The 72,089-nt window shown below is 38.2% G+C and overlaps 1 protein-coding gene across 1 annotated transcript; it reads left to right on the top strand.

Annotated features, from left to right (window-relative positions):
- The first annotated feature begins 30,924 nt into the window (after positions 1-30,924).
- LOC134217146 (pupal cuticle protein 20-like) lies at positions 30,925-52,562 on the top strand. Its single transcript, XM_062695927.1, has 4 exons — positions 30,925-31,089; positions 51,450-51,633; positions 51,693-51,894; positions 51,956-52,562. Exons 1-4 carry the CDS (start codon positions 31,081-31,083, stop codon positions 52,419-52,421), a joined length of 861 nt encoding a protein of 286 aa, XP_062551911.1. The 5' UTR covers positions 30,925-31,080; the 3' UTR covers positions 52,422-52,562.
- Positions 52,563-72,089: the final 19,527 nt, after the last annotated feature.

Below are 72,089 nucleotides of genomic sequence, written 5' to 3'. Positions count from 1 at the left end.
ACAAATTTCTGCTACGCGAGGTAGATTTTTTTCAACTTCGCGTTCTCCCGGACCAGCTGCCGTCCCATGACCAACAGCAACACGATAGATTCCGCATTCATATTGCACAAATAGTAAAAAATATCACAAAATATAAATTTGAAACACTAAAGACGTTTTATAGAAGAAAACTACATACGTATTTGTCGACTAATAATAGGGTTATGTAGTTAGCGTTATTAGAAAAAAAAATGTATAACCTAAAGTTTTGAAAACAACTTAACGATTTTGTTCAGCAGCGCAGCCAAAATTTTTGATAATATGGAGAATGGTTTAAGTTTAAATTTTTTTCGAAATTCCGCGGAATTCCGTTAAATTTCGTTAGAAGCTAGATTTTTCTAGCGAAATTTTTCTAAATTTACGAAACGAAACGAAATCAAGAAATGCGATTTCGCCATGCTAAAATTCCGCGGAATTTCGTTTCGAACCACCTGAAACGAAATTCTTCGAAATACCGCATATGCTTACTAACCACAACAAACTAACCTTTCTTTTCTGTTAGAATAACTTCTAGGACGATTTAAAAAATCAGTTTTACATCCCAATACAACTTATTGGTCGTTAATTTTCAATTTAGTTAAAAAATTGCAACAAATTAACAAGTTAACACATCTTTTTTCTCAGTAGGTCTGTTTCACGGCTACTGAGACAATTTCACTGGTTTCATTGTTACAGTGACAATAGGTAGGAGTTTAGAGAATTAAATAGTATGCGGAGTTTTTAAAATCCATCCGAAAGAATTCAAAGTTCTTTCTTATTCAACTTTTAGTTACCTTAACTTGAAATCTAAGAGTTTTACCGAGCCTTTCTCAAGAAGCCTACAGTGATAATTAAAATGCGCTGCAGCTTTTAGGATTGGTATTAGTTAGGAAGGTTAAGATCATATGCTCGATTTAGATAACAATTACTCACAAAACCCTGGAAAAACTTGAAAATCTCAAGGAATTGTCCATTAAGTACTTGTAATACTTATAAATAATATATTTTTTAATTTACTTGTTGAAGAAGTATTTCCTTTGATATTTCATAAGTTATAACATGTTTTGAGGGGTCCAGATTTTGTCGTGACCAAGCCTTATAACAATTGCTCGAAGTTCAAAACTTGAGCGAATAGATTGCTGTAGTGTTTCGAAGAGAGGATTGAATAATGAAGACAATCCTTTCTCTGCATTTACCCCGTATATAATCAGTGGACAAGATATGCGCAATACTTATACAAAGTAACAAATTTTCTAGGGGGGCTAGCCAAATCCTAGGTGGGGCTATAGCCCCCCCTAGCCCCCCTGTAGTTACGCCAATGGCGAAGCCGTACTATCGGATGCACAACATGTTTACTATTTTTTGTACACACAGTTGATCGTAACTATCATACTGAGACCCTGGGTGGTGCGGATAGAATCGATTTGGTTGTCAAAGTGAAGCCAAACTTTTCTATTGTGCCGGAGCCAAACATTGAAGATTGTGGTTATGTTCGTTTTAGATCTTATATTGCTAAGTATTGTTATTATTTGGGAAAAAAAATAAAAATAAACTTTGTTTGAGTTTTGCATTCTTTGTAACAAATATATTCACATTACATTTCGAGTGGAAAATGAGTAGGAATGTAACTAAAATGTACTCGTTACGAGATTTTACGAGATTCAGCAGCTGATTGGAGCAGGAATGTATGTAAACCATCGTAAAGTCATGTAGAGTCTCGCGCATTTGTGCAGGCGCATGCAGCATGGAAAGAGAAATTCGAAGAGCGGGAAATGTTTGACAGCAAAGTAACTGCAAAATAATTTTGCTTATGGAATTGATTTCAAAATATCTCGCTGCTCGCTTGAGAGCACAAAAGCGGCTCTATCCGCAGCACCCAGCTGAGACCCATATAGGCGAATCTGAGTTTTAATAAGCTAAAAAAGACCGACACAAATTTTGCTTCAGTGGAAAGTTTCTTAGTTGTCGACTTAGCGTGACTAAACAGGGCGGCAGGTCTGTTAGCCTTCAGTATCGTTTTTCATAAAAATACAATCACAACTGTTGATCGCAAGTCCTGACTTCAAGAAAAATGTAATACTCAATTTTTAATTACATATTTGGAAACTATCGACAAAACAGGCACTCTTAAATATGCAAGTCACGTGACATGTACGCGAAATGAACATCTGAAGTCCTCCATAGTTAACAATGTATATAAAGCTGTAGAATGTTCAACTTTTGGTTACTTAGTTGATTTCAAATTCTTCAAATAACTTGTCCAGTCTAAAGTTTACATTACATTACTGATACTGAATAACAAATTTGCTTCAATATCATTGCCTCCCATCGATCTCGCGTGGACCAGCGATCAGAGGCATTGTAAAAATAAAAAAACACACGCAAACATGTAAACCAGCATCGGCTCAAAAGGCGAAAATAAAAAACCAAAAAAAAAACTAAATGTAAACTTGTCAAAAAATTATTTTCGGCGAAAACTACTAAAAGTTCTGCCTAACCGACCTAGGAGATCGCATTCTACACTGGATAAAATGTGCCAAATATGCTTGCAAATATATTACCATTATTTGTAATCCTGAAAACTTTTTCACACAATAGAAAAAAAATGCAATCTGTAGTTTTGCGAAAAGAAATGTGTGGAATAATGCTATATTTATAATGTTACGGTACTTAACCATCCGTATATCCCAATGCAAAAACTATGATTACGATTCATTGAATGGTTAATAACAATACATTGTATTGTGTGTTTGCAATAGTAATGTTACATTACGTTATATTGCTTTTGAATCATATTTATTCGGATGACTGGCGCCACCAGTGGCAACTATCAATGTGCTTCAGATGAAATTGAAGTATAAGGCCACACAAACTACAAATGTTTAATAATTATTACCTAAAATGGAAGCTACGTCTATGGCCATTAGACTTATAATCATCATCACAGCACAAAACATCAACCCGCCACGCTTCTCATTCAATAATTTTGACTCGAATTAAATATGGTAAATTATCGTAACCTGTCGCTTTCGTTTAGCGTTTTCCCTTCACTAGCGACCAAATTTTCGCTTACACGGATTAGCAGAAGCGATGATAACACAAATTGGATCCACTTGACATTCGAGGTGATGTGACTTGATTCGGTTTCATCTGCGCCATCTTTATTTGCGAAGGGATATGGTTATTGTGCCTAATTAACCTGCTGATCGTTGCTTGTCATGTTCGCGCGCGGTGAAGAAGCGCCACAAAAAAATAAAATGCTGCGATTTGTCCGATGGAATCCATCTGTACCAAATGAGTGAAGGTAAACGGGGACGGACAAAATGTGATGATTATTTCAATTATTATGCAATGCCTTCGGGTGATGATCTTGGAATCGAAATTGGCGAATTGTTTACCGTGGTGCATTTGGGGCAGGAAAATTAAGAGTCATAAATTTATATTTAACTAAATACTGTGACAGGATTTATTACAAGTCACAATGTCTCCCATATTACATTTTTGGTTATCTTTTTGGCCACGTTTGACTTTGCGTGTGTTCTGTGTGTTTGGCAAAACTCAACACCCTGGGGCACTTCCATTGCGAAAACTGTAAACAGTACTCCAAAATTGCTCTTCAAAGTGCGTGCACATATGCAGTTTCTCAAACAAACGAAAATTTCATCATACATCATACATTTGAACATAAACAAACGAACGAAAATTTCATCATTCATCATACATTTGAACATAAATTTTTTTTTGTATTTTTTGTCAGAATACGTATTTTTGGACGAGGATTCAGAGTATCTCAGAGTAATCTCATTTTGGCCAAAAATGTTACGTATGGAGTTTCTCATTTCGCGATGCTCATGTGTTGCATTTGTAGTTCTCGAACTCTAAAATCGACTGGTTACTGGCGTTTGTTGTTTGATTGGGGAAATTCCGAGATTGTTTGGTTACAAAGTAGGAAAGGGAACATCACTTTACGGCGATGAAGTCACTTGCATGTTTGCATGATTGCTTGTTCAGATAAGTTAAGATACTAAGTTAGTACGATAATCTAAGATATTACGATATCTTTCATGAGTGTTTTCAGGGATTGTGAAAAATGTTTAGCAGAATATATATATAAAAGCATATGGAGATGCATGGTAATTTTGTGCGATGATTCTTGTAAAACTTTTTACGCAAATTTCATCTCATCCGTTTTATTGAATAAATGATCAAGTGTGCAAGCATTTGCATGGAACTTGAATTATGGGAACTTGATTCTAATTGCATAAGAAAATTATTTTGAGCTTTTTAGTGGAATGTCTTCACTTGTCCTAAGACGAGTTTATACCATCCCATTGAATTAATTGTATCTTGACAGATACGTATTTCGACCTCAACAGTAAGGCCGTCTTCAGTGTCTCGTACTTGACTCGACTTGAAGAAAATGATCGCAGCTTACACTATTTATACTATGCGTAGGTATAGTAATTTATCTAGGTACTTAACTAGTTACATTTCGTACGGTGCTTACTTCTACTCGCTTGTTAGCTTAATGGCAGGTATAAACTTGAAGAGCCAGGAGCTACCATTTCCTTGATCTTTATTCAACAACCGCGTTTGTACCTGTCGGTAGAATTCCAAGCTCTCAGCAACATCAAGTTTCCACGGAGAAGAGACATTTCTTAAAATTTTAATGTTAACATTAAAATTTTAAGAAAGATTGTACGACAATTCCCCGAAAACCAATTCCCCGAATGCAATTTCCCCGAATGTAATTTCCCCGAATGTAACAATTCCCCGAATGCAATTTCCCCGAATGTAACAATTCCCCGAATGTAACATTTCCCCGAATAGAACAATTCCCCGAAAACATAGTACCTCTTACAAACGGGTATACCCCGTTAGGTATAAGTACGTTATGCATAAAGTCGTTAGGCATAAGAACGTTAGGCATAATGGACGTTAGGCATAATGGACGTTAGGCATAATGGACGTTAGGCATAATGGACGTTAGGCATAAAATGACCCAAAGAACAGCCTGTGATATAAAGAAGGCAGAATTATGCCTAACGTCCATTATGCCTAACGTACATTATGCCTACACACCAAAAAGTTATGAATATTACAGGTGATGTGTTTTAATAAAATGACACAAAACCACATGACATAAACAGAATCGTATATTTTTCAATGTCAGATGATTTAAAACTACATGTCACGGAACCTAAACACAGCACCCGCTACGCGCACCCTAACGCACAAGCAGTTAATGACTTGATGCAGTGAAATACTTGTTCAGTGACAATCGTGGAATCTGTTTCACTTCGATCATCCCTCTTTCAAGAAACGGAGATAGCTGAGTGGTAGCGTGCTGGGCTCTCACTCAGCGGACTTATGTTCGATTCTCGTTCTGATCAACAATTTTTTTGTCAATAAATCTGTGATGTAAAATTAAAGTACCACCTAACTTTACGTCAAAAATGACGCTCGTATATGTCGGTGTCACAGCACCTAAAATTACAGGATTATTTTTAGGTGTGTAACGTCCGTTATTCCTAACGTCTATTATGCCTATCGTACTTATGCCTAACGTCCTTATGCCTAACGTCGCGGACCCCTTACAAACACATCGCAATCGACTGTATACGTCCAAAAAAAAAAGCAGCGTTTAAAGATACGTTCAAGTGTGTCTTATTGGACATTGCCAGCGCAATATCCTTTGGTGTCGATGGGCGTGGCCAGGAGTAGCTATCCCAAGTAACAATTAAGGTTGTATCAGAGTTTTATAGCGTTCTTCAAAACCTTATCTCAAAACCTTCCATGCAGTCCTCGCAGTTTCCACAACATCCTGTAGATTTCTATAAAACCATGTTACAGCCAGTTGGCCCAGTTTTATTGCAATCATTAAAACCTAATATGCGTTCCAGTTCAGAACCAACGGTTTTATAATATACTTCAAGTCTCACATAAAACATGCAACATAAAACCTCCTCTAGACTTGGTGGTTTTGAGAACCACCATATAACCATGATGCAACCACTTCATGACTATGATACAACAACAAATAAGCCGATAATGAAACAGTTGTCAACTCTCAGGTTGATTATTTGTTTATTGGTTGTACTCGAAAAAAATATGCTTTTCTTCCTGCAATACGTGGATTACATGTCAACAACAAAAATAAAAGAATTATTATCAGCCAGTTCAATAAAAGTTCATATCTGGCTTTGAGTGTTCTATGCATGTTTGAAGGCATGCCAGGGATTTTTCATGGGGAAACCATGATAAATAATCACTATTTTAACAATGCGCTTCGTTAATTAGTTATTATTTAGAACTTTTCAAGTTTAAATTATTGCCTTAGTTAATTACTTTAAAAATAATTTCAATGAATAACCACTTTGGTTGATCAAATAATCAAAGCATTGTTCCTAAAACTTATTAGGATGTCCAATTTTACCGATGTAAAGGTGAAACAGAAATTTGCATGATATTTCGATTATGAAATTCATTATTTTTTTCATATCGGCGACATTTTTTCGAATAAAACTTTGATTGCATAAAAAATGCCTCTATATAACCATCACTCCTGAACTGGCCCTATCTGGGCATTTCAAACACCTAGAAGTTTTATCTTGGCCTATTTCAAGACCACGTTACGACTAGTAAGTTTTATCTTAGTCAAACTAAAGCTTGGTAGTTTTATATATAATGACAACATGACCAATGTAGACAGATATAAAAAAATCATAAACAAACTTTTCTGCCATCGGCATCGAATACAAGTACTTTTAAAAATAAGTATTTCAATCCAAAAAGCATATAGTGGCAATTGTTAAAGGTATATTTTGTACCATAAAATGTTTTACTCGTGTTAAATTGGCAAAGCATGTATGGATTAAATACATATTTTCCATACCCCTCATGAGCAAATGCTGTTTGAACAGTTTTTCAACGGCTTAAATATATAGGAACTGCTCCTGGATTTCCAACTCATGGCTCCGATGTTCATCCCATTGAAAGCAGTGCAATGGAAAGGTATTTGATTTGTGATTTTTTTCAGCAGGAGTTCGCATGTTGACAAAAGAAGCGAATAAATTGGTGTTGTATGTTCTTTACTTCCCGATAAGATGAATGTATTTTCAGTAGGTGAGATGGAGATAGGAACAGTTCCCTACATAATTCACGACATAGAAAAAACTGCTAATGTTTTTTCATATTCGACTGAAAGCGAAATGAAAAAAACTTCCGTCAGTCAAACAATTTGTGCTGAAAATTTAGTTTTCTATCCATAGTAGTAGTTTCAAGCTTCGTATTCCTATGCAGGTCTTTTCAGGAGTAAAGGTTATATTATTGGGTTTTATACAGTACTCTACGAAGCTTGGCAGCTTTTATAAGTCTTGATCAAAACCAACATATAACTTAACTGCTGGCTTTATGTCAGTTCCATTTTTAGCTCTGAGGAGAACACAGGAGCATTATAAAACCTAAAGAGCTGTGGTTTTATATTGGAATTCAAAACGTAGTTCTCAAGTACTCTTGGGGATCTAATTAAATGACAACTGAATAAAACCAAAATAAAACTTTAAGCATTTCTACATGCCGTAATAAAACCTCTATAAAACTAGTATAAATCTTCGAAGCATTGAGATTGTTACTTGGGATCCTCGCTTTCGCGATTTTTATCCTACATTGAAATTAAGAATCACACCTTCCTTGATTTCTGATAGCAATTTGAATAAGGATTTCAAAAGAAAAGTATGACACTAGTATCCAATTCACAAAGTACACCGTAACTATGCTACGCTTATCAGCTCCATTCCTTTAAAGCAGAACCGTAAACGGCAATTCCGATTGAAAGCGTTTTTGGTAAATATTTTTTTATCTTCGAAATTAAACTCCTGTCCTGTAAATACCTTCTTAAGAAGTTTGAGGCAATGGTTGATGTGAATCCTTTTAAACAAAAATATTGCGTTTGCCCGGACTAAGGCAATGGTGAATGTGATTCCTTCTTTAAAAATAATGCATTTGCTCGGACTAATGCAATGGTAAATGCGTCGCTTCTTTAGGGAGTGTTTCCCCAGATTATTATTGTTATTATTCTATCTATCTTTAATAACACGTATCTGTCCGAAATAAGATAATATGGATGTAATCCATTCTTTAAAAGAAATCATTTCCATGAAGTAAGGCAATGGTAGATGTGGTCCCTTCTTCAGAAATAGGCGTTAGCTCGAAATAATGCAAATATGAATGAATTGAGAATGATAATAAGGATTGATGTGCTCTCTTATTTTGATGCCAATTTGGCCAGAATAAGGAAAAACAAAAATATAAGCAATATGTATTGAATATATAATATTTTATCGAAAACATTTTGCCGAATTCATTTTTCTCAGAATAGCATTAGGCTTTTTTTACAGATTGTTCTAAAATTGGCTTTTTCTTGGATAAGTGTAGCATAGCAGCAGTTTTGAAACATATAATTGCTCCGTATCAATAGTACATTATATCTGGCAGCGAGCTTCTATAGTGAACGAATTATCTCCTCTCCTCTTGCCTTATTATGGACAGACGTTCTTTCTCGAGACGCTTTATACTGGATAGACGAGTTTATATAAAAAGGCATTATCTCCTCCATTAGCACTACATACGGGATCATTTAAAGAAGGCACTATCTCATTGATTCACTTCATTTCAGACAAACGAGTTCATTTAAAGAAGGGACTATCTATCCTCTTTGCCTTATACCGGGCAAATGTGTTCATTTCAGGAAGACCAACGACCAAGGACCAAAGACCAAGGATACTAATACATTTAAAGAAAGCAATGTCTCTTCACTTCGCTTTGGGCTGTTTTTCAACTTAGTCTTCTACTAACATTTCCACAGTTATTGACAGCTTTCCCGTGCCTGCCAGTTGCATGAATGTCTTTTTTGGCAAGTGCAATGGACACACTGTGCTCAAAGAGCCGAAAATGCTTCTCATCCGGAAGCCTTTTTATCCTAGATTGAAATCAAGGATCACACCCTCCGAACCGAGAATCGAACTCGGGACCTCCGGATCAGAAATCCTTCAATCGCTTTGTGCCGCACTCGAAAAGAAGAGAAGCATTCGGGGAAATGTTACATTCGGGGAATTGTTTCATTCGGGGAATTGTTACATTCGGGGAAATGTTACATTCGGGGAATTGTTATTCGGGGAAATTGCATTCGGGAAAATTGCATTCGGGGAATTAGTTTTCGGGGAATTGTCGTACAATCTTTAAGAAATGTCTCTTCTCCGTGGAAACTTGATGTTGCTGAGAGCTTGGAAATCTACCGACAGGTACAAACGCGGTTGTTGAATGATCTTTATTCAACAACCGCGTTTGTACCTGTCGGTAGATTTCCAAGCTCTCAGCAACATCAAGTTTCCACGGAGAAGAGACCGACAGGTACAAACGCGGTTGTTGAATAAAGATCAAGGAAATGGTAGCTCCTGGCTCTTCAAGTTTATACCTAAGCATTAAGCGCAACAAGCGAGTAGAAGTAAGCACCGTACGAAATGTAACTAGTTAAGTACCTAGATAAATTATTATACCTACGCATAGTATAAATAGTGTAAGCTGCGATCATTTTCTTCAAGTCGAGTCAAGTACGAGACACTGAAGACGGCCTTACTGTTGAGGTCGAAATACGTATCTGTCAAGATACAATTAAGTGGTGGAATTCAATGGGATGGTATAAACTCGTCTTAGGACAAGTCTAATTGCATGTTGGGACCTACATGCTCTGGGTGAATGATTCGACATTCATGATTTCAAACAGCAGCTTCCCGGGCGTCGATTTTCACATTTTTTCACGGTTGTCTTATCCACCTCAACTAGTTTCCTGTAGTTTGCTAGTTTGTTATGCTTCTAGGGAACTTATTTTTTTTTAGCTAGATCAACTGGAGTACGGATTCTGAAATTCAATACAAGTAAAATTCACCGATTAAGACGCACTTCACAACGAAATACAACCCAGCTTGTCCCAGCAAGACCCTAATATTATTGCGGTGCAGTCCAAATTAGTTTGATGCAGATGCTCTAGGTTTGCCAAATTGCTCTGGAGTTTAGATGAATTGGTCAACAAGGTCAACTAAGCCTGGTATGCAATCGGAATCAACCCAGAATATCCAAACAAGTTTCTAGAGCCCCTGCATGTTATGTGAAGTCCAAATTATTTTGATACAGATGTTCTAGGTTCTGCAAATTATTCTGAAATTCAGATCATTTCGCTAGCAGGTCATCTACGCCTGTATTATGTATTATGAGCAATATAAATAAATTTGAATCAACTCAACATGTCCATGCAAGTCCCTTCAGTCCTTGCGAATTATGTGCAGTTCAAATTAGTTTGATGCAGATGTTCTAGGCTCTCGGAACTGTTCTGGAATTTCGATCAACTGATCTACAAGGTTTCAAACGAAAATTAACGTATCATGTCCATGCAAGTCCCTCATGCCTTTGCCTACTATATGTAGTTCAAAATATTTTGGTGCAGAAGTTCTAAGTTCTCAAAATCGTCCTGGGGTTCAGATATATTGGCCCACAAGGCCAACTACGCCTATCCAATCGAAATCAACCCAGCATGTCCATACAAGTTCCTAGAGCTCTTACCTATTATATAAAGTTCTAATTAGTTTAATTGCAGATGTTCTAGGCTCTCCAAACTGTTCTGGAATTCAGATTAATTGGTCTACAAGGTCAACTATGCCGAGAGTCAAACCAAAATAAAATCAGCATGTCCTTTTAAGTCCCTTGTGTCTTTACCTTTTATATCTACCTGGATACCTGGTTGGCTACAGCGTCGATACACATATGCCTGGCGTATTGTAGAGCTCCATAATCGTCGGTCTTGGGCGATGTTCCACCAGTTTCCCCGAACGTTCAGGGTCCCCAGGTCCGATTCCACCGCGTGCAGCCAGCGTGTTCGTGGCCTTCCACGAAGTCGCCGGCCCCTATCTGGTTCTCTGTTGAATATTGCTGTTGAATATTGAATATTGAAATTTCGCTATTCTTTATTCCGACATTCGCACTAAGTGACCGGCCCACTGAAGTCTGCCGTATTGTATACGATTCACAATATTTTCTTTTTTGTATACTTGATACAGCTCATGATTCATGCGTCTGCGCCACACACCATTTTCTAGTTTCCCTCCGAGTATTGTACGCAGCACTTTTTGCTCAAAAACCCCGAAAGATCTTCGGTCCGCCTCTTTTAATGTCTATGCTTCTTGGGCCACTGGTAGAATCAGAGTTTTGTATAGAGCAAATTTCGTTTCCGTCTGCAAGTTGCCGGACCTAAGCTGGTTACGTAATCCGTAAAAGGTCCTATTTGCAGCAGCAATACGTCTTTTCACTTTACGGGAAACGTCATTGTCACATGTCACAAGCATTCCAAGGTAAACAAATTCTTCAACAACTTCAAAACCATCCCCATCAGACACTACCTCAGCACCAACACCACTAGGTCTTCCTCTATCTCTACCTGCCACCATGTACTTTGTCTTGGTAGAGTTAATGGTTAAGCCTATCCTCGCCGTCTCCCTCTTCAGTGGGACAAGAGTCTCCTCTACTACTCTGCGATCGATTGCAATGAGGTCGATGACGTCCGCAAAGCCCAGGAACATATGCGACCGTGTGATGATAGTGCCGTTCCTCTGCACGCCAAACCTCCTAATAGCGCCTTCGAGTGCAATGTTGAACAATAAATTCGAATCACCCTGCTTCAATCAGTCTAAGGTCACAGACAAGGTTGACACTTCGTCTGCATTCCGGATACTTGATTTCGAGCCATCCATCGTTGCACGTATCAGTTCAATAAGTTTCGCCGGAAAACCGTGTTCGGATATTATCTGCCACAGCTCATTTTTTTCACTGAATAGTACGCTGCTTTGAAATCAATGAACAGATGGTGAGTCTGCAAGTTGTACTCCCGGAATTCATCAAGCATCATCCGCAGGCTAAACATCTGATCTGTCGTTGATCGGCCGTCACGGAAACCTGCCTGCTATTCACCGACGAAGGACTCCTCAAGCGGTCTCAGTCTATTAAACAAGATACGCGACAAGATTTTGTACGCCGAGTTTAGAAGGGTGATCCCTCTGTAATTGGCACACTCTAGTCTGTGCTCTTTCTTATAGATATGCACTTTCTTTCTTATAGCATATGAGGGCATCCAACCAGCCGGCAGGCAATTCACCTTATCGCACTGTTTGTTCACTGAATGTGGTGGACGACACATTCCCCGATTGCTTTGATTGCTGATGATGTGACTCTAAGTTGTGGTTCACATTAGACCTACTTCGATGGTTTCAAAGCAATTGAATATATGATTTATGTAGTAAACGGCAAGTACTGTTTTACTGCCACACATTTCCCCTCTTCTTAGGAATTTTTGTTTTGAAAATGTTTTGAAATGTTTTTCAAATGTTTTTGTTTTGAAATTGTTTTGTGGTTTTGTTATGCCTATAAGAAACCGAAATATCTACCCGTTTACTATATGTGGCACATACTACCTACATACATCGCTTAACAACTGTGAGACGAAGTTGAGTTCAGCTTGTTAAATTGTGTTGTTCTCCAGATATGAGATCCCCAAATATAATGTTTACACTGACTAGATACCGCAAATATGAAATACTAGCTGATCCATCGAATTTCGTCTCTCCAGAAATCCAATTATTTGGCGCAAACATTTTTTTTTGTGTGTTCATAATTGAGGTTTTAACCCTTCAGAAAACTCTTTCTCAAGAGAGAGACATAATCGCAGAGCAAACGTCAAAACTTATTTTCCCTGCCACAAGATTTTTTTTTGTATGGGAGCCCTTCCCACCACTTTCAGATAAATTTCTATTGTATTTGTAGCCCCCCTCCCCTCCTTTCAGAGGGGGAGCACTCAGACAATCATTGGAACCTTCCCCGTGCACAAAAACTTTTGCGTTCAAATTTTCACGCCGATAGTTCCAGTAGTTTCCGAGTATATAAGGGTCGGACAGACATGCAAAAAATATAATAAAATAATATTTATGTGTATAGATATAGGTCAGCAACAGGTTTTCTTGCATATCCATTCTTAACTGTACCTGTTGATTTCGATTTTCATCAATACTGTTTTACTCTTGAAATTTGGATTAGGGACATTACGCCTTCGAGCATACTATTTTATAGGCAAAATGATATCGATTCAAACGCTTAGCAACGTACGTATTATCTGGTATTATTAATATTGCATCAAAACATCATAACAATAACTCGTACTGAGCACTTTATGCGAGCACCACTCGCGCTCTTTAAGAAGATTAGCAACACTAAGTCGCACTGAGCACTTTATACGAGCACCACTCGCGCTCATTCAAAAATTCATAACAATAACTCGTACTGAGTATTTTATGAGAGCACCACTCGCGCTCTTTACGAAGATTAGCAACACTAAGTTGCAGTGAGCACTTTATGCGAGCACCACTCGCGCTCATTCAAAAATTCATAATAATAACTCGTACTGAGCACTTTATGCGAGCACCACTCGCGCTCATTCAAAACATCGTAACAATAACTCGTACTGAGCACTTTATGCGAGCACCACTCGCGCTCATTCAAAACATCGTAACAATAATTCGTACTGAGCACTTTATGCGAGCACCACTCGCGCTCTTTACGAAGATTAGCAACACTAAGTTGCACTGAGCACTTCATGCGAGCATCACTCGCGCTCATTCAAAACATCATAACAATAACTCGTACTGAGCACTTTATGCGAGCACCACTCGCGCTCTTTACGAAGATTAGCAACACTAAGTCGCACTAAACACTTTATGCGAGTACCACTCGCACTCATTCAAAAGTCGTACTAAACACTTCTAAGCATGTCTGAGTTGAAACTACATATTGTTAATTATGTAACGTTTTACGTTTGTTTCGATTAAAATTTAAATAAAAATATTCAATTAGAACCGATAAAACAAAAATAAATTTTGAATTTAGTTTTAATTTATGATCGTGTGTCGTGTTTCGTTTGCGTTCGTAAAATCTGTTCGTTCCTGTATCAATTTCAAGTTTATAGTATTTGTTATAAAAGCTCAACTCATTATGGCACGCATGTGAGCTGCAAATAGGCGGCAAACAGGCGCCATGCCTCCGATCGCCATGCCAATCGGTTGGCGCAATTTTGATTTGAATATGCTTTACAATCAAATTGAATGATAGCTCAGATTTGAATAGTTGAATAGTAAAATGATTTCAAAAGATTCAAAATTTCTTGGCGCAAGTACGGCTCAGACTCGCTCATTTCGTCTACGAATCGGCTGGAGAGCAGAACTGCTCGAATTAAGTACTTATGTTCAGTTCTTGAAAGTTTAAGATTTTGCTTGAGTATTTTTAGTTAATTTGAAGGTAAAATTAGTGAGTGAGTTTAAAAAAAATAAGTGGTGTTAAATGTTCTGTGTTTTTCTTCCTAGTTTAGTGGACCGAGGTCCAACCCTAGTAGCACACATCAGTTCGATTTGGTTGCGGCAACTCCAATGTGACTTGATTTGGTTGCATTTGAGTTACAGTGACTGATATGTGACAAGTGTGCTACTCGGGAATCGATTGCGTTTTCTGCTCAGATAATTTTATTAAAGTGAATTAATACGAAAAAAGGTAATTAAATCTAATTATTGAGCAATTCCTTAAATTTAATGTGATTTCGTGTTGGACACGCAGCGCCCTGCGCTTTTTTCGTACGGCTGGATTTTCTGTCGCTAATCGGCGGCATTCATCATCTCATCGAGATTCCGTTCGTGGCATTCCACCACGACTTCGTCCGTTGACCGTCCGTCCCGTGTGCCAAGCGAAGGCCCGCCTCAAGTAGGTAGCCTAACGGAGGTGAGTGAGGTCGCTAAGTCAATCGTAGCGAATTTTCCACGTAAGTCGTTAATTGCCGACGGAAAGGTCCCTTACGTTACATTTTCGGACCAGTGTTTTAGAGAGTGTAGGTTCGTCTTTCTGCGTGTCGTCAATTGCACGCCACGAACCTCGATCTAACCAAAGGATGAGAGGACTCACCACTCCCGCTCGGTGAACCGGAAAGGTACGCGAAGCCGAGTCGCTTGGGTACGTGTGCCTCTATTCGGCGGAGCCGATCGTCCTGGGAATCCAGGCCAAGTGCCACAACAATCTCTCCGATCGAAATAGGAAGCTTCCGTTCCAGCCGCCACTCCTCCGCACCTTTACATCGGCCATATCGCACACGGGTCATCTCCATCGCTGCGCAAGGCCAAATCGCAGTACGGACACGCCGGTGACCGCCATCGTGTTACCGCCATCTTCGTAGCTATCGTCGCCATCGTCAACGACATCGAAGCCTCATCGTTCCTGCCGGCATCGAGTCAACAAAAATCCTGCGCAGGTACGTGAAGAGCTTTTTGTTACATGGCCATGTTTTGCTCTTTTCCATTCCGTACGATTTAATCGCGTCCAGTACGAATGAATGCTCTAAAATATAGAAAGTTTCAAATGAATTTTGTTGAGTTGGTTGAATTCCGTTACGTTTCACGCCAGTTGCCAATAAAACATACTCACTAAACTAAATTACGTTTCGTTCCGTTTTACTGCTCGGATGAGCGAACATTCCCTCTGAGTTCCCTATGTTTCGTACGGATAACGAGTTGGAGCAAGTGCATGCGCTACGAAATCGCTTATTACCATTGTTCCGCGAACCGTTCGAGAGTTTCCCTGAGCGAAATAGTCTCTAAAAAGTCGGGCAAACCAAACACGACCGGTGGTCTCTCTTCGAGAGTGGCGCTTAAGCCATCGAATTAGCAAATCCTCGTGAACATTCCCCGAACGGTTACAATTAACAAACACATTTCTCGCTTAACTTTTCAAAAGGACCTAAGTAACATTTTTTTCATGAATTAATTTGAGTACTGCAATCAAAAGCTTTCATATTGGTCTGTTGATTGCGCTATTCAAATTAATTCATGAAAAATGTTACAGGACCTTTGAAAAGTTAAGCGAGATTTAATCAATACTGCTATCAAAAATGAAACCACGACAAGAAAAAGGTTCGTTTGGTAGCCATGAGCAGCCGTATACGTGTGCTTGGGCCACCTTTTTTTTTTGGAAGTGCAAGTTTGTTTTAGCATATTTCATAGTTTTCTATGCGAAAATAAAGATGTTCCGCACGCCTGTTTTCCATTAAATGAAACTACTATGCTGCTGCTAAGGAAGGCACCGCAACGCAAAATGGATTGATCCGTACATAAAATGACGCATTCATACAACAAAACAATTGAAAAATAATTGAATCTCGTGGTTCAAATCAGGTCCAGTTTTAATTCATTTTCTAAAATTTACTCACCCAATGTCCAAGTATTCGACCACATCACTTCCACTTGCACAAACAATTCAATTTCTCCCGCTTGCTCAATACTACATTTTTTAAAAGGCTGAAAATCCAGCAGGATCGCCAAATGTGGAGTTCACCCTTACTGTTGGCAAGCGGGAGCCACTTGGAACACCTTATCGCACTGTTTGTTCACTGAATGTGGTGGACGACACATTCTCCGATTGCTTTGATTGCTGATGATGTGACTCTAAGTTTTTTTTTTTTCAAAGCAATTGAATATATGATTTATGTAGTTAAAGGCAAGTACTGTTTTACTGCCACACAGGTAGTGTGCCGTGCGCGAGTAATGACGCTTGAATTTTTGCTGCCGTGATTTTTTTCCGCTCCAATCAGCGGTTTTTAACTAGCCAGTGGCCGGGAGTGTTAATTTAGAATGTGACTTCTTGATTTTCGATCCGATCGATAGATTCATGTTTTGTACGGTTTCGAACACCAGTTCCAGTTCGAAAGTGCTGCTAAAGTGTGGATGTGTTATCCAAGGAGGAATATTTTTTCCATATGGAAAGTATGGATTTTGGTGCCACCGCCGACAGTTGAATGAATTTCGGTAGCGGAGATGCGATAGATATTTTCACTCAAGCGTGAAGTGTCTGGTTTCCGCATTTGGACTAATTTGGTGAGATTGTTTCAAAATATTTATTTAAATGCTTCTAATACTGAATAATACTAAATAAAACGCTGGATTTTTAAGAATCCGGAAGTTTGCTTATGGATCCATTATCCAATTGATAATGGTAGCATAAACAGGCGGGGCTTATTGTAAGCAAAGGTGACCTCGGACTGGTCATGAAATACCAGGCAGTCTGAAATGGGTCACTGGAGCTGCAATAGAGCTAACACTTTCTAACTCCCGGATTAAATCTGACTGTAAAAATATGTAAAACAGACAGCTTTCTTCCATAACATCACTGCCAGACAGTGGGGGTTAGTTTGTACACACACACAGTACTGTTTTACTGCCACACACTGTCTGTCAGCAAATTCCCCACTCGGTCATTGCACATGGCGGGCACTGGAGCAGTCTCATGCTGCGCGCCATATCCGCTCGTCCAGCTTTTGGAGGTACTGTTCAGCAACTTCTTCAACTGACAAGCGTCGGATATTGAAACGCATCGTTCTGTTGTTTCGTGAATTCGTGACGCTGGAGTGTCGCGCCCGAATTTTTGCAACTACAAGGTAGTGATCCGAGTCAATGTTCGGACCTCTGAAGGACCATACATCTATAACATACGAGAAATGTCGTCCGTCGATCAGCAGCTATCTGTGAGCAAGTGTCTCCACTCGGATGTTGCCAGGTTTGTTTGCGGATATTCTAACGTGCGAAGTAGATACTGCTGATTGGCATCCCTCTAGCAGCAGCAAAGGTTACAAGTCGCAGACCATTATCGTTGGTAGCGGAATGAAGGCTTTCCGTACCAATGACAGGGCGAAATTATCTTTCTCTTCGGATCTGCGCATTTGCATCCCCGATCACAATCTTTACATCATGTGTTGGGCACTCTCCATAGGTCTTATCAAGGCTCTCATAGAACTCATCCTTCCATCGGATAACACGCTTCATCCCGATCACCATGAAGCTAACTCCTCGTTCTGATCTGTCACCGCCGCTGTAGTAGATGTGGTACTTGAATGAAGTGTTCGCTATGGGATCCACCGCCCGGAATTCAGGTTCTTCAGTTCTAGGCCACGTGTTTTCTGGATTGCTGGGGATTGAAATGGGGTCTATTTTATTACTTCAGGTACGCGAAGTACCAATCCCAAGTAGCTCACGCAACATCTTCCAAAAGCATCTTGTTTCTATTCAGCTTAATTAAAGGCATTGGAAAAACATCAAAGCACGAAAAAGCTGCATCAAGATGTAAAAAACGTTCGAGTTGTGGTCAATGTTTCATTAAAATTGCAATGCAGTAGGTGTTTGACATTTGGAAACAAACAACTAAAGAAAACTGCACTTTATGTTGTAAACACGAAACAAAATTATCAAGTTGCATATTTTTTACCATGTAACTTCAATGCGTCTTTCAAAATTTATTTGTTTGTTTAAATTCAGTTGCAGATAAGTTGAGGGTGTCTTCATGTTTAATTTAGCATCGTTCAACGTTTTGACAACTCACATTTTTTTCCTGTGATGGTGCAATCAAGTAACAGAAAACCCGAGTACAAAACTTAATAATCGTATGGTTTTTATGATGAGTCAACATGCAGTCCCTTCGAAGTGGTAGTCCCAGTGGTAGAGTGAAGGAATATCAATCACAAGATCCATAAACCGAATCCAGTTTTATATTTTTATTTTATTTTTTCCTCTGTAGTATTTTGCAACATTATTGCAAATTTACTCCAATCGAATGATATTTCCGTAGGCTCCACCTCTTGCGCTTTTCAGATTGCAAGAGAGTTATATTTGATGGCACATACGCTAAGATGCTAAGTTGTGCTGCTTGGGATAGTATGGTTTACCCAGCATTTGCCGTTAATATGCAGTTCTAATTAGTTTTATGAAAATGTTCTAGACTCTCCAAATTGATTTGGAAATCAGATCCTTTGGTCCAGCAGGTCTATTACGCATGGTATCCAATTGGAATCAACACAGCATGTCCCTGCAATACGTGCCCTTGCGTATTATGTGCAGCTCAAATTATTTTAATGCAGATGTTCTAGACTCTCCAAATTGTTCTGAAGTTCAGATCAAATGGTCTACAGGAGCAACTACGCCTGGTATGCAATCGAACTAAACTCAGAATGTCAATATAAGTTCCTAGAGTTCTTGCCTACTATGGGCAAACCAACATGGATTCATGCAGATGTTCTAGGTTCTCCAAATTGTTGGAGTTCTGATCAATTGATAAGCCTGATTCACTATTTTTGGTATAAAGCTGAAATCAATTCGACTTATCCATAGAATTTCCTAGAGCCGTTGCATATAGCATATAACAAATAAGGAACAATATTTGAGCTTTTAAGTAGAATGTCTTCAACTGTCTAAGACGAGTTTAGTACTTTCCATTTAATTCCACTACGTTTTGTTATCTTTACAGATACGTATTTCGACCTCGACTGTGAGGCCGTCTTCAGTGTCTCGTACTTGAGTCGAGTCAAGTACGAGACACTAAAGACGGCCTCACAGTTGAGGTAAATGGGCTTCTCCATCATGTAAAAAATGGGCTTGTCTATTTAAGAATGATGTTTGAGACTTTTTCTATTATATACGTAGTTTACCTTCTATATCGCAGGCGAAAGGCATAAACACCGATAGGTGGATCCAGGTTTTTTTTTATTATTTCTCAACCTTTCGTTAGTGAAACTAGCTAACTATACCAGCCACAATGCACTAACCTCGCATTCATTACTATTATTATAATTCTATCAAACTAGAACGAACACTATAATTTAAATGTCTACATGCCGACGTCCAAAGAAGAGTTCTGTTGACGCTATAATGGCGCCGATTGCTGTAAGTGAAAAGAATCGATGCACCCACTGAGTAATTGAGAGGTGCTTTATTTGACAGGGGTTACTTCAAATGATCGCTACTTGAGTTTCAACGATGCACACTCGTCGATCGACCGATCGATACCTCGGCATCTTGTAGATCGTGCCCTATGAATCTTTGATCCAACTGACTCCAGCTAGCATCATCTCTACCAGTGCACTGGCACTGACTGCAGTCTACACTGTGGCTAGCCATTTTAGCCCGAAGTGAGTGGTGTCAGGTTTTGCCCGTCTATTACTGATACATGTGGTTCTCAGTCAATGGCTTACTGCACCGGATCCTTGATTCATAATGTATGCAAGCATGTGATGGGCAAATTTATGGCGCGTGATTTAGACTGAAACTAAATCGGCATAAAGTGATGGGTATTCTTGCGGACATCTTCTCCCTTGTGGTTCCAGCTGGACTAAGTGGTGGTTTCGATGGATTAATGAGATGATTGTCCTCCGTCGGTAATCGTACAGATACAAAAATATTAACCGGGATGCAAATTGCTACCATTATTGGTGTAGTTCAAGCAGAGCAGGCCGCGTGTGGTCTGCCATCCATCGAGTGACGGAAGCTGAGCTGACCACTAATGTCAAAATTAATTAGTAAATCATGCAGCTTCCTTGAACAATTGCTGGCCCATTTGTCCATGAGGAGCAACATTCGAAGCTCCAAGCGAAAAAGGTTCAATTCAGCGTACTTAATTAACCGATTGATGGCATTCATATTTCTTTCACATGTAGGCAAATGTAGCATGACGTTCAATATTTCTGTAATATTGATTATTGTGTAGTATGGATAAAGATAGCATATAGTCATACCGCTGAACGATATGGATAATAACCATAGTGAAATCATTCTAGCATTATGCCCAGCCATGTACCTCCAAGCATAAGACCTCATAAAATAATACGAAAGATCAGCATTCTTCATGTTGAAACCGTTTGCGCGCTAGAGAGAACACATTTTTATTTCGTTTCACCTGATTTGCTGCAGCCCTTAGCTATTTTTATTATCTTTGTTGAATTTTAATGGATCTCTGATCCAAAGACCGCAGAAAGCATGGACTTGTGTCTTTATCAAATACTGCACTTTGATTGTGTAATTCCGTAAAACATGAACTGTGCAAGATTTTTTTCCGTAGATTGGGCACATGAGACCATAAATTCAACTATAGTAGGCAATTATAGAGAGGAAATTCAATACAATTAGCTTAGGCAAAACTTATTTGAATTTGTTTTTCCTTTCTATTGATTGTAAGTCCCTAATGGCCATTTTTGCCTGCATCTTCAAAATGATCGTCAAAGTGTACCGACATTTGCAGCCGATCATCCTCGAACCATCAGTAGCAGCTCAGCTGTGCACAGTGACGGGTACCAGATAAATCCGGAATCAGACTCATATAATTTTGTTTTGAATGCTCAACATATGACTGCTAAGGTAGGTAACAGCGATAAAACTGTATGAAATAGATGTATTCAATTAAACTTTGATAAAATTATTACAATTCAAATACATATATACGAAAAGAAAAAGGGGCAAACATTTGACTGAATGGATTACCGACGAAATTACTCTATTTCATTCGTAATAAGATTTATTTGTTACAACCTGAGGGAATCTCTATTTTTTCATTTCTTGCACATACAACTTACGGTTTAATCATTTCAGTCAATCTAACATGTACAAAAGTCTAACATGTTTTTCGGCCACTGTGCGTCCGGCGGCGTCGCGAAATTGCTTCTCTATTACAATAGGTGAACACCGAAACCGAGCCGGGAGATCCGCTGTTTACATCGTGAAGCGCACTAATCTTCTGCGCTTCGAATCCGGCGGGCATATTGGCTAATGTTCCGAGATGCAAAAGCCCTGAGCACCTTTCCTCACGGTGTCCTTCCCTAGTCTATAGGGAAGGCGCTTTTGGTTCGTGAACCAAATTGTTGCAATTTTTCGGTGCAAACGACCACCACCGGCATGGAGTGATGCCACGGCCGCACTGGTGGAACAAATTGAGTGTGAACAGAATGAACGAAGGAGTGTGATCGTTTTATGCTAATCGAAGCATCGCTTTAATGAGCTTTTGAAGTTCGATATTTAACGACGCTCTTGTGCGCTGTGTTCTAAGGATGGATACTTGAGGGGCGCGATCCGCCTGATTTAACCATTTGGTTCGAGCGAATCGGAATCGGCTTCGTGAATGGTGAAGCCGCAGATCCACCCGGTTTATGTCGATTAAATCAATTACAGCTGTTTTTCCCATAATATACGACTATCGAACACCATCTCCCGCTGCTGGCGGATGACGGTAGTCGGTAATGGTAGGATATTTGCATCCGATAAATATTTCAACAATTATGATTAACGTAGTCAACAAATAGTTAACTAGTAAACATTTTACCTACCCATCTCTTATTTTTCGCGCGTGAGCTAGACATTATATGAGGGATTATTATTTACCACTATGAGATTTTCCAAAGGTTCAGCTGTTTCAACATCATTGCTTATTTTTCTCATCGAACTTCCCTACGAGGGAAATCTCAGATAAGTGAACGTAGAAAATGATGTTCTAGACGAAAGGGCTATTTTGGCTGAAGGGTATTTCGCTTAAACACACCTTTTGAAACAGCTGTTTTAGCATTGATTTGAGATTTTCAATTTCAAATTTCGAGTAAGCATAAGTCCTTTAGGTGAGTTTCGGTGATAATATAGTCCTTAATTCCGGCAGTTTTGATTAAAAAACCCAAAATAATCCACCAAGCGTTTATAGTGCCTTTCTCGTGTATTATAAAACAAGAAAACACATAAGAGTAACAAGAAAAACACATAAGAGAGGTCAAAACTGCACTTTAGGGATATAGATTCAGTTATTTTTATCAATTCACATTTATTTGCGTTTATTTGAATACATCGCAGCATCTTTCAAAAAAAAAATCGATTTTGAATTTTTTTTCCCAAGAAAAATGGGGAAAAAACAATGTTTTCCTAATAACTCCGGAACGCAATGGCCGATCGGGCCAATTTTCAATAGCGAAAAATTAGGAAGGATTCCACGTCGAATGAAACTTGTTGCAAGCACATCGGATGAGGCTAAATACAAAAAGTGTGTCAGACCGCATCGTGCTTTCGTGCTGTGCGATTCTTTTCTCTGTTGGTGGTGGTGGTGTTGGAAATGATTTTTCGGCTGCACTCGGCGGCGATGAAGGCGATTGCAGATTATACTGAGATCCATGTTTTTCACTGCATTGACTGTGAAATATTTCTACCCTGGTTTGCTGTGCCAATATGGGCTAGTTGCTGCAATACCAGAAAGAAGGCACTTCAGAGGATTCAAAATAAAATTTTAAAAATGATTCTGAAGTTGCCTCCGTGGTATAGTACAAATGAACTTCATAGAATTTTTAATATTGAGATTTAATATTGCAACAAATGTCCAACAAAATTATTTCCAATTTGAAATAAAAATTGTTGCAATCTTCTATTGCAACGATTAGCTATTTGTACCTATAGTAGGAAAAAATGGAAGTAGTAGTAGGAAAAAATACACCATAAAATGTTATCAGGTGAAACACAAATTAATGTAAATATGCGATACTCGACAGAACGATTTATACGACAGATACGATTTGTGAAACTCGAAACTCAGAACAGCGAATGAAAAGCTTATGATTAAAAGAAGGAAAAATTCAACAATGAAATATTTTCAGGTGAAACACAAATAAACATAAATGTGCTAAATAATGGTTGATTAACAATCGACGTTATGCCTCAACTTTTGACCTTCTACCTTTTGATCTTAAGCCTTTTGACTCAGATTTTTTTGTTTCGACCTTTTGTCCCTTCGACCTTTTGACCCGACCTTTTGTCCGTTCGACCTTTCGTCCTTTCGACCTTTTGTTTTATAACCCCTTACACATATTAGGCTGTAGCACGTGGCCCTTATGTGAGCCATTCACCCAGGTATCCATTTGCACTTTATTAAGCCTTTTCGGTTATATGAGGGCCAGTGGGGATGTAATGCTTTGAGGAAGAAGAAGAAGAATCTGTGCATTTATAAGCGGCTTATTGGGGCTGCGCAAACCTCCTGTGTCGTCGGAGGGCCGTCGTGTCAGATCTGTTTAATTTCCCACCTAACACCAGGATTTGGGCTTGTGTGTTTTGAGCGGCACGGTAGGTCGCTTTGGCGGAGCCTACTTGCGGATACATGCTGCTTTTTATGGTGTCAGGCCATTTGGCCGAATGCCGTTTGGCCAAATAGTTGAAAAAATTTGACCTCAGTTTATGAGTGGTCTTTCTTCCTACTTCCTTCTTCTTTCTACCTTCTTCCTTCCTCCTTATTCCTTCTTCCTTCTTCCCTATTCTTTCTTCCTTCTTTCTTCTTTTTTCCTTCTTCTTTCCTTCTTCCTCTTTCTTCTTCCATCTTCTTTCTTCCTTCTTTCTCATTTCTTCTTCCTTCTTCCTTCTTTCTTCTTCCTTCTTTCTTCTTATTTCTTCCTTCTTTCTTCTTCTTTCTTCCTTTTTCCTTCTTTCTTCTTTTTTCCTTCTCCCTTGTTTCTTCTTCCTCCTTCTTTCTTCGTTCTTTCTTATTTCTTCTTCCTTCTTCCTTCTTTCTTTTTCCTTCCTCCTTAGTTTTTATTCCTTCTTCTTTCTTCCTTCTTTCTTTTTTTCCTCATTCCTTCTTTCTTCTTCCTTCTTCCTTCTTCCTTCTTCCTTCTTCCATCTCCCTTCTTACTTCTTCTTTCTTCTTTCTTCCTTCTTCCTTCTTCCTTCTTCCTTCTTCCTTCTTCCTTCTTCCTTCTTCCTTATTCCTTCTTCCCTCTTCCTTCTTTCTTCTTCCTTCTTCCTTCTTTTTTTCCTTCTTCTTTCTTCCCTCTTCCTTCTTCTTTCTTCCTTCTTCCTTCTTTTTTCTTCCTTCTTCCTTCTTCCTTCTTCCTTTTTCCTTCTACCTTCTTCGATCTTCCTTCTTCCTTCTTTCTTCTTCCTTCCTCCTTAGTTTTCTTTCCTTCTTCTTTCTTTCCTTTTTTTCCTCATTCCTTCTTCCTTCTATCTTTTTTTCCTCATTCCTTCTTCCTTCTTCCTTCTCCCCTCTTCATTCTTCCTTCTTCCCTCTTCCTTCTTCCTTCTTCCTTCTTCCTTCTTTTTTCTTCCTTCTTCCTTCTTCTTTCTTCCTTCTTCCTTCTTTTTTCTTCTTTCTTCCTTCTTCCTTGTTCCTTCTTCCTTCTTCCTTTTTCCTTCTACCTTCTTCCATCTTCCTTCATCCTTCTTCCTTCTTTCTTCTTCCTTCCTCCTTCTTCCTTTTTCCTTCTTCCTTTTTCCTTCTACTTTCTTCCTTCTTCCTCCTTCCTTCTTCCTTCTTTCTTCTTTCTTCTTCCTTCCTCTTTAGTTTTTCTTCCTTCCTCTTCCTTCCTCTTCCTTCCTTTTTTCTTTTTTCTTCATTCCTTTTTCCTTCTTCCTTCTTTCTTTTTTCCTCATTCCTTCTTCCTTCTTCCTTCTTCCTTCTGCCTTCTTCTTTCTTCCTTCTTCCTTCTTTTTTCTTCCTTCTTCCTTCTTCCTTGTTCCTTCTTCCTTCTTTCTTTTTCCTTCTACCTTCTTCCATCTTCCTTCTTCCTTCTTTCTTCTTCCTTCTTCCTTCCTCCTTCTTCCTTCTTCCTTCTTCCTTTTTCCTTCTACCTTCTTCCATCTTCCTTCTTCCTCCTTCCTTCTTCCTTCTTTCTTCTTTCTTCTTTCTTCTTCCTTCCTCCTTAGTTTTTCTTCCTTCCTCTTCCTTCCTCTTCCTTCCTTTTTTCTTTTTTCTTCATTCCTTCTTCCTTCTTTCTTTTTTCCTCATTCCTTCTTCCTTCTGCCTTCTTCTTTCTTCCTTCTCTTTTCTTCTTACTTTTTCTTTCTTGCTTCTTCCTTCTTATTTCTGCTCTTGTCCTTCTTCTTTCTTCCTTCTTCCTTCTTCTTTCTGCCTTCTTCCTTCACCCTTCTTCCTTCTTCTTTCTTCATTCTTCCTTATTACTTCAACTATTCGGCCAAACGGCATTCGGCCAAATGGCGTTCGGCCAAATGACCCTTTCGGCCAAACGGCATTCGGCCAAATGACCCTAAACCATTTTTATAGATGTTAAGCAGAGCCTACTTTCCGCAAAGCTGGTAGATCACTTCTCGCTTAACTTTTCAAAAGGACCTAAGTAACACTTTTTTCATTAATTAATTTGAATAGCGCAATCAACAGAACAACATGAAAGCTATTGATTGCTGTATTCAAATTAATTCAGGAAAAAAATGTTACTTAGGTCCTTTTGAAAAGTTAAGCGAGACTTTTACGTAGTATTTCACGGTGTAAGATCTACCAAACCGATCCCAAGCGGAATCCTTTTTTCGAGCTAGGGCAATAAGATCTGATAATTAAAGGATTCGTCATATTTAGTTCTCTATACCAATATCAGTTTTTGAAGTATAACAAAAATAATTTTACCCCGCAAATGGATAAAAGACTTGAATTCCTCTTATTTTATGCTAAACTGTATGCATCGGAAACCACTTTTCTAGCAATTAGTTAAAACCTCGGAGTTCTAGGCTGAACTGACAGCCGAAAAAACAAATCAAGTTAGGGGTTTAAATACGTACTAACTTTTCATGAACTAGTAATCATTGGTAGTTCGAGGAACACACAGTAATCCTTGATAGGGGAAAAAGGGGCAATATGTCCTAGCTAAGTAAAGATTGCTTTCATGTCTTAGCTGTAACGATTTTCATGGGTATTTTTACCTCATGCAACAGTTAAACAATATAGCTAGCTGATGCCATTTGAAAATTGTACAAAATTATTATCATATTGATAGTATTCACATTTCCAAAAAGTGACTATATTTCGTTGTCGGAAAACTCCTGAGGCAAAACGCCTTCAAGCTGGCAGCTCTTTGGGAACAACGCACCACGCGTAGGCGAAACAGCATTCTGGTATGGACAGTGCGTGGAGACGCGTAGTAGGGGAAGGGTGGTCAATATGCGCCTCCTAAGCAAATCTCTTAATTTAATGGTGATTTTATCCGAAATAGTGTAATTTTGAAGTGTTTATCAATAATCTAGCATATCAGGACCATATAATGGATCCATGAATTTTTAAGAAAAACCAACAATGTTACAAGAAAACGATTTTATTCCAAAATAGTGCATTTTCATTTAAAATGAACGACGCTGGGCATTATCTGCAACCCAAAAATGATAATCAAAATATTCCAATATTATTCATTGAAATAGTCACACTCTGCAAGCAAAAGATAAGTGTCAGTCTTATACTTTAAAATAGTTATTATTCAAGACTAATTAAGAAGAGGAGAAAATATTTCTTGTAAATTGCAAATTTTGCACCGTGTTCGACTCCCATGCAAAAAATATTGTGTGGATGACGTTGCATGCAAAAATGATGTTTTGGATTGTGCTTTCGCTTATTTCTATACAATTGGACGTGTGAGTTTTTGTTTTGTTACTTCGACAAATTTCTATTCTTCGGCGAGAAAAGCAATATGAAGTGAAAGGCTTGTTGACGAAAACACCGAAATTCCTGTCTTTTATTTTGACACTTTTTTGCCTAACCTACAAAATTTTTGGTCTAGTTTTATTACGGCTATGCCAAATACGGTAAATATGACGGAATACTTAAAAGGCGTTTTGCCCCAGGGGGGTGTTTTAGGCCCTCTTCCCCTACTCAACAAATTCTCTAGATTGAAATGGTTTTGTAGATAGAGCTTAATCCCGAGTTTGGTGTTTACTGGTGATATTCCAGAAGCAAAACACGAATATGGCTAGGGCTTCGATGCATGGCCAAATAACAGTATTACTGTTTTGGTTCTTTATAACAGCAGTAAGTATTGACTGCTAAGGGGCGGACGAAGGGTCTAAATAGCGGGACCTTGTCACAATACTTTATTCCTCCTGAAGCTTATGAGAAATGCAAAACAAAATCTGTATCAAAACCGATACTGCATTGCTTCTAAATAGCACTGGAGTAATTTGACATGCACATATACACTAAGGATACGGGTAATGCCACTGTTCGCAGTGGCACATCCGAACAAGGAAAAAACAGAGCCTTCTGTCAAACATCACCACATCCTAGACAGGCACCACAACTCGCAGTTGACCTGGGAAAGGATCATCAAGCCCTCGGATAAAGTCTCTACTGCCCTCTCATAGTTCTGTATTTCTATTGTGTGAGAAGCAATTCAGGAAAAACCGCAAACAATGTTGAGGATCACTGTTCTACTTGGCTTGGAGCCTTGGCTGGCAATTATGAACAGTGAAAGGCATTTGTTTCAATAACGCCACCAAAGAACATAATCAGTGATCGACTCCGTTTTATTTTATTAGCTCAGACAATGTCAACCTTTATCCAACTACCGCTCTCATCATAATCCGACCATCGCATCGTCTAGGTATTTGTTTAAAATGGAAGCGATCCTCATCAGATAACGTCAAATATTACAATGAGCTGTCACAGATTTTCCATTGCAGTAGAAAAACAATCCATTCCCACTGATTTATCAATTTTGCCAAGCTATATAAGAAGTGCAGTCAACACGAGGCAATGACGGTTGGTGACCGAGAGAAACACACAATCTTGAACTTCAACTCCTTTTAGACACAGAGAGCGCGGTGGCATCATTAGGGAAATAGAGCCACCACAAGAATGTACAATAGACCGGCTTCTAAGTTGGAAGTTTAAATATTTCTAGGAACTTTTTTCAAATAGGCGTAACTGTATTTGACCTTGAAATTTGAAACGGTTAGTATTCTCTCAATTCAGCATATTTCGTTTAACAAACGTTACTACCAGATAGATCGGAATCTATTCTTTCTGTTAGGCACATAAGTTCACCAAAATAGTATTGTTGAAAAGCACAGTCGCCGTTCCAAAAATCAAGGTCAGAATCATGTACGCCCATTTGAAAAAAGTTCCTAGATTTGCATTTTTTTACTATATGTCCCTTCAATATTCGTTTCGTTTCATACATATGTTTCGAAGATCATATAGTGGGTGCCAAGTATTGGGTTGGGTCCATGGGTTCGGGACATTATATGCCATTATTGTAGAAAATACAGCAACATAATAATGGAAACAATCAGATTTGATGAATATTTTTTTGTGTAGTGTAATATATCTTCATTGATAAAATGTTCAGTTCAGCTCGGTGAATCCAGTATAAAAGTTTTCCTTTAATTTTGTCAGGTTTTTACGTTACTCCATAAACCCACAAATGAATAATTCTAGCATATTTTTTATCAATGAATTAGTCTACTGTACATCATTGTCATCGCACGTTTTGGTGTTGCGCTTTATTTTCTTCAAGCTACGTTTGATGCAAACTGCAGTTTGCTGTGACTTATTGAAGGCACTCGGTGCAACTGCCATACAGGACTGTTGAACTTGCTGCCACAATTTGAAGCTATGAAAACATTGAAAACAGAACCAAGAAACCCCTCTCCCTCTCTAAGCGAACGAACCGATTGATGCGCTTATTTACGATTGATCTCTCACCTGTTTCGGGCAACGCGCACGAGGACGCGATCGCGGGCACCTCGTGGTCCAGGGAGAGACTGCTGCGATGGCCCAGCTGGATGGGCAAGTGCTGTAGTCAATGGCTAAGGTATTTTGCTAAAATATTCTTTATGCATCGGGCAAACATCGAGACCATGTTTCATAATAAGAATTTTAATACAACCAATTTTTCTTTACACGATTGGTGGTTATTAATTTCTCGGTTAATTTGAGCTTTTACAGCTTTTTAAATAGGAGGATAGATTTCAATACAGTTCTGTATTAGAAACTTGCAAAATCTGTAGATTCAGAATTTTGGCAAATAGAAAATTGCATGATTTCAATACAATAATTGTTTTTAAGACTAATAGTTCTGTATTTGTTTTACTAGTGAATACATATATGAAAGCTCACATTTTTTGTATTACAACCATGAAGTGGAATGAAGAATATTCGGAGATTTTATACAAAACTTAAGGATTTTTTATGTATAAATAATGGATTGCGTCATTTATATCAAGAACATGAGACAACTTCGGTAGACGGATACTCATTTAGAATATTATGCAATAATCCAGTGAGACTGAATCTCGCTTGTGATGCGAATAGACGACAAGGACTTCCGTAGATTGCGTAGCTGGTGACATGCGGCTATCGACCGATTTGAATGAGAAGACTTTTACATCAATGCTAATGTAAACATAGTGTGACATTACAAATTCAATTGTTTCCCTTTCTCAATTTTTATTTGACTTATTTTGTTTCCTCAACTTAACAGGCTTTATGCTGGTTCAATCATTCTGTCAAGTAGAAACCTTGATGAGTTGTGTGTCGAGATAAGATTCATTATTCTGGCAGTCATTAAAGCTCATATAATTAATTCGACTTTAGGTGACGATTTACGAATAAAGCATAGTTTATCCACACCTGCTCTGAAATCGAAACCTATCAGTCAAATATTGTTGATCGTATACTAAACTTTACCGAATCAGAAACCATTTGCAACGCGATAGGTACAACCCTGATCTTCCCTGTCAAGAATTAGTGACCTACTGTTCAAAATTCGCCGCTGCCCGACCAAGCGCCGGTCGATGCGATCCTCGAGCGCTCCAGCACCGACCGGTTCACTGAGCTGCATCCTTCTGCTCACCCCCCGCTGGGGGGTGGTAGTGTAAGCGCCTGCTGAGTGAGTTCCAGCTGATCCGATGAAGAAACAAAACGGAACGCCAGAACACAGTCGGCAACGTGCGATATCAATTTGATTTGAGGGGGTAAATAGTTCTGCATGATGGTGTATCAGTTGGTACTACCGAGGGGGATCTGCTGTTGGAGTTGGTTTCGTGACGGTTGCGACGTCGGCGTCGCGTTGCGTCGACTGTATCCAGACTGGAGGAAAAAAAATAGCGAAACAATCTTACAAACGAATAAACACTGTAAACCAGCCAGCAGCAAGCCGAGAACTTTGGGAGATGCTATTGACTGTGATGCCTATATAAAGCAAATGTTTATGTCGACGAAGTACATTCCGATTTGTGCCTTCATTTATGTAACCAAGTGTCATCTTGCGGTGGACGGCAGTGTCCTTAGGATACAAGTATCGAGTGGGGTTGATCTCAAAAGCTTGCGCAGGATACTGTGATAAGTGATAACGTGTGATAGAAACAGTTGACCAGAATGAAGATCGTAAGTGTCGAAGCATTGTTTGTGGTGAATAATGAACTGTACATATGAAGCAGAATATGTGATAATAACTTATATAAGATACTGATGTGGAGAAACGACAAAATTCTTTCTAAGAAAAGACATTTTTTGATAGTGAATTAGTATAAATATACGTATGTAGAGGGAGATCCCCAGTGCCGGTCACCTAAGCCATTCAACGCAAAGTTTTAAAACTAAAACTGTAAACACAAAGTAAAATCGCCTAACTAACTATCTATGTTCATCTTTTTCAACGATAATGCAAAATATCACAAATTTATTGTGCACAGAAGCCATTTAGAATACACTGGGTCGCGTTTTAATCGGACAGATGTTATCAATTTCTCAGAACCCGTAAACTTTAAAATCCGCGTAGATTCCAAAAAACAAACGCAAAGGGGTGTAAGTGACAAAAAGTTGGTTTTAAGAAAAATAAGTGTAAAGTTTTTCAATATTTTTTTTGCTTCATACAAATTGTTTGGAAGTTCAAAAAGTAATTAAATTTCTGTGAATTTTCACATTTTTTTAAAACTTCGTATAAACTATATAAATATATTGCCGCAAAGCTCGTAAACCAAAGTATTTTTAGCTATATTCAACTCAATTTTGATAAAAATGTAAGTTACACCCCTCTGCTTCTAACCCCCTCAATTGGTTCCTAAACTGTAGGTCGCGGATTGATCTCCGATGGGTCACGAGCAAGGTTTCTACTTTTCGTTTCGATGAAGGTATTTCCCAGGCCAAGAGAGAATCTTTTTCCTTGTTTTTGTGAGGAACATCTTTCATCTATAGCGATGAACTGTATAAAACACTAAAAAATCATTTTAATATAAAATATTTAAAAAAAATCTTTCATCTATCTCTCTTTTCTCTAAAGTTAGCCTTGGACGATAAACGAAAATCCTGAATAATTTGGTAAAGTTGGGCAAATTTGATTATTAATTAGATTCTGGGATTCCTTTATAAAAGTAGCCACAAACGTCTATACACCTATGGCTGGCGATTTGTAGAGCTCCATAATCGTCGGTCTTGGCTGATGTTCCTCAAGTTTCCCAGAACGTTCAGGGCCCTCAGGTCCGAATTTACGCCTGCAGCCAGCGTGTTCGTGGCCTTCCACGAAGTCACCGGTCTCTATCCGGTTCCGCACTAAGTTATCAGCCCACTGAAATCTGCCGTATTTTATAGAATTCACAATACTTTCTCCTTCGTATCAAGAAATTGCCCCCAAAATGATTTTAAGCGCTTTTTGGATCGAAATGTTTTTTTTTTGGCAAATAAGTAAAAATATACGTTCTAGCATGAAAAACTCAGACGTGTTACATTCCTCCAAATTCGCAAACAAATTTACTCGCACGGGAAGGTTCTATAATTGAATCAAAGGGATAGTTGAAAATAACCCCATATTAATGCATTGATAAATTATCTTTTGTTTTTTTGCCATTTTCAAGCACTACTTTGCTATTTTTATGTGTTTGCTTCTTTCATGACATACTTCCAAATATGGCAAGCGCCACACCATTTTGTTATAGAACCTGAGCAATGTCTTGAAAACAGCAGTTCGTATGAACTTGATATAAATAGAAGGAAACATTACAAAAAATATTAACAAAAAAATAATACCCAAAATACTTAAGGCACATCATGATCTGACATTTTAATACAAAGCAAAAAATAATGTATACCTTTGATGTTGTAATAACAAAATATGTTATGCCTGGAATATTTTGTGTTTTAGTTTTTGATATTATATTTTGTTACCGCCATCGGGGGGTCAATGGGTCTGGGGGTGAGAATTGGTCACCACTCTCACCGACAGTATGGAGGTCGTAGAGCAAAATCGTTCAAAAAGGTCTCTTATATTTTGGTCATCTTGCCCTCAGATGTATTCAATCTATTCTACAATCATTCTAAGTAGATGAAACAGTGACCCATTCTCACCCCAATTTAACCTCACCCCAGACGACGGTATTTCACATCTTATAGAAGTCCATAATAGTGTAGAGAATCAATAACTTAATTAGGCATTATTGAGTTCAGTACATTCAAAGTTAATTGCCTATATGCCGGGTATTAAGCCACCCGGAGTGGAAATTAATTACTATGTCTGAAACTTGATTATGCATATGTACAACATGTGATAGATTTAGTTCGGAAAAGGTATTGGAGGGTAACCGCCCCTTCAGTGGGGTTTGATCCCACGACCCCAGTTCGCATGACAGGTGCTTTTTTATTGAGTTATTTTCTTCTGCTCGGGATTCCAGCCACCTTCGGCATGGTCTGGCTACACTGATGCACAACATAGTAGGTGGCCATTACCCATTAAAAAAATATTCAGTTTGATGGCCCGGTTCCCAGTACATAGTAAACTAATCGATAAGTGATCGTTGAAATTTTTACATAAGTTTGGATATATAGTAAATATTTATTATACCTGTGAGACAGACTTTTCCATTCGTGCATTCAAAAGTAACAGAGATTGTACAAAAAGAGATTTTTAGTAGATTTTTTTTGTAAATATCGTGAAAATTATGAGGTATAAAACAAATGTATCTTCTGCAAAATTACCTTTGTTTTATACCTTATAGTTTGCTCGATATTTACAAAACATTTTTGTACTAAACATCTCTTTTCGTACAATCTCTGTCACTTTTGAATGTACGAAAGAAAAGGTCTGATTATCTGATATAATAAAAATTGACTAGGGACACGGCAGGTATTTCCGTCCATCGTCGTAGGGGCTAAAACCAACGAAAGCAACGTACATTTGCTAGAACTCTACTATAGCAGAACGTTTCTCCTGAGCTTACGATTTGGTACGTAAGAGTTTTACAAAAAAACGTCTTTTACAAAAAAGCTTTCGAGACTATGACGAACAGACGAAAATACCTGCCGTGTCCCTATATATCCAACATATGGGAAAATTACAACGAAATCGATTACAACGATTGTTCCACTACTGAGAACTAGGTTTTCAAATCGATATTTTTTATGGAATATGGCCACTTATTATACTGTCAAGACCATGCTGAAGGTGTTTGGGATCCCGAGCAGAAGAAAATAGCTCAATAATACTAAACTCAGTTATTGATTCTCTACGCTATCATGGATAAGATGTGAAATAACATTTTTTTAACTCATTTATGTAATTTTTTTCAGCAGTGGCACGCCAGATAACAACGAAACACGACATAGATTGAGCCTAAATTACCTGTTTTGCGAGTATTATTGATATAGGAGCATGTTATTAATAATGGAACAGATACCCTACAAAATATTCCTGGCTTAACTTTTTTTGTTATTATAATATCAAAGGCAATTTTTTTTTCGTTTTTCTTTAAAATATCTGATCGGGTTTGCAAAAATCGATTAAAGAAAGGCAAAACTGTTTCGAAACCTAACAAGCCATGATAACATTTTATCAAACTTGTATACAAGTGCAAAGAAACAGAATCGGTTGGAGCTTTTTAAAAGAAATTTATCGTAAGGTATAGCCTCCCGAAACATTTCTTTATCATGACTAGCTTGCGAAAAAATTCGCTAACGGGATGCTACATATCGTGTATGTATACATAGATGATAAATGAAGTGTGAGACTTTTTCATATATTTTTGGATTCAATCCCTGGATCATGTTATGCCTGAACTATTTTGGATATTAATTTTTATTATTTTTTTATTCATATTAAGTCAATACACACTGCTGCTCAGGTTCTATAACAAAATGGTGTGGCGTTTGCCATATCACGGAGTATGCAATGGACGAAGCAAAACACATAAAATAGCAAAATAATGCTTGAAAATTGTAAAAAAAGATAATTTTCCATCGCATTAATAAGGGGTTATTTTCAACTATCCCCTTGATTCTAATACCTTAAAATGGAGCCTTAAAACACATCCCCATCAAGCACTACCCCAGCATCGTGTGTTGGTGCTGAGGTAGTGCAGGTCTACCTCTATTTCTACCAGCAACCATGTATTTTGTCTTAGTAGAGTTGGTGGTTAAGCCTATCCTCGTGATCTTCCTCTTCACTCAGTGGAACAAAAGCCTTCACCAGGGATTGAATCCAAAAGAGAATGAACAAGTCTCTCACTTATCATCTCTGTACCTATACATATACGATATGGAGCATACCGCGAGAGACTTTTTTCGCAAGCTGTCATGATAGAGAACTGATTCGGGAGGCTATACCCCATTATAAATTTCTTTTACAAAGCTCCAAATGCGGGGAGCACTGGCTCCGATGATGCATTTCAACTTGTTTTACACAGATGTGTAGTAACCAACACGTAATGAGCGAAAACAAAGCGAGAATCACAATTTTCTGTGGGGGCTGCCTATCCGATTTTGTTTTTTCGCACTTGTATACAAGTTTGATAAATTTGTTATTGATATATTATATATTATGATCATGGCTTGTTACGATTCGGAACAATTTTTGCCTCTCTTTTATCGTTGTTCGTTATCTATTGAGAGCGTTTTCTGCAAACCCTGGCCTCCACTACTGCCCTGCTAGCGATACAAATTAGGTCGATATCCACCGCAAAGTCTAGGAGCCATTCCATCTCTTACAAGTTGTACTCCCGGAATTTATCAAGAATCATCCGCAAGCTAAAAATCTGAACCGTCGTTGATCAGCCCTCACAAAAACTTACCCTTAGGACTCCTCAAGCGGTCTCAGTCTGTGGAACAGAATTTTGTACAGAATACACATATGTCACTGTAACTCATATGCGACTGGATTTGGTCACAATCCAGAGAATGCATTGTTTATTTACTTATCATGCGTTCATGATAAGTAAATGAACAATGCATTCTCTGGATTGTTTGATGTAATACCCAAGTAACATGGTCATTAAATTATCTTTATTTGGTCCACAAGATTCCTATAAAACCACTTTAAACCCGAATGTTACTGAGGCTGTATTTTTTTTGTATTTATAGATATAAATTTATTACTTATACCCAAAATCGTTTTTTTTTCTGTACACGCAAAAAAAAGCGTTCCCGAATTCGTGAACCAGCAAAAATACACCGTGATTTAATTCATGGATTCGGGAAAACCAGTCACGTTTTCCAGAACGTTCCAGAAACCGTGACTGTGTTCCCGAATCCGTGACTGTTGTTCATGAAAAAATACACCGTGAACTCGTTAGTTCACGAATTCATGAACTCTTTTTTTTGCGTGTAGTGATTTGAAAACTAGAACCATAAGTGACTTCATCATGTATGTATGTATGTAGTTAGCCACCATCCTGGCTTAAGTCTTGCTCTGCATGTGGTTCCACTTAACAGTAATGTTAAATTTCAATATCATTCTGAATTCAACAGACTGCTGTATGAAGGGCCAAAAATGGGGGTGGTGGACCTGTAAGCAGAGACACTTACACGAAACCCACGGGAAAATGAGAATCTCCTTCCAGCAGAATGATCCAACAAAAAGAATAATGAAATTTGCAATACTTGTCAAGCTTTCCACGGGATGGTTTGTTTGAAGAAGGGCGCGTCAACTGGTTAACAACTGTTGGAGATAAAAGTAATAGACGCGAACGACTACTACTTTCCTTCCTTGACTCCGATTGGCTACCACTTCATTGTCCAGTTGTAACTTCATTGATGCCCTGATGCACCCTCCCAACCCCATCTCATATATTAACAGTAAAATCAGTAATATTGTAAGGGATATTAAAGCAATAGGTAATGTTATAAGGAAAATTAAGGGAAATTTTGGCAATGTTTGTGGAAATGCTACTGTGCTGCAATAATTTACTCTGAAACATCAATTTCATCGTTATTTTTGTTATAAATAACTACTCCTTGTTAGCATAGTATAATACGTTGGTGTTTTGGCTGAAGAGCACCGCTATCACTAGACTTCGGGCCTGAATTGGAAAAAATATCCCTGAGGGCATAAACAGTCGTTAATCAATTGAAAAAATAATTATACATATGTTTACAGGATATAATATAGCATATGTTTTATAACTAAAATTAAATAAATGCATGAAAAGAAGCATTGTATGTATGTATATATGAATGTAGTTATCCACCATCATGGCTTGAGTCTTGCTTGCTGCTATGGGACTTCTCATGCGTGTATTGTTATATATTTTTTTATTAATATCAGTTTTAATGAATACTACTTCTGATTATTGAATAAAGAATAAATAATATATATTATATTATAATAATCATCTACAAAGTAGCGTTTTTGATGCAGGATGAACTCTATTTGGAAACAAATAGGAGATTTTAACCGCTGAGGACCTATTATTTGATTTATATGAAGGTTGTGCCATGATATAATATAAAATAACGATGAATTCCTCATACATCGTAATATTGCTGAAATTATAATAATTTTGTTAAAAGGAAAATAATCTGAAAACTTGATGATTCTATAGGAATGAAGTAAACTTAATTTTAGTAAATGTTCAATTCTGAAGCTAAATACAGATCTACATTCACATAAATAAATAGATAGATACATTTTATATACAAATTGTTCACTGAAATAATATCATGTTGGGTATCGCTAGTTTGTAACAAGTATAATCCATTTCTCAAGCTCGCAATCCATTTCTCTCTCCATTTCATGCGGTCGGGTCTGAGCTTGACGACCGACTGGCAAATAGCTTACACAACCTCACTTGATCAGTACCGTTGCTGATGAAGAATGTGTATAGCCGCCAGACATTCTAAATACTCACACTCCTCTAATGTGGACGTGTACAATACACATGTGGAAGTATTGGCTTGATAAATGGATTGCGAGTGATTTGACTATGCGTCCAATTTGGGAATCTCGAGCTCGTTCAGTAGCCGCTAGGTTGCGAAGGCCGACGGAGGTCCTTCGTAGCTTAGTTGATTAAAGCACCAGTCTAGCGTACTGTAGGGTCATGGGTTCGAGTCGCATCGAAGGGAAAGTGGTTACCTCCAATACATTTTCCAAATCAATATCTTCCACATAACGTACATATTCACATATGTGTTTTCATAACAAATGTTTGTTGTCGAACAGTGATTGGGTATTCTCATGGTATAGGTAGAAAAAATCTTCACTTAGAAAAAACGAAATAATTTGTTTTCTGAAATATAATCTCATAGTCTATAATGACCAGTGTTGTAAAATGTCATTTGCATTCGTTTGTATAATTTTCCTAGAACTTTTTTCAGTAGTTAGCTATCAACTATCAAGTATGACGAACTTATAGCGCTTAAATGAAGCTACAACTTTGTCTAACAAGACATTGCTGTAAATATGTAATCTGGGGCGTGAGAGGCAAAATGTCATTCAAATGACATTATGTCAAATGACACGTGACATTTTGGAGAGATTTCACTCTCTAGCCTCATATGTTATATTTAGAGCAATGTACCCTTGGACAAAAATATAGCACTACTCAAGCGTTATGCGTACACCTAAAATTATGCAGTAAATTTTGCTTCTGAAGAAAGTTATGAACAAATTAGTCAAATGACATACAGTTGACATTTTACAAGACTGATAATGACTATAACAGTTGAAAGAATATCTCCATCCACGATCCATAACCCCATCGAAAATCCCTGGACCATACTGAATGGGTAGAAATATGAATAACTATTTGAGAATTTTTTGGAATAATTTTGTTTGCTGAAACGTCGAAGAACGAAAAACAACTGGAGAATTACAGCTGTTCCACAAAATATTGTAAATTTCACGAATAAATCGCTTTTTTATTTTCAAGCCTTCTATAGCACGATCGCAGAAACATGGACGGCTAGTTTGGCTACCTGCGACCAAAACGTCGGGCTATGTCAATCTAGTTGTCTTAATTAATTTAGACTGAGAAAGCTAACGTTAAAATATTCATCCAGATTACTATCAGAAATCAAGGTGGGTGTAGCCCTTTATTTTAATCCAGGACAAAAATGACAAGAGCGTGAAGATTAGGGTAGTTAAAATTTCAAAAATGTTCGAAAATTCCAACTCCCATATGTCTAACAGCTTCTTTTTGATAATTTAGAAGTCCTGGCAAAACTTCAGGCAATTTGGGTTGATTTAGGGGTGGCGCAAGGGTCCGCGACGTTAGGCATAAGAACGTTAGGCATAATGGACGTTAGGCATAACGGACGTTAAGCATAATGTACGTTAGGTATAATGGACGTTTGGCATTATTCTGCCTTCTTTATGTCATAGGCTGTGTTTTGGGTCATTTTATGCCTAACGTCCATTATGCCTAACGTACATCATGCCTACCGTCCGTTATGCCTAACGTCCATAATGCCTAACGTACTTATGCCTAACGTCCTTATGCCTATCGTACTTATGCCTAACGTCCTTATGCCTAACGTCCTTATGCCTAACGTACTTATGCCTAACGGGCAGGGAATCAATATTCGAGCAACGCCTAACAATATACCCTTTGTCATCAACAGAGTTTGTTACTGACAAACGCACCTCGCAACAAGCCTTTATCAGAACCCGAACACAATATGACAAGAATCATTTGCCTTGCATGCTCTGATATTTCCGAGAATACGATGCTATTTTTGTAATCAGAGTTAGATTCTCGAATATTTTCATAAAAGCAGAAACTACGATAGCATAAAACCGAAATTTGATGTAGAAATAGGGTAAACGTACCCTTAGTGGAGGTAGCACCAATAGTGGAGGTAGTGGGGTTTCAATGCGATTTATCATATGTATACCATTTAAGATGGTTTCAGTTGATGGGGTGTGCTTCAAATATCATGTTAAATGCAACTTATCCTAAGATTTCGCTTGAAAAACTATTGAAAACAATGATTTTCCTTAACAAAATTGACTCCCTTGTACCAATAGTGGTGCAACTGTACCAATAGTGGCGAGGCTCATAAGAAACCAATGGATAGCACCACTATGGGAACCAAAATTATTTTTTACCGCCACTAAAGGAACAGTGTACCCATAGTGGTGCAAGCAATATTTGTTAATTGTTGATGTTAAATCACATCTATCTCATTTTTATTAGCAAATTTATTAGTTTATCTATTGACTAAGATATCGAAGCTGTAAATTTCCCATAATTATCAATTTATAAAAAATATTTTCTTTTGTGGATCTACTAATACCTCCACTATTGGTACCGTTACCCTAATGTAAAATAACGGAATGAAAAGTTTGCAACAAAATTATCTTCTTTTTTGTAGCTGACAAAATTTTTCGGATCTTTGTCATTATTGTTTCCGACAAAAACAAAGCTTTGTCGTTGGTTCTCTTTTGTCGCTTGTTTCGCCTGCGCATCCAAGAAAAATTGATTCCCTGCTAACGGGGTATACCCGTGGCGCAAAGATAATTTAAGTTTATTTGGAAATTTATATGGAAAAAACTGTAAATTTATTCAAAGTATCACACAAACGCCAAATCGTTATGAATTCAAATGTACAAACCCAATTTCCACTTTTGAAATTTATATAAACGAAATATGCGGTTTACTCATTCGTTTTTAATTGATTTAAAGGTTTTATTGACATAGATAAATGGCTAAAATGGTGCAATTGGTCTAAACTTAGCAGAGGCAAAATCACTAAAAATTAATGAGTTATCCACAGATTTTGTTTATAATATCCCAAAATGGAGATGGAGGGTTGTGTATATAAATTCCTAACGATTTGACATTTGTAGGATATTTTTAACAAATTTAAAGTTTTTCCATATAAATTCCCATATAAACATAATTTTTTTTTGTGCCACCACTAAATCACCTTTAAATTGCCTGAAATTTTGCCAGGACCCCTATATCATCAAAAAGAAGCTGATAGACATATGGGAGTTGGAATTTTCGTACATTTCTGAAATGTGAATCGCCCTAGTGAAGATTTCTACTTCTGGTCATGCCCATCTACACCGTAACTAGGGAGGGGAAGGAAGTTTTGATGCAGTACTTACTTAACGAGTGGTTCCTGTTTTAGCGACACCCTCATGAGTGAGCACGGAATTAGATATTGGGGAAGGTATTTGTTGGCTTGGATTCGCCTGTAGCTGACCTTGGTAGATCTAACACCATAACACTCTACGTAAAGTTGACAACCTAGCCTTGAAGGCCCCATACACGCTTCGACATGTTGTGCAACTTTGACTCCGCCCTTTACGGGTATCCGAAATCATGGTTTTCGGTTTTATATTGAGAAAATTTCTGATCGATTTCAGAATATCTCTTCAAAATCCTTTGAAAAACAACAAATCAGAATAGTTTGAAAAAGCGGTAAGGGGCCGTACACTTATTACGTAAGTAAATTTTCTGGGATTTTATTTCTTGCAATTACACGCAAAAAAAAGCGTTCCCGAATTCGTGAACCAGCAAAAATACACCGTGATTTAATTCATGGATTCGGGAACATCAGTCACGTTTTCCAGAACGTTCCAGAAAACGTGACTGTATTCCCGAATCCGTGACTGTTGTTCCCGAAAAAATACACCGTGAACTCGTTAGTTCACGAATTCATGAACGCTTTTTTTTGCGTGTAGCCAAGGCACCATCTTTTTTGGTTCGACAAACAATGTACGGCATAACTTCTGAACACAATGCAATAACTAATCGTAATTATCTAGGTTTGAAAGTTATTAGACGCGAGCAAATCGGCTAAGAGTTGCTATAGGAATAGTTGATTGATGTTTTTCTTCCCATTTGTGCCCGCTGGCCCATAAATATAGGAAATCAAGGTAATGCGGTACAGTTATTTATCTTGCAGTGGCAGTTTAGATCTCAGAGCTTTCTCCGAACAGTTCGTTTCTGGAGTGAAATGGTCTAGTATAATTTTTATGTACGAACAAGATAATAACGAAAACAAATCATTTTTTTTAATCTATGAGAAATGCAAAAAAAATCTAATTGAATCGTTCCATAGATTCCTATTAAAGTTGCTCTTTTCTGCCAGTCTCATCAATAGCTGTTCAAACGTTAGCTTTGACATTGAAATAGCCCGTCACTTTCGGAACTTGATTTCATTTTGCTTGACAATATCGCTACTGTTGAAACAAAGTTGCACAGATGTTTTATGGGCATCATCCTCCGGTAGAATGAAATCGCAACTAGTGCAATGCCGAATGATTGACTGTCTCCCATACAAGTAGCACAAACACGATTCTGGTGTATTGAATCACGATCACATTTTCCAACAACCAGACATCGGCAGGTCATCTTCCACGCCTCAGCATGCCACAAAGACCAGTGAGGATCACCGAATGAGCTCGGAAAGCCGACATTAGAACGAACCGCCAATTCCCGCGCCCCAAGCTGAACTCAATGTCTTGGGGAGTGACTCACGAATCATGTGTGAGCTCGGTGGGTATGTTCAGCAAACCAATTCGGGCAGATGATGAAGCCGTCCACGTGACTCATCTAAACGGTGCTTAGTGAACATTATTCGTTTTCCATCTGCATGGGATTCTAAACATAATTATTCGTACGCTTTTGACATTTATCGAGCAAGCAAGCGCATACGGTGCCGAAGCGGAATGTCGTGTGCAGTTTGGTATAATATCCACTGAAATGGATTTTCGTGTCGGGCTTGGCCTTTTCATTTGGACGAATGATTGCGATGGAATCTTTCGTGTGAAATCTCACCCAATGAGCGGTTTAAATTTGCGATAGCGATCTATACTGATAGTTGACGATATTCGGTTGCAAGAAAATTGTCACTGCTGACGGGCACGAGATCAATAAATTAAGCGACGCGCAACAGAGGTACGGATTTTGCTAAGCGCTATAAAATTAACTGCTTTGTAATTGATATGGCCATTAATGTTATGATCGACAATTAGTGCGCCTTTTACGAGTGAGAATAAATTGTGATGTTGAGTTGTATACCGTATAGCTATTGTGGCAGATAGCATCGCTGCAATTGACTGTAATAATAAGGGATTTATTTTACGCCTACAGGCTCAACATAAATTTGTTGGCAAATAATTTGGTGCAAACGAATAGTTCGAACCGATCTAGTTGAAAGAAAACGCCCAATCATCGGCAAAACTCGATTTGCTAGATTGAATGTTGTGAAATTGATCGATTTGGTGCTTGAAGCGTATTTATTCTATGGACCACGCCAACTGGATTTTATTGTTGTACCAATTGGGCATAGCAAATCAGAAGGCTGTTACAGAGGAGATTTATGCTGATAGCACGTTTCATCCTCAATGTCGATGCTGCAAAAGATTTTGAATCATTCCAGGTGTCTAATCGAAGATCATGTTTAACTGGGCAGTTGTAAGAAGGTTGTGTAGATTATTGTTTATACTACGTTTTGACTATTATTTTTCTAATGCTATTTAAGCGGCATGGTACTGACTTTTATACACAAGACAACTAAAGTAAATGCTCTCAATCTCGACCAAGTAGTGGTACCACCCAACAAACATTATTGGATGGCTTGTTCCAATGAAAATATGCTTCTTCAACTGAAAAATTTGCTTATTCAGCTTAAATTGCATGCTGGGCAGTTACGTTGGATGGTGTTTGATTCGGCGTCTTGTGAGAAACGGCTAGCTCAGGGGTTCAATCCAACAGGGTCGGCGTACTCGGGAAGACACACAATATTACCAAAATCAAATAAACAAAATGGACCAACACCGTCTCTCAAAATAAATAATATTAACACGGCACATACACAATACTTTTGAACATAGATATGTTAACTTAAATAGTACATGGATTTAGGGGCTATGAAAGTGCTTGAAGGTGGCAGGCTTGTGAATGAAGGGGCTGTTGCACTGGGTTGTGGCGTCCATCTTGGTGAAGGCATGCAGTCTGTAGAGAAACAGCGAGATTCGGGTTGCTTTGGACTTGAGGCAGGCGACAGGGTGTTATGGGTAGTTTGGGAGCTCTGTCCCGACGTTCCTCGAGCTCGGACACGGGATAGTGGCTCATCGGATATTGGGTACTAGTGGCGTACTACTATCCGTGGCGTGTAGCTTGATAATGGCGTACGGCTCAAGGACCTCTAACTCGGGACTCGCCGGAACCGGAATCAAAGTTTTCTTGAAAATTGTGGGTTTTATTCTCTATGATTGAGAAAATGAGCGATTATGATTAGAATGATTATGATTAGAAAATGAACAACATTATTACTAGAAATATAGTTGTTTGCTATTTTATGCATGCTGTTTTGGAAAAAAAATAAAAAAAATAACAAAAATACGAAAAATATAAAAAAAAAATCGCGGGTGGCATTTTTTGAAGGGTTAACGATGGCCCTTAAAGGGTTAAAAAAAGTTCTTAAATATTCCTGCACTTATAATATGTTGCATAGAAACAGTTTTCATTGAAAAAATATTTTTGGCCGCCCATTTGTATGAGAATTCCCCATAGTGCATAGATGCAAATGGTAGTAGCTTATGTGGAACAAATAACTTAACGCTTTCATACAGATAGCGTGGTGGTGTGGTTAGAGTAAGCGCATCCCCACAGTTATTATTGTTACTATTCTGGGTTTGGATCCCGGCGCGGCCATACAATTTTGTAATTCAAGACAAAATTTTCAAAACGACTTATCTGCTTTTGTAACCAAAGATTCAAACGACGATTTGACGAATCTGATAGCTCACCCACGCAAACCAACACCATCAATAGGTAGCGGAAGGATTCTTTGTTTACAAAAGCAGATAAGTCGTTTTGAAAATTTTGTCTTGAATTGTTCTGCGATAATTCTCGCGAAAAGTGAGTGAGAGGTAAAAGTGAGGAAACGAAAAAGGATTTTCATCTAACAAGCAAGATTTCCGTTTATCTTCCCAGGCTAATTCTGGAGAAATGATTGGTGGGTGAAAGATGATCCTCCACATAAACAACGAAAAAAGATTCTCCCTTGGCCCGAAAAACGCTTGCTATGGTCTCATTGAAACGAAAAGTCGAAACCCTGATTCGAGTTCAAAAACGAAAAATAATTTGAAAATATATAAAATCTTTGTTTTTGACTTTTGTCCAAGATTTTGGGCAGAAATACTCCTCAGTGCGACGACAGCCAAACCCGAGAAGGAGAAAATAGCTCAATAAAACTTTATTCTGTTATTGATACGAAAACACTGGTATGAACTATGTGTGCATAATGAATAAAATACCAAAGCAATGATACCAAAAATTAATAAGCAAAATATTTCATGGATAACATACTCTATAACTTGCATTATCAAACGTTTATCAAATTATTATTTGTTCGGCGATAAAATACCTGAGCATGTTATGCCTAAAGTATTTTGCATATTAATTTTAGGTATTATTTTTTGACCTCCTGGCGAAGGCCGCCACTTGGACCGATAACGACGCTATCATTTTTTTTAGTCACCATACAAATAAATGTTTATCTCTTTCCGATGCGCGTTTGTAGTTCTGCTACCGACGACATCAAGCAACAAACGATTATGTTTTGCACTTTGCAGAAATTTCATCTCGGGTCGAGCTGCTCTTGTATGAAATGCGCATTTAAAGAACTAATGGCATTTCAATCAAAGTCAAAACCATGCGAAAACAATTTCACTTTTTGCCGACCACAACAATAATTTGTCATTTACCCGTAATGCTGGGTAGACACCTTTACGTGGTGTGTTACGGGGTAAGATCTACCACGGTTACATTGCCAGCTACAGGTAAATCCTGACCCAACGAATACCTTCCTCATTATCCAACTCCGTGGTACTTATGAGGGTGTCGCTAAGTCGGTGGCCTCTCGTTAAGTAAGTACTACATCAACACTTCCTTCCTCTCCCTAGTTACGGTGAAGATGGGCGTGGCCAGGAGTAGTAATCCTCATGCTTTTGTTATTTTTGTTCAAGTTATAGCGGCTTCATTATCATTAAACTGTCTGCCGTTGCCAAATAATTGTTAAGCTTTTTGAAGAGATTTCATCTAGGATAATTTGCTACATTCACCAGCGTTTGCACTTCGCAAAAATCCTATCTGCTGAGCTTTCTTCCGAAAATAATGGCGGTAAAGAAACGATTTATTTCCAATGTTTCAAATAACCGCTGCTCCACCTTCGACGGCCGCCACCATTCACCAATGCCTCCGCTGCGACAGCCGTTGTCACTGGGGCCGCTACCCGACGCCATTGGCCGCTTTCTGTGAAATCCCGATTGAACATGACGCACGCCCGGATCCCTGGTCTTTTGATGAACAGAAAAAATTAAGCGTTGGTTTAAAAGGCTCACACCTCACATTAATCAGTCCACGTTCTTAATTTTTACGAGAGAATTGAAATTTTCAATAATTCAACACTAGTCATAAGGCGAGTTTGTTCGTTCGTCCCATTTATTTCCACCGCTTGATTGTAACTTCAACAAATACCTACGTATTTTTACCTCAAGCCGTCTTCAGTGTCCCGTATTTGACTCGAAACGTAACCGTAGGAAGTTAGGCAGCGTGATTCGTCTGATGGCCATCCGAGTTGTGAGTGCACACAGAAATTTTTCCTTATCCTACATCAATCAGATTTTAATTACAATATGTCTAGAATTTATTATAAGCATTTTAAAATTATCTTTGTATGCTGTGCTGTAGGATCTATCAAAGTTAACACCGTCGGATGTCTTCTTCTTATTTTTACTCGGATTCGTCTATTTCGTCGTCGTCATCGTCGAAAGCAGTTTGCGTCATAGCTGGGAATCCGCAATGTAATATACACAGGTGTATTTGTTGTGCTCGGCGTGTATTTGGCGTGCACCATTTTGACAGATCGTAGTGACAGTTTGAAATCTCAAACATCCATCTCTCGCGCTTAGTTTCATAGGGGCGTAACTGTATTGATCGATTTCTCTTTTCTTTTTATTATTGTACCGAATTGCGCTAGTTTGTCGATGATTTATTGGATTGGTGTGATAAAGGATGATTGTATCTTGCACCAGAATCAATAATCATGGTTGTAACTTTTGAAACAATTGAGTTATTAACAAAAAATAAAATCGATTAGGAGAAATCGATCAATACAGTTACGTCCCTATGAAACTAAGCGCGAGATCTATTAGTTGCACTCACTGAATGAATATTATTTAAATTTTAAAAATTGTGAAAAGATTGATTTTTCGTCAAAATTTCAGGATAACTCTGCTCCCCAACCTCGATTGAGCCCCACGCTCCCCAAGTTGTTCCGTACCTCGTCAGTCCACCTTTTTTTTGCTGCCCTCAACGCCTTCTTGTGCGTGCCAGATCGGAAACGAACACCATCTTTGCAGGGTTGCTGTTCGGCATTTTTGCAACATGATCTGCCCATCGTACCCTTTCGAATGCTGGGCTCGTGGTTAATCCACACCATGCCACATTTGGTGCGGGTGTTAATCTTTTTTGGTCGCAGTTTCTTCTGGAGCCCGTAGAAGGCCCGACTTCCACAGATGATGTGCCTTCGTATTTCACGACTAACATTATCATCAACCATTAGCAAGGGTCCAAGGTAGACGAATTCATCGAATATGTTTTTTCGTATACAAGTTTGATAAATTTGTTATCATGGTTTGTTATGATTCGGAACAGTTTTTGCCTCTCTTCTATCGTTGTTCGTTATCTATTGAGAGCGATTTCTGCAAACCCTGCTTCTCAGGGAAGCTGTTCTCGCCCATAATTGTCAACAGCTCTACGTGGTCTTTAATAACTATTTTGAAAAGGTCTTTATAGTGTCGTATCCCGCTTGAAATCAATGAACAGCTGTTGAATGGTATCTTTAACTTCCCTCAATGTAGGGCTGGTTGGCTTCCATCTTCCGCTGAACCGACGAAGTCATCTCCTTCGTTGCTTTGACTTTGACGTTTACCATACGACCGTCCGTAAATATGCTTCCCACTGTTTGCTGTTGAAAATTGGTCAGATTGGACTATGGGATCAGAAGTTATGGCCAAAATACTATTTTTTATGCGCAAAACACGCTTAAAACACTCACTCATATATTTAAGTATTTTTTTTTTGCACGAGAAAGGCACCAACATCGCTAGGTGGATTAATCAGGATTTTTTTGTAAATAGAGTTGGTCTTGAAAAGAACTGTTTAATTTTCGATAATGCACCTTCCTATTCACAAGCATCAGCAAAACCAAATAAGAATCTTGAGAGAAAGTTTCACTCGACTGCTATTGATGCCAGCCATGCGAATTAATTTTTGCAACGTCTCCCTCAGAAGCGTTTATGATTCTGCTACCGACGGAATCTTTCAGCCATCGCTGAGCGATTAAAGTGCACTTTGAATAAAACTCGTCTCGGCTCAACCTTCCCTTGTATAGAATGTTGGTCCTGAGAAGAACCGATAATGTTCCAATAATGCGTCTTATAAATCACCAACAGCAACCACTAGATAGTTTAGATTCACAGGAAAATTGTGGCTTGAGTGCTGCTTCCACTGATTGTCAGTCGAGGGTACCTCAGATGCCACCGCCGCAGAGATGTACTCAAACGTGCTGCTGCCATGACCGAAACAAACGACATCTAAGCGAAACAGGCAACCAAAAGTCCAAATGTTGCGATAAAGTTCAATTTAAGAGATGCTGATGCTGACGACGGCGACTACACGACCTACGCCTTCGGTGGGAATAACATTTTCTTCCTTTCCTATGCTGGGACCGCTCTCCGCTTTCGAACGAAATGGCTTGCGCGCGCGTGAAAGCAGCTTTCTTGTAATCAATAACCCGCAGACGGCCTGATGAGGGATCGGCAAGCCCCTGCTGCCACTCGATAGTTTGCTACTGAACCGCTACAGATGCAGAAACCACCGTCGTCGATGTTGGGACCGCTACCAACGCCATCGTTCTGTCCACTCTCCGTGCCCGCTCTCCATGCCCGCTCTCCGTGACCACTCACCGTGGATCCTCGAACAGAAACGACGTACGAGCGCGAAACATGGATGTTTTTATACCTAGAGAAAATGAAACCATGGGTCAAAAAATCCCGTTACTTACATCATTCTGATGTCCGTGTTGGGAATACATGAACGGGATTAGTTGGTTCTGATATTTTTACTGGGTACGACAAGAATTTAAATTATCAATAGTTTATCGTGAATAATCAAAAATTTCAATGAAAAAATTTCAATGTTCTGCCTGGTCCCTTTCTGCAACGCTACCTCGAGATGCAGCGCGTATGCAGTGGCGACAAAAGGTTGCTACAGTGGCTCTACATCGTAACGCGACGGCCGTTGGTACCGAACATTGTTGATGACGGATAGTTTCGGGCGCAGTTTAACCATCACCAGGTAGTGGTACGAGTCAATGTTAGCGCCACGATATGTCCTGACGTCGATAACGTCGGAGCAGTGCCGTCCATAAATCAGAACATGCTCAATTTGTGATTCTGTCTGCAGTGGTGATCTCCAGGTGATACGAAAGACTGTTGAAAGTAGGTGCTGCGAATGACCATATATTGTTGCAGGTGGCGTGTGTGTTGCCGCAGCTCTGGTAGATGGTATGATTACCTCTAAACGTTCGCACCATTGATCTCTTCCGACAAACCTCCTGCAGCGCTACGATGCCAAATCCACTCCACGGTCATTGAGCACATCAGAAAGGCTACGTAGTGCGTGTGCTCCCGATGAAGTTGAGAGATTTGCAGTTCCACGAACCGAGTTTCTAATCGCTTCCCAATACCAACCTTCCAAATTTCCGGTTGCATATAGAACAGACTTTCCTTCGGATTTGAACCCCCGGAGAGGAGAAATCCTCTTTTCCCTGTCAGTATCCGACCATAGCTCCCACCAAGGTTGGTCACCCGATATTCCCTCAGTTTGCTCGTATCCTGGCCAGCTCCACGAGGAGGTAGGGATAGGAGTTGCTGGGTAAGAGGCTACGGACCACGAGATGAGGTGTATTTTATTCCTTCAGGTACGCGTACGCGAAGTACTAATAATGGTACGCTTTACTCAGCATTTGCCGTGACATTTTCGTATGATTGCCATAAATGAAAAAAAAAGATGTTTTGCATGAGTATGTAAGTGCAATGGATACACTATGCCCAGGGAGTCGAAAATGTTTTCCACCCGACCCATCATCCAAGACCGGACCGAAACTCGAACTCGCCATCTCCGGATTGGCAATCCTACGCCATTGCTCGCAAAGCTACTGGAGACTGGAACATAAAACCTGATGAGCCTAAACTAAGTGCATCTTCTCGTTTTCAACACATGGCTGATCTAAGTTATTTTAAGATAAAAATAGTAAATTCATTTTTTTTTTTGGATTTCTAACATCACAAAACAGGCTAAGAACTAATGGCTTACCAATAGACTGGCCCAGGATACAAAAAGTCGTCCGATTCTACGGGGCACTCCCCAGGATTTTGCCTTTGAGTAAGAAATCCATTCTCTGAAAATTTCAGCCTGATCGGCTATTGCATAAGCTGGCGCAATTGATTTGAATTTAATATGGGGGTTTCAGCTGAAATATATGGGAAAATACACCTCTGTTACTATTTCGTACAGGAAATTGGATGGAAAAGCCCGATTGAGCCCAGATTTGCAGGAAAAATTGCGCCAGCTTATGCAATAACCGATCAGGTTGAAATTTTCAGAGAATGATTTTCTTACCTGGAGGGTGCCCCGTAGAATCCGATGACTTTTTTTTCTCCCCATACCAGGCTGGGCCACTCTACTTACAATTTATAACGCATTATCTCTATGTGTGAATATTTACATACTTGCCACCCACTTACATGTTGGGACAAGGGTAATCAATTTGGTATCCGCCAAACAACGTGTTTCTCCATCCAAGTATAACCCCTTTAATGATCGCGATAGCAATTTCACTCTCTTTAAAGGTCACCCACATCGGTGTATTCCATTATGTTCACTTGGGGCGAAGAAACCCATAAACCACTAGCCCGAAAAGCAAAACCATGAAAAAATAATTCTTATTCGTGCCTGGGCTCTCCCTCGACGAGCATCGGCTGTTAAGAATATGACTTACGGTTCCAAAGCGCATCACACCAGCACTGTGCACCGACCGCCGGGGCCGTAAGTAGTCCACAATTTGAGCTACATGATTTGTTGCGCAAAGCTGCCGCCGATTCAGTGTTCTATTTGCCACCAGACAACTACCGCAAATAAATGTTCTATCCGCGATCGATAAGAATAGCAACTCCTCGAAACAGATGGATTCGCGTGAGAAAATAACTGCCTAACTCCAATTGAAGTTGTACAAATGAAACATGATCTAACTGCCTATGGTTAGCTTCACCCGGTAGCATCTGCTGTGATGCTTTTGTACTTAAAGATCCGTATCACATACGGCACCATTTCCATCGTGACCAGGTCGCTACTCTCCGCTGGGTCCAAAACCTACATTTTCTAAACTCAATATAATCGACATCAGAATAAGCTATTCATCGAATCTGTTTCTATTGTGATTACGTTTCATACTTGCAGATCTTGCTGAGTACTCTTGTGGCGGTGTGTTCATGTGCTCGATTGGACAACAATTATCTCCCTCCACCTGGAGCTGCGTCGTCTGGAGGCGGTCCAGGATTGACTGCACCTGCTCCTGGAGGTAGACCTGCTGGTGGGCACGGTGGTGCTGGAGGATTCGGTGGACGACCCGGTGGTGCGGGAGGTATGTTTTTCTTACAGAAATGTGTAGTCATGTTTTCTAATAAACCTAATCTTTACTAGGTGCCCCATCAAGGCCATCGTCATCGTACGGACCACCAGCTGGCGGATTTGGAGGTGGTGCACCGTCCAGCTTCGGAGGTGGAGCTCCATCATCCGGTGGATTTGGGGGCGGCGCTCCGGCTCCTGCTGCCCCAGCAGGTCCACCAATCCCAATCATTTCCTACGAAAATGTTAATAACGGAGATGGAAGCTATAAGTTCAGGTAATATGATCATTACCGAAAATTTATATCCGTTTTTTGTAATTAAACCAACTCTTTGCAGTTACGAAACCGGTAACGGAATAAAAGCTCAGGAGCAGGGTGAACTCAAAGGCAAAGGCTCTCAAAATGAAATCCAAACCGCTCAAGGATCGTTTTCGTACACCTCTCCGGAAGGACAAGTCATCTCCTTAACCTACGTTGCTGATGAAAATGGTTTCCAACCACAAGGAGATCACTTGCCCACTCCTCCACCAATCCCGGAGGCAGTGCTCAAGGCTCAACAGGAACATGCTGCTGCCCATGCTAGCGCTGCTGCCGCCGGAGGTGGGGCTGGTGGTGCCGGAGGTCACGGAGGAAGCGGTGGTCATGGAGGTGGTGCCGGTGCCGGAGGATATCCAGGAGCTGGCGCCGGGCAAGCACCAGGAGCTGGTTACCCATCCGGAGGCCCACTAGCCAATGCACGACCAGGAACTGGCCGTCCCTCGGGAAGTGGGTCTTTCAGTCCGCAGTCGGGTTACAAATACTAGGGAATTTTAGCATTTAGGTAACATATTCCGAATCATACAATCTCATCGATGATGCGCTTTAACTGTAAATATGGATCAAAACAAATGGCGGAACAGATATTACAAAAAAAATAAAAGTCACAATATGCGAACGAACTATAATAGTGATTGCTTGCTTTCATTTCTTCGAACATGTACTGCCGTGAATCGCATATTTGTCCCATATGCATAGGAAACCCAGCAAAGATGAGACAGATATGCGATTCACGGCAGTGTACCTATGAATAGATATAACTAGTAAGGAAGTGTCTCCGGTTGTGGGCCTAGTTACGTGTTTCGCTCATATTTTTGCCTTTCAAAGTTTACGTAAAGGCTATAGGATCACTCCAAAACCGAACTTTTGATAGAAGGCTCGGAGACCCATAGTGTTATATACCAATCGACTTAGCTCGACGAATTGAGGTGATGTCTGTATGTGTGTGTGTACAAAAATGTGAGACACACTTTTTGGTACTTAGCATTATTTGATTTGCTCGCAACAAGTTGCAGTCGACGCGGATTGCGGTCTAGTTGTTTCCTATTGAAAATTGGCCCGATCGGTCATTGCGTTCCAAAGTTATTGAAAAAACATTGTTTTTCTACCAAGGGTCCCCACTTGGAATTTTTTTTTCAAAAACGATTTTTTTTTTCAGAGATTGCAGCAACGCATTCAAATGACCGCAAATGCATATGAATTGATGGAAAAGTAAAATATATCCCCCTAAAGTGCTATTTCGACCTCTCTTATGTGTTTTTCTTATTTTTTAAATGCGCGAGAAAGGCACCACCAATGGATTGATCTGGGTTTTTTCAAGTCAATATTAGGGGAAGGGGGGGCAATATGCTCTAGCTAAGCAAACACTGCTTTATTGTCCTATTTGTAACGCTATTCATGGGTATTTTTACATTATGCATCAGTAGAACAAAATACCTATTTGATGCCATTCAAAAATTGTCAAAAATCTCAATCATATTGATAACATTCACATTTCAAAAAAGTGGTCATATTCTGTTGTCGGAAAACTCATGAGGCAAAACGCTTTTTAGCTGGCAGCTCCTAGGGAACAAAGTACCATGCGTCGGCGAAAAAATCAGCATTCTGGGACGTTTTGGGGCCTCTTCCCCTATGCAGTAATGTGAACACCAATGGAATGCTACAGACCTTAGCAAACTTTTCTCCGAAATAACTATAGAGCAATCCTCTGTGAAATCATGATTTTTTTTAGAGATTTCAATTTTATATTTTTTTATTTCCCTGAAATTTCGCATATACATTCTTTGTGATCAAAAAACATAATTTGCATCATTGGTTTGCCATTTTGACTCTAGCCTAACTTTTGACAAGAGCCTACGCAAAAACACCTAGAACACTTCCAAAAATATTTAACTTGTAAACGGCTTGTCCGATGGTGTCTTTGGCAATGTTTTAGGTAATCATTGGGGCTATGTGAAAAAAATATACACTGTGAAAAAATATTGTTCAATCATTGAATTTCGAATTTTTCAAAGTTTTTTTTATTTTTTGATATATTGTAGCAGATATATGGACATTTTTGCACTATGGGTTATAATAGAGAAATGATGGACAAAAAAGTTATAATTTTTTTTTTGAATTTGTTGTTTTTTTTTAAATGGTTGAAATATTTTTTTCACGTTTTTATCGACTCAATTTTATGAAAGTACGTACAAATTTTTGTCCACCGCACGACTAAAAATACTAAAATATTGCTCTTTTTACACCACGTTCTACTATTTGCTAACTATTACCCAAAAGGCCAGGGCAGTACTGGAATTTCTCATTTTCAATGAGAGATATCACGCGATGTTTACATATTTGCCCCTTTCTATATATGTAGAAACGCGAAGGATGAATGACATGCCACAAAAATCTCAAAAAATATTTGTCCCGTGACAGGGCATGAAAGTGTGCAATATCTGCTTTATTTTTGTGTTTATTACCACTTTCAGCCCGGTGAATTAAAAGAACATGATTAATTTATCGACTAGTCACTATTCTTTGCATATATCTATTAAAATAACTTAGAAACTTAAATTTTAAAATAAAGCGCAACATCCTTTCATGACTGCCTTTCATGCGAAATTGATCAAAGAACCCACGATTCTTTCATTTGGTCGCCTGAAATAGAAAAAGGCGCTTTGCTCTCTGTCTTATGACGATCACGACTTATTCCAGTAATGGGCCAGGGTCTTCCGGGAAGCATAACAAATAAGGGGTATTGGGGTAAAAGAAGGTCTCGCTGCTTCGTGCAATGAACTTTACCACCTTTGCATGATTCCCCAGAAAGTTTCTGCGCAATACGCCCGTACCGAACCGAGATATTGATTTTATTCGCGTTATGAACATTTTGTTCCCACTGTGCAGCGTTTGCAAGAGCAGTAATGTAGACAATTATTTATGATGTGTATTACACGAAGGCAAAACCAAGGGATTGAATCAAGAAAGGCATCTTCACTGCTAGGTGGATTAATCTAGATTTTCAATGACTTCTTCAATTTTTATTGCTGCTTATTTCTATGGCTTTCTGATATCTCAGCAGGAAAAATCAATTGCATTGAATTGAAGTAAGTTTAACAAATTAAGTGTGAAGAATGGCTATTTGATCACATGAAAAATCTCACTGTCCGGACCCGGGGCAGCCACCGGATACAGAAACTGATTTTGTACCACAGTTACATTCATTGTATATCTAACAAATTATGATCGTTATTTAAAATATTGCTCTTGTTGACCATCTCCACATAATCAGAATGCATTCGATTGAATTTAATATTGTTGATTCAAACCTTCTAAAGTTAGGCGACGCATGAATATTTTTGTTCAATTTCTAATTTTGTACAAAGTTTACAACATGAGAATTGAAATTCCATGCATATAAAGGACTTTCCAATAGCTTTCTTTTGTACTGCATAAAACGGTGGAAGGACCTCTGCCAGTGTCGTTTTCAGAAGTGTCCGGTATTGAGAGATGTCCGGCGCTGGGAAATCTTCCCCTGTTCATTTTAGAAGCCTTCAGTAGCAAGAAACACAAAATAATGGCTTTTAATGACAAAATGAAAAAAAAAAAAATATTCTAGCATGTGAAATACAGTAGCCGTTCGATAACTGCAAAATGTTTACTTTTCAGTTAACGAATACCGTTCGATAACTGCAACGCATTCTAGACGTAAATGGTTGTCAATCGACGACAGATGCAATAGAAGTTCGATCATTGATCGCCTAACTGTATTTATGAATGAAAGTTTCGTGATGCTGGTACTGGTAGAGCTTTTCATTGCTCTGGCTATGTTTGAAACGAGAATTGGAAACGAGCCTTCAGTGAGTTATATGAGCTTTCAGTAAGCTATATGAGCTTTCGTGATGAGACAATTTTTGCCTGAAGGGATGGCTATGGTAGGGATCCTATATTAAGAGATGTGCGAATACTTTTCCAGACGATTTAGCAACGCTGTTACTTTCGTAAACAAACGCTGCCAGCACTTGCCGCAGCGAAAAATGTTAAGGCTTACACATGACTTTACATTCGAAGACACTTTTTGATTATTTTATCTATCCTCGAGCAGTGCATTTTCGCTAAAATTAAAGAGCAATACGAATGAACACGATAAAGGCATCAACTAGACTATTTTAACTTACGAAAGCAAAACAAATTGTTCATTCGATAAAACTTTTCATAAAATCTATTTCACAAAAATCGCAATACCTTTCGATCTGCAACAATAACGATGTTCATTTGGCTCAGATTTTGACAGTTCTCAATGCTCGATTGGCTCAAGATGGCCGCTTTCGCATATCTCTGAATGTAGGATCCCTAGGCTATGGCATGTATACAAGCTTTTATAAACAACCGGTTCAGTATAGGGCTGCACATTAATTACGTATTGGTTTGTTCTAGGCGTTCCAAACCTCTTCTCCATAGTAAAATTGTTTTCTATCAAACTATTTTTCATAAGCAGTGTCAAAACTCAATAAAAATGTTTGTGTCTTATACAGGCTTGACTTAAACTTTTCAAAGGTATACGGGCAAAAATACGGAGGGACAAACATTTCTAAATTTTCAATATTTTTTATAAATGTGTAGAATTTTGAAAATTAGCTTAACACATTTAAACATGCTTTGAAGTTTATATTATTGATTGACATCATGAACTTTTTGAGATCGATACAATTGAAAAACACAAAAAAAAAATCCAAGCACCTCGTTTAAAGGTAGTCTAGAGCAGCGGTTCTCAACCTGGGGTACATGTACCCCTGGGGGTACCTTCGCTGGCCCCAGGGGGTACCTCGGACAAACATGCGTAATGGCGGACATATTACAATTCCAATCAAAACATATAGATAATATTTTGATAATCGTGTATTTTGATATTTCAAAATTTGTCTTGTACTTGATATGAACAGGGATTAGATAATCAGTAAACAAAAGTTCGAACGAATAAACAATTTAAAAAAATGTCTATGCAATCTACCTAATCGAAACAAAATGTTGGAGAATATGTTAAGAATATGCTTCCGAACTAAAATCTAGAATTTAAAGGTTTGGAAGCCTTCGTTTGATAGGCATGAAGGCATTTTTGCTGAAAGCTCAGTTGTTTTGTTGCAAGAGGATTAGAAGCATCCTTATACGCTTCTCAGAAGCCTACTTCCAAGCAGCTCGAAGGCCTCCTTTCAAGATTCTTGGAAGTCTAATTTCAACTGGCGCGGAAGCCTCATTTCAAGAAGCTCGGAGTATTTCTTTCGATGGCCTGAAATCCTCATTTTAGTAGGTCCGGAATTCTCATTTCGAGAGGCTCGGAAGGCTCCCTTTAAAAGGGTCGTAAGCCTACTTCTAAAAGCCCCCTTTCAAAAGGCCCGGAAGCCTCCTTTCAAGAGGCCCGGAAGCCTCCTTTCAAGAGGCCCGGAAGCCTCGTTTTAAGAGCCCCGGAAGCCTCGTTTTAAGAGGCCCGGACGTCTCCTTTCAAGAGGCTTGAAAGCCTTCTTTCATGAGGCTTGGATGCCTCATATCCAGAAGATTAGATATCTTCTATCCAGCGGCTTGGAAGGCTTACTTCAAGAGGCTTGGAAGGCTCTCTTCATGAGGCCTGGAAGGCTCCCTTCAAGAGGCTCAGAAGCCTCGTTTTAAGTGACCTGGACGCTTCATTTCAAGAGGCTTGGAAGCCTCATTTTAAGAGGGAAAGCTCCTTACAAAAGGCTTGGAAGTCTCTTCCCAAGAGGCCCGTAAGCCTCCTTTCAAAAGGCTCGGAAGTCTTTTCTCAAGAAGCTCGGAAGTTTTTTTTTTTTTTTTTTTTTTTTTTTTTTTTTTTTTTTTTTTATATGGCCCACCACTTCCCCCACACCAAAAAACTCGCACAGAGAGCTTCCTGGAAATGGACGCATCTAATATTTTAAACAAACAAAAAAGACTAACAAATAATACAAATTAATTAAAATGCTAAGGTATGTGTGATGAGCAATTACAGCAATAAGTTTATCAGGGTGTACCCAGTGGAATTAAATTCCTTTTAAGGGATCCCTATTAGAGTAGCAAACATAATAAAAATAAGCCGATATAGTGTAAAAACAAATTTAAATAAAAGAGTGTATTTTCATATTTATGACTGGCAAGTTATAATAAGAAATCATTTATTTTTGATTTGAAATATAATTTTAATTTGGTTTTGAATAAGAGACGACTATTTATGTTTTTCAAAAATTCTGGTAGTAAATTATATGAAGATGGACCGTAGAAAGAGATACGCATTTGACCCAGACAAGTTGATGCTCTCGAACGTAATAAATTATTTGCGGATCGAGTATTATGCCCGTGATTCATAGTAGTAAGCGTGATATTGTAGTGCATATTTTGATCTTTTAGCATGTCATACACAAATAAACAAGTATGTAACTTGCATAATCCGCGAAGTGGAAGGATGCTATGATAACCGTTTGTATATAGTTGACTGGTGGGATATAATTGCGGCAGTTGAATTATAATTTTTAGGCATCTATTCTGTAGGATTTGTAGTTTTCTTATATTGGACTTGCTAGCATGACCCCATACGATTATGAGGTATTGTAAAAGAGAATGAATACAGCCATAATAATAACTGAAAAGTGCACGTCGTGGGACAAATTTTCTAACACGATACATAAGACCACATAAAGCCGATATTCTTTTTCGAGTTTGCTCTATATGGCTGTTCCAAGAGAGTATAGGGTCCAATATCAAACCTAGATATTTGAAGTGTGAAACCTTTTCGATCACCTCAGTTCCTACGCATGGATCATCGTGTGGATTAATTTTTTTCCTCGGAGAATGAAATAACATGTATTTTGTTTTACACAAATTCAATGAAAGAAGATTGGTATCAAAATATTTCATAAGCAAATTCATATCACTTGTTATATGTTGTATGATGGACAAAGCATCAGTATCTGGGTAGAAAAGTGCTGTGTCGTCGGCAAATAATTTCGGTATTCCTTTTAATGGTAGATTTCCAATATCATTGATATAAATCAAAAATAGAAGAGGGCCGATGTTGCTCCCTTGTGGGACCCCAATATCGATAGACCTTGGAGTACTTCGGGCATCGTTCAAAACTACAAACTGTTTCCTGTCGTTTAAATAACTACGAATGATATCATTAGCTAGGCCACGTATACCATAGCACTCCAGTTTCTGCAAAAGAATATTGTGGTTCAACGTGTCAAACGCCTTTTTGAGGTCAATAAAGAGACCTCCAACCATACATTTCTGATCAATATTTTGCAACAGAAAATCAACAAGCTCAACAATTGCTGTTGTAGTACTACATCCTTTTCTAAATCCGTATTGGTATTTATATAACACATCATGCCTATTTAGAAAATCCATGATTCTATTGACTAGTAGTTTTTCAAATACTTTACTAAACACAGATAAAGTTGAGATAGGACGATAGTTACATGTATCACAAGCATCTCCAGATTTAAAAATAGGTATAACTCTAGCAGTTTTAAGGCAATCAGGGTATTTTCCCTGGTTTAGTATTTGATTGAAGAGTTGAGTTAAAATCCTACCGAATACATTCGCGTTATTTTTGACGATACTTGCTGGAAAGTTATCGGAACCACAGCTTTTCTTAACGTTTAACTCTTTTATGATTAAATTAACCTCAGCGACATCAGCTGGACGCAAGAAGATTGATTGTTCTAAACAAGATACGGTGCTCAAAGGGTTATAATTATTTGCTGGAATAGAGGCAGCTAAATTTGTACCTATGTTTGTAAAGAATTGGTTAAATATTTCGCATATTTCAAAATTGTCTGAGATTATTTGTCCTTCATGTTTAAGAACAATTTTCTCAACACCTTTCTTTCTTCCCATGACTTCATTCAAATTTTTCCATAGATTGGCATGACATGTGGTGTCCAAAAGTTGCCTAAAATACAGAGTTGGAAGTTGGAAGCCTCCTTTAAAAAGGCTAGTAAGCCTCCTTCCAAGAGTCTCGGAAGCGTTCTTTCCAGAAGCTCGGACACCTTTCAAGTGGTTCGGAAGCCTCCTTTCAAGAGACTCGGAAGCGTACTTTAAAGAGGCTTAGAAGCGTCCTTATAAAAGGCTCAGAAATCTCCCTTTAAGAGGCGCAGAAGTCTACTTTCTAGTGGTTCGGAGCTCAGAAGCGACCAATCACCAATAGTGATAAAAGTCCTTAAGGAAGCTCCTATATAAGAGAGCTGGTTGAACTTATTGTGAATTGGAAAGCTGCACGGAATAATAAAAGTTTCAGCCCGAGTTACGCCTATTTTAGAGAAAATAAAAATTTGTGTCGAGTCCGGTCGTGTTTTCTTTCGTAAGCAGAATGATCGGTCGGTCATCGAAATTTTGTTCGCTTTGTGCGGGTGAGTGAATTAATCAGAAAGTAAAAATGTGTATCGAGTGCGGTCGATTTTCTTCAATAAGCAGAACGATCGGCTGGTCATAGAAAATTTTGTACTGCTTTGTGCGGTCGGTAAATAAAATAATCAATGTTCGTTCGAATGTGTTTTTGTGTAAAATCCATCAAACTACACGCTATACACGGCATATCTTCTATCAAAGCGAGTATCATGTCAACAGTCTACTACCTATTCATTGACCTGCATTCGGACACTGCCGGCGCTGGTATTGCTTATCTTTGGTTCACCAGTTCTTACACATTGAAGATGATGTTAGTCCCAAACTTTATCTGTTGGCCTGACCTGGCAATAACGGAGTAGTCACCGTGGGCGGTTAATCATACTCGTATGAGTTAAGCCGATTTTCATTTACAGCAAAAATAGGGGGTACCTCAGTTAACGCAAAAGTTCGAAGGGGTACCTCTCATGGAAAAGGTTGAGAACCGCTGGTCTAGAGCGTTAGAGGGTTATTTGATGTATTGAATATATCACGAGGAACAATAGTTACCTATAATGAATAACGAACGCACGAGTTCATCATGGATAATTTGAAAGGGATCTAAATAATTTAAATAGAACTTTTTCTATGATTTGTGATTTTTATGAGGTATTTGACACTTTGTAACAAGATGCGACAAAAGTGGGGCAGGTTTTAGGTGGCAGATTCCTACTAATTAAGTGATATATTTTACATATTTCCGCTAAGCTAAAATCATTCACAATCTTATATATTACAAAAGAAAACTATCCACCAAATAAGATGTGTTTACCCATTGTCCATTGCGTGGTTCACCCAACGAGAATTTTGAGAACAAATAATGATTAATAGGTGATAAATATTAGGAATTCCAAGAGAGATATTTTTATGATTGTGGCACAAAAATGCCATGCTAAATGAAGACACGGCCATAATTTATGTCTCGGTTTTTGCGGAGATTGTTCATAGTTTTCTTATTCCATAAACTACAATATAGAGGGAGAGGAAGGCTACTAACGTAATACGGGAAGCACGAACAATCATCGAATGATCATCATTTTCTTCATCGATGAAAATCTTTTTCCTACCAAAAATGGGTAGCGCCTCTCCGAGTAAGATTCAGTGAATTCAGATAAGAAAGATTTTATTTATCTTTGAAATCCTCTTCCTGGACAGGGGCCGTCCAGAAACCACGTGGTCATATAGGGGGGGAGGGGGGGGGGGTTTGGAAAATGACCACGATAAGCCACATGGGGAGAGGGGGGGGGGTTGTTGCTCTCGAACCACGTGGTTTTTTTTAACACGAAAATTTTTGGTAAATAACAATAGCGGTGTAAAAAATACAAATCATCAAATTTAATGATTTAATCATTAAACGCAAAGCGCATCTTAGAACCGATGCCCGCGTAGCGTCTTTTCAACTCAGTGTTAAAAAGAATTTAGCATTAAGCATCGAGAAAACCCGGTAACGCAGCGTCGGTCGCAACGCCGATGCATATCTGAGTTATTTGGCCAACTTAGCTTTAGATCCTATTTCCATAAAAAAAAAATAAACGAAAAAGCAGGTTGTGTTTCAGCGGACTACAGCTACAATTTTGAAAACTGATCATGTTTTTACAATAATTCAAGAAAAATCTTCAAAAGAATGTCTTGTGGATATTCAGGAAAAATCCAGTAAAAAAATTTCCTGTAAAAGCTTTGACCTTACTTCATACAATCCTGATAAAGTGCTAGCATTCAGAATGTTTTTTGAACAATTCTCTCTGGAAAATTTTGCTTGTAAATTTTGCTACAAATTGGTCATGAAAAAAAAAACAAAACATGGCCAGTGTAAATGCCGAAAAAAATTCCATGTGAATTCTGTCTGAAAATTCAAACAGTCTCGTGGGAAATACAAATAATTTTCGGTGGAAAAAAATGTTCATATTTTCATATTTTTTTTACATTCTTATGAATTTCTTCGACAAGTTCTTCCGAATCTTTACCAGAAATTCTATTTCATTTCCAAAATAAGTTTTTCAAACATTTTAGGGAGTGCACTTCAAAATGTTCAGTCTCCAGTTAGCCTTACGAGCAAAGGCATAGGATTGCCAATCCGGAGATGACGAGTTCGATTCTCGTTCCTGTCTAGGATGTTTTCGGGTGTCAAACATTGTCGACACCCTAGGTATAATGTATCCTTCGTACTTGCTACACAAGATATATAATCGTACAATTGCTGGCATTTAAAACTTTCAATTTATAACTGAGGAAATGCTAATAGAATAAACTAAGTTAAAAAGCAGACCAACTTCCAGTTGGAATATGGAGCCATAGAAGAAGAAGAAGACTTCTAAATTTTTCAAGAAAAAATCTTCTGAATTTTCATGAGAAATTAAATAGCCAATGGCACATGAAACACTTTGATATTACCGTTGATTTTTGTTTTGGATTTTTGTTTTCAAATTTGGAATTTTGAAATGAAATTTTTTACGCTCTTTGTGAATTCTATCACATTTTTTAAATTTTCCAAATATTTTTTTTATTCGAGGCATTATTTAGAATTTCCACGGAAGAGTCTATGGATTATCTTCAAAAAATACTTGGGATTTTCAAAGAATAAATCTTTAGAATTCTCAAGGTTCGTGTTTTTTTTTAATTTGCACCATAAATTCTTCCAAAATTTCATGGGAAATTCATTCTTCTTCAGAAAGTCCTTTTGATTTCTTTGTAGGTTCAGCTAAACATTGCTTTAAATCTTTACCATGCAAAGAAGCACAAGAAATGATTTAAAATTTTAAGGAATTTTCACATCAGAAAATCTTTAAAATTTTGATTTAATTTTCTAAGGAATTGCTATAATCTATTGGAATTGCTTTCAAAGTACAACCTTCACAAGTACTACAAAAGTGCAATTTTTTTCGTTATTTCCACTTGTAAAAACATCGAAATATCCTCGGGAAATTCATTATTGGTGTTTTAGATGAACTTTTTTTCGATTTTCTACTGGAAAATCTTAGGAATTTCCATCCATTTTTTGGTATACTCCAAATAATTTCTTTTGGAAATTAAAAAAACTGCTGAAAATTTCTAAGATAAAAATTTCCATTGGAAATTTAGAAGAATTTCCTTCGAAGATTCATTAAATTTGCCCAGGATTTTGAAAAAAATCTTTAGAGATTCTGTAAAAAAAGTAAGCTGGATTTTTTTTCTAATTTATACCGGAAGTTCTTCGGAATTTGATGTTTATTGGAATTTTCATCGTAAATACGCATTTAGGATCCTTCTACGGATTCTTCTAGTTCTTCAAAATTTCTACCGAACCTTTTTTAGGCACTCTTCCACAGAATTTCGAAAAAAAAAATCGTTGAAATACTGAAGATTTTTCCGTGGAGACTCCGAAGAATTTCTTCTAACTATTCTGAAGGGTTCCCCTTGCAACTCCAGAATAATTATTCTTGAAAATTAGGAAGATCTTGGAATTTAAAATTCATCCAAGCAATAAATGTAGGCAATTATTTAGGATTAAGAAGCCTAGTCCTTATGATATTGAATAATTAGGCTAATTGATCGAAAAATTTAATAATGCACCTAATTAGAACATTTAGGTGCATTTTTAAATTTTTCGATCAATAATGCACAAAATTCTAGTAGTGCGTATGAAAAAGGTTATGACATAGAGAAGTTTGCATTTAAAAAATCAACATGAAATTCTAAATAAAATGCTTTTTAAATTCATAAAAGGGTCTTGGAACTATGAAGAGTCCGCCGATATGAAAAAAAGTGGCAGTGTTCCAGAAAAAAACACTCCAATTCCTAAAACAATCTGGGGTAATAAATAGTGTTATAATAACGATTGAAATTGAATTCCAAAACAAATCTCAACCCTTTCAGGACGGATGGGTCATATATGCCCAGCGTTTTAGATTGTCTATAAAATCACAAAAGAGAGCTAGGCCACCATTTTATTCAGTAAAATTGTTCATCTAGATATTGGTTTTACAGAAAAAAATATGGGAGCTCAAATTTGACTGACCCTGAAAACTCAGTTATCCGAAACTTTGGGAAGATTTCGATTCTAAGAGCATGCAAATGAAGTTGAAATGTTTGAATCATTCTGAACACTCAGATAAGAAGGGTCATCCTGAACGTTAAGCCAGTGATTGCTCTCAAGTTCAGCCCACGACTTCTCGGTGATCAATCATGACATTTGTAATGTCCTCATAATCGGTATGTACCCAATCCGATGAAATAAGCATATGATCCTAATTTCCATTAACATGAGATCTAAGAGACAAGGTACCCAAAATTATCTTGAATCAACATCAAGCTGCACAATGACTATTCCTTTTTGTAGGGCCTTAGAAGCACTGGGTTCACGGACTTGAATGATTAAGTAGTTTAAACATTACGACTTCCAGGACGTTTTTAAAACCTAAAAGTTTTGTATAACCTAAGTCGAGTCAAGTTCGAAACACTGAAGTCGACCTTACTGTTGAGGTCGAAATACGTATCTGTCGAGGTACAATCAAGTGGTGGAATTAAACGGGAAGGTACAAATTCGTCTTATGACAAGTAAAGACATTCCATTAAAAAGCTCAACATAATTTTTTAACTAAAAAGTCTGTAGTAGCTTGTACAAAATAACAATTGTCATATCAAACCAATGGACCCTAATGGGATATTATATCATACATCATTCATAATTTGGTTAATTGGATAAATCCAATGATCCGAACTCCAAAATGATAATTGATCTATAATATATTCATTCTTCTATGAGTCGCTTATGAAAAGACCATTGACTGAAGCATATTCGAGATATGGAATAGAAGTTCCTTGGGAAATTATTCGAAAGACATCAGAGTGACCGAGAAAATATGTTTAGTATGGCATCATTGGATTCCACGAGTCAATATCAAAATAAAATTTCAATGAAGAATTAGAAATTTTAAGAGATGAGCCAGCTCTAGATTATTTATTAGAGAAAAAATAGAAATTTTCCATAATAGAATTGGAAATTGCCAATAAAGAAATCAGGGTATCAGTATTAAATAAATATAGAATTACTGCAAATAATGCAAAATTTCCATAAACAGTTGAAAATTTTCCACAAAACAATAATAAATTAGCACTTGTAAAAGCAAAAATTGCAATTATGTATTTAAAAAAATCACCAATAAAGAAATTAAAAAATATAGGGATATTTTGGAAAATTTCTAAACCATTACAAATTTTTCTCGAAATTTTTGTATCCTCCTGATGCATCGAAGGTATGCGACTTCTAGATAACCTAATATCTGATACACATTACAACATGATAACATCATCAAAATTTTCGAAATAATGAAAATTTTATAATTTTCATGCTGGGTTTTAGTTTGATTTTGAATCAGTTGAAATTGTCCATCTTCAAAATTGATCGGATTAACCATATGTTTTAGTTACATAGGGTTTTTTTTTAATTTTTGTACTTGAAAAAAACCACGTGGTCAAAGGGGGGGGGAGGGGGGGGGTCTGCCAAATGACCACGATAGACCACATGGGGGGAGGGGGGGTTGAAAATCTTCAAAAATATGACCACGTGGTTTCTGGATGGCCCCACATCACAGATAAAAAACAGATTTGGAACAACGATCAACTGGAACGACTTCTGTATGCCTCAGGTGCTACTTCTTTGACGGGAGACATTTTTTCTAGGACGAAAACACGTCCGCCTACTCAATCAGCCAACTCTCTCTGTAAATTTTGTTTCCAACAAAGGAGCAAAAGTGGACAAATACAAATAATAAATATGCAATGACAAAATTAAAAGTGCGTTGATCATCTTTTTCATTGACATCATGAGTTACCACCCAAGTAGCACCTGCAACTTACTCCCAATAAAAAAATAAACAGAAATGTTGTACACGAATTATATACTTGTTTCAACTGTAACTTTGAGTTTAGATTCAGTTATACTAAAGTTCTACATGTTTTGTGTTTTGGAAAGTCATATTTCTGAAAGTTTTTCATTTGCATCTTGTGTATGACTTAAATAAAACAGCAACAGAATGTTTGATATAATTGCGTTAGATCGAGACCTCTTTATAACCTTCTGCTTGGCGTTCAAAAATTCAGAACACGGATTCGGCATTTTTGGTATGAATCGTCAATGATTTTGTAAAACATATTTTTCTTACCTTTAAAAATTTGTTGGCAATAATATGAATAATGTCCATCACTACACAGCGAGAGCAAATAAATCGTAAAATCACAATTTTATTTTGAAAGTTATATTGTTTTTAGATGCAACTTGGAAGAGTTGTTTATAACTGTATGTTTTTATGCATACCGATTTACAACGGCGTTATAACAAACAGCATTTATTATTAATGTTTACAGTTTCATGTGGTTACATTTGTGTTGTATATTAGTTTTCGGAACAGTTTTATTATTTCTTGTTGCATGCGATATTTTTGACAGATCTATGTACAGTGCCGGGCAAAAATTAGATTTCGCTTTCTAAATAATTGATTAGAATGTTCCTTTCAATCATATCTCTCGTTCAAGCACATAGAAAACATAGGATTTATTATCTTTGAGAAACATTTTCCGATAAAAACAAATCCTATGCCCTTGAAAGATAAAAAAGATAAGGCATCAGCTCTGCGGAGGAATTTAAATTGGATAAATCCACATTATCATTTCATCGAACCAAACTTCTTTTGAACCGGAATTCTATAACTTCTGTATCAGTATTTAATAATTAACTTGTATTACCGATTCAGATGCATTGATTTTTTTACATCCATAGATGATTATTTTGAGTTTGAAAATTATTGGGTAACTCGAGGGGTTCATATTCTTGATCTCGTATAGCTCCAATATTCCCTTTCATAATAGGAGAAATAAAAGCAGTTTGATTTGTTTAATTTTATTTTCCAACAGTGAACTAGTATGTTAGTAAAAAGAAGCGATGATGGATTGATGGAAATGGGAACAGTTCCCCTGTTTTAAATTTCCCTAAAATTGACTTGTTATGTCCGATATTGGTTTTCCAGTTTATTTGGTGGTTCGGTAAGATATTTTTTTTTATAATTTAACAATCTTTTACCATATGTTGCGGCTTCCGTTTGACTATTTTTTGCGTTTCGACAGTCCTGAAATAAGATCCACTACAAATGCATTAATTTGAGTACACTCTGCATACGGATCTATTAACCACGTATAACCATAATTTCAAATACGAATAACCATTGTATCCTTGATAGTATCTAAATAACTTAATCTATTTATACAGCATTGTATATTTTTCCCGACAAAAGTTTTTTTTCTGAAGGTAACAAAATATTCAACCGTCAGTGTACGATGAAGATGGCGATCTGAATTATGAAAATTAGTGATGCCCTTTGTTGGCGCTTGAAGCGTATGATACATATGCAATGTTTTCTCCAAAAACTCATCGATAATATGATTAGTTTCTCAGGGCGCACCGAAAAATTAAAGCTACATGAGTGTGTTTCACCATAAATTCTGAACCGCTTGTGGAATTGCAATATATGTTTGTGGTATGAAGAACAATCATAAATTTGGCATTAAATTTTCATTACTTGCATCATGTCTTCTACAGTATACATTTTCAAAATAAATTGAGCAAAACATCTCATCGAAATAAAATGACAGCTCGGTTTTCATGAGTGTTATGATTCAGTTATAATTGATATTCACAATCATTTCATATGAAACCTGAGAAATGTTATATATTGACTCCACCTCTTGCGCTTTTTTCGTTGTAAACAAGTCGTATATAAGAGACTGGGAACGAAACTAAGGCTTGTGAAACAGTCATAATTGTATTGCCAATACTGAGTTGGAACGAATTGTGTTGCTTGGGCAATTGGCCACACAGCTGAATAACTTGGTCCATTGGGATATTGAATACTGTAATATCCCGCAGAACAATCTTCAAATAAAATTTTACGGAATTGCTTTAAGCATTATTCCATGAACGGTGTTTGACAATGAAGTCACCAATTATGAACAATTTGGATTTGTTGCGAGCTTCGGAAGGGCATCTCATTCGCCGCGATTGGGTAAACCCATATGGAGGAGTGCTTTTAGGGATAAAAGAACAGCACTCTTTCTATAGGGTCGATTTTGCTCCGATGTCAGGTACCGAAGCTGTCGCATGTCAGGTGACTATTCGAGTAAGAGGCCCCGCCTCGAGCTCATTATTGTTGGACTGTACTTGGAAGGTGGTTCAAGATCCCAGAAGTCTCGATTTCCAATGGACGTAATCAATCTGTGTCTATCGACCTCTCATATGACCTCACGAAGCACATCGATTGGGGAAAATATGCGGAGGCCATCATTGATGGCGTACAGTCGATAGATGCACTTCCCTCGCGACAAGAGTACGAGTTTCTATCCCAGTTGATCCTTAACAGTGCTTTTCAGGCACAACGCCGGCCGGTGCCAGGAGCTTCGATTCGTATGAAACCACACAGTTCGTGGAGGGATGTCGAGTGTACCCAACTTTATCGCGAAAAATCCGCCACGTTTAAAGAATTTCGGAAACACGGTTCGATCGATCGTACTTCACAAACGGAACATCGCGCTCGAGATCCAGTTCAAGAAGCTGGTCAAAGTGCAGAAACGTGGATATTGGCGCACTTTTGTTGAAGGTTTTCTCGCGCGAGACCTCAATGAAAAATCTGTAGACCGTCGGGAGAAGAATGCGCAACGCATCGCCCGTAAACGAAGATCGTGAAAGCTCGTCGCGGTGGATACTCGACTTAGCAAAGAAAGTTTGTCCGGATTCGGTGCCGGTGAAGCAAGAGTCACGTGATGCTTTTGCTGACAGGGATGATAGGGATCGGCCCTTTTCAATGATTGAATTCTCGCTTGCTATCCTTTCATGTAACAATTCCGCTCCAGGAATGGATAGAATAAGGTTTAATTTGCTTAAAAACCTCCCAGACGTCGCGAAGAGGCGTCTATTGAGCTTGATCAACCAGTTACTGGAGTGAAACATTGTTCCGGGTGATTGGAGCCAAGTGAGGGTGATAGCCATCCAAAAGCCTGGAAAACCTTCGTCGGAATGTAATTAGTATCGCCCCATCGCGATGTTGTCCTGTCTTCGGAAACTGTTGGAGAAGACGATTCTCTAACCGGCTACGCGAATGCATTATATCGAATGGTTTGTTGTCAGATACACAATTTGGTTTCCGCAGGGGTAAGGAAACGAATGATAAACTCCTCGCGTGTTGCTGTCTTCAGAAATTCAGCTTACCTTCGCTAAAAAAGAGCAAATGGGCTCAGTGCTCTTGGACATTAAGGGGGCTTTTGATTCAGTTTGCGTCGATGTATTATCCGATAAACTCCTCGCGTGTGGACTTTCACCAATTTTGAACAATTATTTGTACAATCTGTTGTCAGAGAAGCGTATGAATTTTTCTCATGGTGATTCGGCAACTTCACGAATTAGCTACATGGGACTCCTCCAGGGCGCATGTTCAAGCCCCCTTCTTTACTATTTTTTACGTCAGAGACGTTGATGTATGTCTCATGCCGAATTGCTTGTTAAAACAGCTTGCCGATGACTGCGTTGTATCCGTTTCAGGACCAACCGCAGTTGATCTGCAAGGACCATTGTAAGATACCGTCATCGGGGGTGACAATGGGTCAAATGGGGGTGAGAATGGGTCACTGTTTCAACTACTAAGAATGCTTGTAGAATGGATTTAATGTATCTGAGGCAAAGTAGACTAAAATATAAGAGATCTTTTTGAACGATTTTACTTTACGACCTCCAGGCTGTCAGTGAGAGCGATGACCCATTCTCACCCCCCAGACCCATTGTCACCCCCGATGGCGGTACTCTGAACAATTTGTGACTGTGATCTTGGTTTGCCCATCCCCTTGTCTGTCGTACCCATATCGAATGTCTTCCTCTTGTTATCCATTTCAATGTCTGTCAAGAGTGATTTTAACGCCACATGTTAGAGTACAAAGGTAAGAGACCGTAGAGCATCGTCTCAGTTCAGCTTGTACGAAGATAGTAGTGACGACACATGTTTACGTTCAAACTGAATGTTTACATACGGGCTGAGCCTGCCTTGTTTTTTGTATACCGTGAAAAGCATCCTATGATTGAATCAAAACTAATAAAGAGATCATAGTAAACCTGATTACTTCACCCAAAAAACAGATCTTACAATTATTGTATAAAAACGTGGCATATACAAATCTGTAAGATTTTTATACAGAAATTGTATTAAAATAATACAAATCTGTATAATTTCAATACAACGATTGTTTTAAAATCTTCCAAAAATTGTATATGCCCAATCATTATACAGTTTCTGTAAGGTTCTTACGCAGAACTGTATTAAAATCTGCCATCCGCTGGTTGGGTGTTGTTGCTACATATTAACTGTTGGGTGTGATATCTTTTTATAACTGGCTCCATCCATATACTCCGACCAAATCCTGTAATTCAGGTAACCAACTCCATCGGAAAGAAAAGCTATGTTACCTAGAAAATATTCCCATTCATTTGCTTTTGCATTGTTTTTAATTTAAATTAAAATATTGGTGCAATCTTGATTAAATTATAACATGTAAAGAAAAATTACCGAATTTGTACACTTTTTGACTATTTACTAAAACTGCAATATCTCAGCCCCAGAACAACATTTCTTGGATCTTTTTTTAAGAAAATACTCCTTATAAATAGTTCTTTGTAGCATGTAAGTTTTTCTGAACGAGAAAAAAAATATTTTTTGTTTGAGGATGAAATAACTTCAAAAATTAGTCAGAAAAATGTGTTTTTTCGATATTTAAAAAGTTCTGCAGACTGTTAAAACGCATAATACCAAAAACTAATTTATGGAGAATATGGGCAAAGATCCACAGAAAAATATAAAAATATAAAGCTAATGGGTGGCCCTCAAAAAATTGCGAAAGGACCCAATATTTGATTTTTTACCTAAAAAAAGCTCATTTTTCAAAAATCGATATGGCGCAACCTCTAAACGATTTTTTAGAAATTCGGTTTGTTCTACAAAAGTTAACTAGACAGGTATATATTTCATTTCAGGGTTGAGCACCATGACTTTTCGAACATCGATTTTTTTGGGACACCCTACTGGGCACGGAACAAGGAGTCTTAGCAACTGAAAAGGATTGAGAAAGAAGCTAAGGATTAGGAGTTGAAAAGGAAGAAAGAAGCAATGAAGAAGATAAAGGTGTTGAAGAATAAGAGAATAAGAGCAGTTGAAAGCATTTGTTATGTAAAATATAAACATTCTCGAAATAAACTACATCACCCTAGTATCATTTCGGTTTTATGCTGGTTTTATAGCACTCTTGTAGAGTTAAACATTGTCTTCAAGAGCGTTATAAAACTTAAGTAAGTAAATGTTACTTGGGTCTGTTCAATCAAAGTTAATTACCTATTTCCGGGGATTAAATCACCCGACTTGGACGAACCCTGTAGGTTCTTGGGTTCGAGTCTCACCGAAGGGAAAGTGGTTACCTTCAATACATTTTTCAAATCATTATCTTCCACATAATGTACATAAAGTGAACTCTCCCTTACTCGATGTTCTGTAACTCGATATTTTCCCTTACTCGATGAGATACAAAGTCCCTGCAATCTAGTATGTTGCGTTCTCTCCGATCTTATAGATCATACAAGAATTCCATGGAGTATAAGCTGCAAGGTCTACACGCGTAACAGTCATTTTGAAAAAGGTCCAATGTAATTTTATATGACATGTAAAATTACATCGGACCTT

This window comes from Armigeres subalbatus, chromosome 2, assembly GCF_024139115.2.
Source record: "Armigeres subalbatus isolate Guangzhou_Male chromosome 2, GZ_Asu_2, whole genome shotgun sequence".
NCBI lineage: Eukaryota > Metazoa > Arthropoda > Insecta > Diptera > Culicidae > Armigeres > Armigeres subalbatus.
Note: the sequence above shows the minus strand (reverse complement) of the source record. Positions and strands in the feature narration are given on the sequence as shown.

What these genes read in the sequence shown, in the direction of transcription:
- LOC134217146 (XM_062695927.1), top strand. An exon ending in ACGACCCGGTGGTGCGGGAG is followed by an intron (nt 51,634 to 51,692) that starts GTATGTTTTTCT and finishes AATCTTTACTAG; the next exon opens with GTGCCCCATCAAGGCCATCG. An exon ending in GATGGAAGCTATAAGTTCAG is followed by an intron (nt 51,895 to 51,955) that starts GTAATATGATCA and finishes AACTCTTTGCAG; the next exon opens with TTACGAAACCGGTAACGGAA.